The 72,089-nt window shown below is 41.5% G+C and overlaps 1 protein-coding gene across 2 annotated transcripts; it reads left to right on the top strand.

Annotated features, from left to right (window-relative positions):
- The first annotated feature begins 26,422 nt into the window (after nt 1-26,422).
- On the top strand, nt 26,423-46,304 carry MYB (MYB proto-oncogene, transcription factor). 2 transcript variants are annotated; one of them, XM_073671285.1, is made up of 16 exons: nt 26,423-26,632; nt 29,641-29,755; nt 30,663-30,734; nt 31,325-31,417; nt 31,633-31,853; nt 32,407-32,635; nt 34,169-34,237; nt 34,955-35,059; nt 35,571-35,813; nt 36,506-36,859; nt 37,251-37,393; nt 37,682-37,796; nt 38,053-38,178; nt 43,816-43,929; nt 44,329-44,436; nt 44,986-46,304. In XM_073671285.1, exons 1-16 carry the CDS (start codon nt 26,610-26,612, stop codon nt 45,094-45,096), a joined length of 2,241 nt encoding a protein of 746 aa, XP_073527386.1. In that variant the 5' UTR covers nt 26,423-26,609; the 3' UTR covers nt 45,097-46,304. The 2 variants fall into 2 exon arrangements, with proteins under 2 accessions (XP_073527386.1, XP_073527387.1); XM_073671286.1 differs by lacking the exon at nt 36,506-36,859 and having other exon boundaries at nt 26,441-26,632.
- Nucleotides 46,305-72,089: the final 25,785 nt, after the last annotated feature.

The raw sequence follows: 72,089 nt of genomic DNA on the forward strand, positions 1-72,089 counted from the left end.
AATTTTTACAATTCTGACCACTGTCACTTTATGAGGTAATTACTCTGGAACGCTTCAACGGATCCCCCTTATTCTGAGAATGTTTTTTCATGACATATTGTACTTCATGCTAGTGGTAACATTTCTTCGATATCACTTGCGTTTATTTGTGAATAAAAACGGAAATTTGGTGAAAATTTTGAAAATTTTGCTATTTTCAAAATTTGAATTTTTATGCCCTTAAATAAGAGAGATATGTCACAGAAAATAGTTAATAAATAACATTTCCCACATGTCTACTTTACATCAGCACAATTTTTGAACCAAAATTTTTTTTTATTGGGTAGCTATAAGGGTTGAAAGTTGACCAGCGATTTCTCATTTTTCCAACAAAATTTACAAAACCATTTTTTTAGGCACCACATCATATTTAAAGTCAATTTGAGGGGTCTTTATGACAGAAAATACCCAAAAGTGACACCATTCTAAAAACTGCACCCCTCAAGGTGATCAAAACCACATTCAAGTACTTTATTAACCCTTCAGGTGCTTCACAGGAATTTTTTGAATGTGGAAGAAAAAAATTAACATTTAACTTTTTTCACAAAAATGTTACAATTTTTTTTATTTTCGCAGGGGTAACAGGAAAGAATGGACCCCAAAATTTGTTGTGCAATTTCTCCTGAGTAAGCAGATACCCTATATGTGGGGGAAAACCACTGTTTGTGGGCGCACGGCAGGGTTCGGAAGGGAAGGAGCGCCATTTGACTTTTTGAATGTAAAATTTGCTTGAATAATTAGCGGACGCCATGTTGCATTTGGGGAGCCCCTGATGTGCCTAAACAGTGGAAACCCCCCACAAGTGACACCATTTTGGAAACTAGACCCCTCAGGGAACTTATCTAGATGTGTGGTGAGCACTTTGAACCCCCAGGTGCTTCACAGAAGTTTATAACATTGAGCCGTAAAAATAAAATTTTCACATTTTTCCCACAAAAATGTTTTTCAGCCCCCACTTTTGCATTTTCATAAGGGTAACAGGAGAAATTGCACCATGCAGTTTGTTGTGCAATTTCTCCTGCGTAAGCAGATACCCCATATGTGGGGGAAAACCACTGTTTGGGCGCACGGCAGGGTTCGGAAGGGAAGGAGCGCCATTTGACTTTTTGAATGTAAAATTTGCTTGAATAATTAGGGGACGCCATGTTGCATTTGGGGAGCCCCTGATGTGCCTAAACAGTGGAAACCCCCCACAAGTGACACCATTTTGGAAACTAGACCCCTCGGGGAACTTATCTAGATGTGTGCTGAGCACCTTGAACCCCCAGGTGCTTCACAGAAGTTTATAACATTGAGCCGTAAAAATAAAATTTTCACATTTTTCCCATAAAAATGTTTTTCAGCCCCCACTTTTGCATTTTCATAAGGGTAACAGAAGAAATTGCACTATGCAGTTTGTTGTGCAATTTCTCATGAGTACGCCAATACCCCATATGTGGGGAAAATACAGTGTTTGGGCGCACGGCAGAGTTCAGAAGGGAAGGAGCACTGTGTGACTTTTTGAACGCAAAATTGGCTGGAATCGAGAGCGGACGCCATGTCGCGTTTGGAGAGCCCCTGATGTGCCTAAATTGTTGAAACCCCCCACAAGTGACCCCATTTTGGAAACTACACCCCTCAAGGATTTTATCAAGGGGTATAGTGAACATTTTGAACCCAGAGGTACGACACAGAATTTGATGACATTAGGTCATCATATTGAATAAGTTGTCATTAGTCTTGAGCGCAAGTGCTCGCTACTTGAGTTTGCATCGAGTACTCAGGTATGCACCATGTATCATGGGTGCTCAAGTGAAATGCTCGAGTCCCTGCCCGCATGTTTCACGGTTATTAGACACCCCCAAAAAAACATGCGGGGATCGCTCGTGCATGGCAGGCAATCCCCGCAAGTTTTTTTTGGCCGTGAAGCATATGGGGCGGAGACTGGAGCAACTGCGATACTCAATGCATACCCGAGCACCCGATGCAAACTCAAGTAGCGAGCACTTGCATTCAACACTAGTTTCAATATCGTCATCTTTTTTTTTTTCACTTTTGAAAAAAAAACCAACCCTAACCCCAACCCTAACATTAGCACAACTCTAACCCCAACCCCAGCCCTAGCGTTTATTTTTTATGCCGTTCCTAGTGCGGTATAAGTGATTAGACGACCTTATTCTTCGGGTCGGTGCGACTACAGAGATACCAGAATCATATCAGGTTTTTATGATTGACAGCTGTCACACACTAAAAGACATATTTTGTAAAATCTAGTTTTTGCATTGCCATATTTTGAGAGCTATAATTTTTCCATATTTTGGCCGTCAGAGTCATGTGACGGCTTGTTTTTTGCGGGATGAGTTGACGTTTTTATTGGTGCCATTTTCAGGCACGTGACATTTTTTGATCGCTTTCTATTCCAGCTTTTGGGAGGCAGAATAAACAAAAACCAACAATTCAGGAATTGGGTTTTTTTTTTTATTTTTTTTCTACTCCGCGTGTGGTAAAATTGATAAGGTAGCTTTATTCTTCGGGTCAGTACATTTACAGCGGTACCACATTTATATAGGTTTTCTATGTTTTGGTGCTTTTACATAATAAAAGCTATCTTATAGAAAAAATTATTTTTTTGCATCGCTTTATTCTGAGAGCTATAACTTTTTGATTTTTCAGATGATGGAGCTGTATGGCGACTTGTTTTTTGCGGGACAAGATGACGTTTTCAGCGGTACCATTTTTATTTATATTCGTCTTTTTGATTGCGTGTTATTCCATTTTTTGTTTGGCGGTACGATGATAAAGCATTGCTTTTTGCTTCGTTTTTTATTTTATTTTTTTACCGTGTTCACTGAAGGGGTTAACTAGTAGGACAGTTTTATAGGTCAGGTTGTTGCGGACGCGGTGATACCAAATATGTGTACTTTTATTGTTTTTGTTTTTTTTCAGAATAATATTTATTGATGGGTACATTATATTTTTATTTTTGGTGGATTATTATTTTTATTTTTTTTTAAATATTTTTACAATTTATTTTTTATTTTTTTCTCCACTTTCTGAAAGTTTTTTTAATTTTTTACTTTGTCCCACTCTGGGACTTTCACTTTTTTTATTCTGATCACCTGCATAGCATAGGGATGGAGCACCATCCCTGTGCCATGCAGACAGTCAGCGATGCACAGTGAGAAGATTGTTTGGTCATGCACTGCGCATGACCAAACAATCTTTCTGCTGTCTGGTGACCCGTATGTTGTCAAGACGACATCGAGTCGTCATGGCAACACCCGGGAAGCCGCGGCAGACAGCGCTGGAGGCCAGAAGAGGAGATGAGTATTGCGATCACCTCCCCTTAGCCACCGCAATGCTGCGATCGACTTCGATCGCAGCATTGCGGGTGTTAATGTGCCGGGAGTGGTGCAGGACCGCTCCCTGCACATAGTACCAAGTGTCAGCTGTGACAATCAGCTGACACCCGGCGGCGATCGCGCCCGCACAGCCTGTGTGCGCGCGCGATCACGATGACGTACTAATACGGGTCAGGCTCTTAAGTCCCAGGGCACAGATGCGTATTAGTACGTCATGGGCTTTAAAGGGGTTAAAGTAAGAACACCCTCATTCCTCAAACACATGATAAAACATGTATGCTTCGGCAATACAGATCTACAGTCACTTCATGTTGTCCAATGTGTCCCTAGATGCAAGTTGTTGGGGAGGCATTGGGCGTGCTAATATCCTACATGCCCAATCCCTTCTTTGTTCCTATGAGAAGAATGCCAATGCCAGAGTCTGGCAGTGACTTAACTCCTTCTCCCTATTGAAATAAGTAGGCATGCTTGGCCGAGCATGAATGCTTATGGTGGAGTGGGAAGAAATAACTGTCAGCTGAAGAACATTGGGCCAACATCTATTTTATGTATAAGGCCAACTATAGAATAGAAGAAAGCACACACGGGAGGAAGGCATCTTCTGGATCAGTACAGTTACAATAAAAATTATTCAACTTAAATTGCAAATTAGGTTTATTGGCAAAATTTACAAACTTTCTGCTGATTAGAATAACCCAAACAACAACAAAAATGTACTCATTTACTGTACTAATTTAATACTATAGGTTAGGACCATCCCAATTTGGGTACACCTTGACGCTGGTGAGATGGCCTTTACGCTTTTTTTTTAATCAAAAACGGTGTTTACTAAGTATCCTATGTTATCTATGTGCACTATTGCTTTTATTTATTTACTTACAGTAGGAAATACGTTCATTTTGTTTCTAACTTAGGTTTTGTCTGTTTAATTGCCAGTGTGCACATGCGCCTGTATTTTGCATGCATACCAACTTATACTCCAGTTCATTTTTTTCGGTTAAGTTTCAGGTTTCTGCACTTAGTGCAGGTAAGGGTGTGGCCTCCCTTTTTTGAACTGGACATTACATTTCTATAGCTTCCCATTTGCTGGGTATCCATATTCGGGACCATAGCCCTGCTATGTGTAGTACAAGTGATCAGATGATCGCAGCTTCAATTGAATCAAATAAGAAGTAGAGAAAAAATGTTTTTAAAAATATTTTAAAAATATGAAAGTTCAAATCACCCCCTTTCAATCCATTCAAAATAAAACAATAATAATAAAAAATACACATATTTGGTATTGCTGCGCTCAAAAACGCCCGACAGCTGATCAAATCAGCTGTCATGTGCTGGAAAAGATGCAGGCTCAGCGCCGGAACCCGTATCAAATGCTGGGAAATGACCAATGACAAATCTATATGTTATAGGCCGTGAAGGAATCAATTTTACACAATTTCAACAGACCAGCACACAGTTCCGTTTTCTCTACCAGCAGCTATATATCGCCTAAACGTTTATCTCCCAGACTGACAGGTTAAGCACCAGTGTTTTTACCCATATCTTGTTATATTAGTTGTTTTAGGCTATTTATTGCTTGATTGGAAATGCAGAAAAATTGTAACTTTGGCTCCTAAACATAATGCAGTGGGGGGGGGGGAGGTGAATCATTTTATTGCAACTGCATACTGTCAAGGGATCATTCTTGTACAGAGTATATATACACGTCACAAAAACGGCTAAAAAATAGGCACTACCTTGAATCCCTTCGACTTCTATGATCCAAAAGAGATTATGTTCTCTGTAATCAGGTTGCGCTACCTTATTCGAAAATGTTCCAAACTTTTGTTTCAAGGATGAAGAGTTTGCAGCAACACTCTCCAAATGTGCTAAAACTCTTCTTTAATACATCATATGCTTGCCTGCACACGTATTGCAGTGTTTCCCAATGCCTGTAACTTTGCTTTTAACATGATGTAATAAGGAGTTTTATCACATTTGGAGAGTGCTGCTGGAAATTCTTCTTCCTTGACACATATATACATGTGTATATATAAATGTATACAAAATACCGTAATGTCAAATATATTACACTTAAAGAATACTTATCACCAATCTGGGGCTGCCCTATCTATTCAATAAAAGAGTGGGCAACCCCATACTTGTGATTTTATTAAAAAATTTGTGTCAAAACCGCTCATAAGTGCTCCTAATGCTCCCTGGGTTGTGGGATCCCGGCATGCTGAGCGGGATCTCACAACTCTCTGCAGACGTTCTCGTTTACTTTACTGAGCTGTTACTGAATGGTAACATAATTACAGAGGATGGCGTTTCACTGCAGAAACAGTCGGGAAAGGTTGTGGGATCCCGTTCTGCATTCTGGGATCATGCAACGTAAACTTCTGGCTTGACTTTGGTAGTGAGTCAGGTCCCTTTGTGGGGAGCAATTATGAGCGATTTTGACATATATCTTCAGCTTGGGGTTGTCCACTCTTTTATTGGGGCAGACCCAGATTGACAATAGATATATTTTCAAGCAGACACCTTTTTTTATTAGACTCAATGTAATCTACAACTATTTACTTAGTTTCTTAGGAGAAAGTCTCTTCCTAGAATGAAAGCAAAAAAACAACTGTATCCATGTTTTCTCAATTTTAAATTATTGTATTTTTCTTATAAAACAAATTTTGCTAAGTCTTTAAGATAAAATACATGCACAGCTGTACTGCTGAATGTGTCATACATACTACAGAAAACATTTGTTATAACTGCTCCATAATTTAAAAAGACATCTGGCTATGCAAATACAGAGACTAAGTTTTAATTCAAGTTATGCCTTCCAGACAGGTTTTGGTAGGTGCACATACCATGCAGATTACTTAATTTGCATAGACTGTGTTTAATAAGTGATGTTTTTGTTTCCATACTAACCCTTTCCCCATCACAATAAGCAGTGGTGTTTAATATATAGGAGCACACTGCAAATGTTCCCTAATGTGCAAATGTCTTTGTGTACCTATAAAAGACCTGTACAATGAGGTGAAATTACAATGAAGCATGATGGTAGTCTTGTGTTTGTACATTAGGCACAACTCCTAATTGTTATTATAATGAGGAATTAGAAGAACAAAAGTCTCAAGTGCAGTCAGTGTCAAACAGGTACAAAAAGACCATGAAGCTGAAATACTTTGTAATGAAGAAAGAAATAACAAATGTAAAAATAATTCAGGATCAATAATCGTGAAGTTGAAAAAGTGAAAGTATGTTGTGTATTATTTGTTCAATGTGATTATTATAACAACGTTTCTTTATATATTTTACTTTGCTTCTCATTGACACACTATTGTAGTAGATTACGAATGATACTGGATAAAATATATTTCAATGCTTGTAGTTAAACAACCCAATCAGTGAGTAAAAATGAATGTAAAAGTATTATAAATAGCTATAATATTTTAATTAGATGTTCACTGTAAGCACTAAAGTGAGTACAAATAGAAAAAAGAACAAAAAGACTTTTAAAAGTAACTTTTTCTCATGTAACTAAAGCCAAAAGATCTGAATAAAATCACTGAACAAATGCAAAATGATATCTTTACATTTTTTTGGAATTGAGGTAAACATTTGTTTACCAAGAAAAGAATTACATAATAAATAAGCAGGTATTTACTGAAATCTGAAAAGGGAGCTTGTGCTTAGTCATCTCAGTGAAACTCATTATGTATATGCTGTATACAAACTATGGGCCCGATTCATCAAGACCAGCATTATTCAAGCCAGTCTGGATGAGGGCCATGCTGCAGTCAGATGCTCCTGATTCTTGAAAAGGTGCACGCCTTTTCATAAATCATAAGTGTCTGATGAGTGCAGTGCGCCTCTGTGTGCTACGGCAGAAATCTCACTCCAGTCAGGTACTTGAGTGAGATTTCCGGCATACTGAACGCCACAGCTCATTGTGAATTAGATGCCACAACCCTTCCGATTTCCACCCATTGTGGAAGAGTTGGGAGAAACCTACGTGAAGACACCAAAAATTGCATCATTTTGGCACAACTCCGCGTTTCGCCTAAATATTGTGACTTTTCAAAGCTTGTACACCAGCATTCTGATGAATAGGGCCCATAGAATGTAAAACCAGCTTTGCAAAACTTCTAATCATTGACTTGAAATATTTTGGGTATAGGAGACATATGCACACTGATTTTCCAAAACCGCTATGGATCTGTACTATGCTTCTGGGGAGAATATCTTTGTAGTGCAGCATGTTATGTAGCATTGAATTGCACAAGAAAATGACAGACTTAATAAACTCAAATGTAGTTACTTAAGAATTGATAGTATTTTATTATTATCTCTTTGAAATAGGTAGACGAGCCTAAGTTTTCTGAAATACAATGCTTTCTAGCCAGGAAAATGGATAACACATGATAGTGCTAGATAAGTCTTATTTTATAGACTAGAAAAAAAGAATGATATTTGCCTTTTATGGTTTCTTGGAAAGATGTCTAATTATCTCCCATATACTTTATGAACACATTCTCTTTGTTCACTGTTGTATTGAAACTAAAAGAGATCTGACATGGAATTACTCAATTTTTTCACACCGCTTTTAGTGCCTTTCTACCTTATCCTTCAATCACTTGCCTTATCTTAAACCTTTTAGTCAAAGGGGTTTTCCCAAGATTAACTCCTTAACACCCAAAGGCTGTTTGCACATTAATGACCAGGCCAATTTTTACAATTCTGAGCCGTGTCACTTTATGAGGTAATAACTCTGGAATGCTTCTACGGATCCCACTGACTCTGACAATGTTTTTTCAGGACATATTGTACTTCATGATAGTGGTAAAATTTATTCGATATGACTTGTGTTTATTTGTGAAAAAATCGGAAATTTGGCTAAAATGTTGCAATTTTCAAACTTTGAATTTTCATGCACTTAAATCAGAGAGATATGCCACACAAACTAGTTAATAAATAACATTTCCCATATGTCTACCTTTCATTAGCACAATTTTGGAATCAAAATTTTTTTTTTGTTAGGAAGTTATAAGGGTTAAAAGTTGACCAGCGATTTCTCATTTTTTCCAGCAAAATTTACAAAACCATTTTTTTAGGGACCACATCACATTTGAAGTCACTTTGAGGGGTTTATATGACAAAAAATACCCCAAAGTGACACCATTCTAAAAACTGTACCCCTTAAGGTACTTAAAACCACATTCAAGAAGTTTATTAACCCTTCAGGTGCTTCACAGAAAATTTTGGAATGTGGAAGAAAATAATGAATGTTTAACTTTTTTTCACAAAAATGTTACTTTAGACCCAATTTTCTTTCTTTTCGCAAGGGTAACAAAAGAAAATGGACCCCAAAATTTGTTGTGCAGTTACTCCTGAGCACGCCGATACCCCATATGTGGGGGAAAACCAATGTTTAGGCGCACGTCAGGGCTCGGAAGGGAAGGAGCGCCATTTGACTTTTTCAATGTAAAATTTGCTTGAATTAGCGTACACCATGTCACGTTTGGGGAGCCCCTGATGTGCCTAAGCAGTGGAAAACCCCCCACAAGTGACACCATTTTGGAAACTAGACCCCTCAGGGAACTTATCTAGATGTGTGCCGAGCACCCGATGCAAACTCAAGTAGCAAGCACTTGCGCTCAACACTAGTCGCCATATCGTCATCACAACCCTAACACAAACCTAACCCCAACCCTAATACAACCATAACCCTAACACAATCCTAACCCTAATCCTAACCCTAATACAACCCTAACCCTAACACAACCCTTATCCTAACCATAACCCTAATCCTAACCCTACCCTAACCCTAACACAACTCTAATCCTAACCCTAACACAACCCAAACCCTAATACTAACCCTAACACAACCCTAATCCTAACACAACCCTAACCCTATCCCGAGGGATCCATTCACTATAATGAGGCAGCAGAGTTACTCTGGACTCCGTCTGGCCTCTGTTTAGCAGTGTCCTTTTTTCAAAGGGTCACAAAACTGGGGCCGATGGCACTTTTATCCACGCCTAATAAAAAGATGGACACTGTGGGATCACAGGCCAGGTGGCGTCGACGGTGCCTCCATCTGCCTCATTACAGGGAATCTTCCGCCGGGAGTTCCGTCTGAATCACATATTTCAGAGATTTACACGGTAACCCCGGTGTAAGCGTTTAGCACAGAGCGCAGGATAAATGTGACCCAAGCCATACTGCTTCTTTGGGAAGCAGAATGAACAAATCAGCAGCAGGTGAAGAATGGGTTTTATTTATTTTTTACGCTGTTCCTCATGCGGTATAAGTGATTAGATGACTTTATTCTTCGGGTCGGTGCGATTACAGAGATACTAAACTTATATCGGGTTTTTATGTTTGCCAGCTGTCACACACTAAAAGACACTTTTTTTTTGCAAAGACTAGTTTTTGCATCGCCATATTTTGAGAGCTATAATTTTTCCATATTTCGGCAGACAGAGTCATGTAAGGGCTTGTTTTTTGTGGGACATTGACGTTTTGTGGGAAGTTGACTTTTTTATTGGTACCATTTTCGGGCACGTGACATTTTTTGATCGCTTTATATTCTTATTTTTGGGAGACAGAATAAACAAAAACCAACAATTCAGGAATTGTTTTTTTGGGGGTTCTTTTTATGCAGTTCCGCGTATGGTAAAATTGATAAGGTAGCTTTATTCTTCGGGTCAGTATGTTTACAGGGATACTACATTTATATATTTTTTTATGTTTTGGCACTTTCACACAATAAAAACTATTTTATAGAAAAAATATTTTTTGCATTGCTTTATTCTGAGAGCTATAACTTTTCTATTTTTCGGCTGATGGAGCTGTATGGCGACCTGTTTTTTGAGAGACAAGATGTTTTCAGCGGTACCATTTCCATTTCCATTCGTCTTTTTGATCGCGTTTTATTCAACTTTTTGTTCGGCGGTTTGATAACCATTTTTTACTTATTTTTTTTTTTTTTACCGTGTTCACTAAAGGGGTTAACTAGTGGGGCAATTTTATAGGTCAGATCGTTTCGGATGCGGCGATACCAAATATGTGTACTTTTATTGTTTATATATTTTTTTTCTTAATATTATTTATTTATGGGTACAATATATTTTTATTTTTTTTTGTATTTTTTCATTTTTTTTTTTAATATTTTTACAATTTTTTTTCACTTTCTTTCACTTTTTTACTTTGTCCCACTATGGAACTTTCATCCCTATTCTATGCAGGCTGTCAGCACTACACTGACACAAGTTAGATTGATCATGCATTGCGCATGATCTAACTACCTTGCTGATGCCTGGTGACCCAGATTTCATCAAGACGACATAAGGTCACCGCAATGACGTCGTGGAGTTTCCGATCCAAGGAAAGAGGGGATGTCTTACCTCTGCCTGATTCCGGAATGCTGCGATCGACTTTGATCACAGCATTTCGGGAGTCAATGTAAAGGGAGCGGTGCGGGACCGCTTCTGGCACCAAGTGCCTGGCATCAGCTGTCAGAATCAGCAGGCGCGATCGCTGAGGCGTAATAATATGTACCTGGTCCATAAAGCCCAGGGCACAGGGACGTGTTATTACACCTCATGTCAAAAAGGGGTTAAAAATGATGCTGTATCAAATGGATACTTAGGACAATGTTCTGCTGATATTGATAATTTTAATGCCGGCATGAGCAATCCAATCATCCGATGAGCAAGCATTTTACTTGTTTGTTGGGTGATTGCTGGCATATTTACACAAAGCGATAATAGTAGCAAAAGAATTCAATGACCATTCCTGATACACCAGCTCATCTGCTGAAGGTCCCCATCACCATAGTACCCATGGTACTCCTACGAAGCTCAGTTTTTGTGCTGAGCTGCAAAGGAGACCGAAATTTACAGAATATACTGCAATACTGTGGTACTGCAGTATATAGTATAAGATATCGCCCTATTATAGTTTTAAGTTCCCTAAGGGGACTAAAAAATAAAGTAAAAAAAAAAAGTTTTAAAGATATTAATGAAAATGAAAAAATATAAAAGTTCATTGAAAATAAAGAAATTGAAAAAACATGTTTGGTATCGCCAAGTTCATAAAAGTCGGATGTACCAAAATAGAAAATTAATTAACCCTATGGGTAAATGCTGTGGCGAGAAAAAAACATCAAAATGTCAGAAATGTCTTTTTTTGGTCACTACTACTGCCTAAAAAATACAATAAAAATTGATTAAAATATTGAATATAGCCAAAAATTATATAAATAAAACCGTTGGTTCGTCATGCAAAAAAAAGCCCTCAAGCCCAGCTCAATTGATGTAAAATCAAAAATGCTAAAGGTCTTGGAAAATTTCAACACAAACCCAATTTTTTTTTGATTGGTTTCGCTGTAATCGTGCTGACCTGGAGAATCATAATTCAGGGTAACTTTTAGCAAAGAATGTACACCTTAAAAATAAAGCTCAAAAAACAATAGGAGAATTGCATTTTTTCCCCAATTTCAACACACCTGGAATTTTTATCATGTTTTTAGTACATTGAATGGTAAAATGAATGGCTTAATTAAAAACTACAACTTGTCCCACAAAAAAGACATCATACAGCTATGTGGACGAAAAAATAAAAAAAAGTATGGCTCTCGGAGGAAGGGTAGAGAAAAAAGCACAAAAACAAAAATTGGCTGCTGAGGAAAGGGGTTATTATCTGATTGAAATATTTAAATATCTCGCTACATTTTTTTGTTCTAAGTTACTGAAGTCAGATAGTGTGATTAAATGTCAGAATCTCTGTTATTTCTTTTTCAAATTGAGTACTGGTTTTAGTGAATACATTATTTTTCATATTCTAGAAGACAATTTAGCATACATCGTGAATTATCTGTAACTATTGCCACCCATTGTAAATTCAGGATCCTCTTAATGTAAATTAGGAATTATCTGAATCCACAAACCGCTATAAACAAATTTGTTTTGTAAATAAGTCTTTAAACTGGCTATTGTGATCTAATATATCTAATTTATCTCTAAACCCTTAATGGCTACAGTATATTAACATTCACTTGATTTAAAGGTAGATTTTCACTAGAGAAAACATATGCCGCTCCCAATTTTATTACTGTTTTAATTAATACAGGTTCTAAGAAATATAATAAATATAATTAAGAAAAGTTAAGTTTTAATATATGATATACCAGTAAATAGTGATGTGGCAAAATTACAATTTATATGAGGTTTAGCATGTACACCTTCACTCCATTCATTGCCTATAGGACTGGTGCGGAAGTCGAATACAATGTTGAGAACATTTAGTCTTGGCAAAACCTCTTTCTCTGATCCTAAGACCACGTGCACACGTTGAGTATTTGGTGAGTTTTTTTACCTCAGTATTTGTAACCCAAAACCAGGAGTGGAACAATCAGAGGAAAAGTATAATAGAAATACTTCTGCATTTTTTACCCACTCCTGATTTTGGCTAACAAATACTGAGGTAAAAAACTCACCAAACACTCAATGTGTGCACATGGCTTAACAATGGTAATGTCCTTTGAATAGAGCAACCTTCTAGATCACATGTGTGGTTCACCCAAATTTAATGAAGAACCTAGTTTTGATAATTTCACTAATAACCCTAAAGCATCTCATGATTTCATTGGTTAAAATAATTGTTTGCACAAAGAATTGATCAAGTCAAGTAGCTTAATTATAAAATAGCGGTGATACAAATTTAAAAAAGTAAAACAAAGAATGGTTCTCTAGCCAAAACTCCCTGTGCTTATCCCTTCACTGAATTTCAAGGCTCATTTGAGCCTAATCATTTGCTGTGTAAAGAGTGGATGACAGCAATGTCTCTAACCATAGTACTCAAGATGGTGGCATATCACAGCCTACTCAGCTGTGCCCTGGTTGTGTCTACCTGAGCATAAGTGCAGATATAGTGGATTCTGTTGCCTGTATAGGTGATAAATGTTTAATCATTGGAGTCTCTTCTTGCTGGAAACTTCACCAATTAGTTTGATGGAGAGGTAGCTCACAACCTTTACAAACTCCCCCTCTTCAAACTCCGCAGTCATAGCAAAACAAGGACTCAGAACCTCCAAATTAGTAAATGTGGTACCTCACAAAGTGGCCATCTCCATGAGATACCAGATTTATAGTGTGTTCCATTCAAATACTGTGGTTTCTGTGTAAACTGTATGTTGTAACATATTGTGGGAACTGCTGGCAAGCAGCACTAAAAGGGTTAATCTTCCCCACAGAGGCGTGTTCACGTGACCCAACTCTGCATGGTATGTAGCAGCTTCTCGAAAGCTTCTGTAACAAACTCCCCTGGGCAGTCAGCCAATGTCTGCAGCAGTAAGAGTCACATGAGGGTGGGAGGAGCTAACTACTGTGAGGTAGTAAGAATTCAATTGTGTGTAAGGGGTCAGCCATTATATGAGAGGAATGACAAGTGGAAGGCAGATTGCAGGACGAGGAATTTTCTCCCCGACAGCTGGGTCTAGAAGTGGAGCTGACAGCCTTTATATTAGGAAGATTTCTATTGCACCTCTAGGAGGAAGAGCTGTCTCAGAGCAGAAGCATAGCTTAGCCCTAAGGAAGGAATACACTGATTTGATGAAACAAGTGTCTCAAAGAGATCTGCGTGTATGCATGTATTATTACTATTATTTATTATTATAGCGCCATTTATTCCAATGGAGCTTTCCATGTGACAGGGGTATACATAATAAAAGCAAGTACAATAATCTTACATTTTGGTTTCGTTTAGGATAGATTAGAGGGGTGTTAGAAGGGAGGCCACAGAGCAGGAGGTTGCAGTAGTCGAGGCGAGAGATAATGAGGGCATGGACTAGGGTTTTTGCAGATTCTTAATTAAGGAATGTACGGATCTGGGAAATTTTTGAGCTGGAGTCAGCATGAAGTGGAAAGGGCTTGGATATGTGGCTTGAAGGAGAGAGCAGAGTCCAGGGTTACACCGAGGCAGCAAGCTTGCTGGACTGGGGAGAGTGAACAGCCTTGACTTTGATGGATAGGTTTGTTAGGGGGGTTGAATGAGATGGGGGAAAGATGATGAATTCTGTTTTGCTCATGTTAAGTTTTAGAAATCTAGCAGAGAAGAAGGGTGAAATAGAGAACATACATTGTTGGATTCTGGTTAGTGAGGAGGTGATATCAGGTCCAGAGAGATAGATCTGTGTGTCATCAGCATAGAGGTGATACTAAAAGCTGTGGGACTCTATGAGCTGTCCCAGGCCGAAAGTGTAAATAGAGAAGAGCAGGGGCCCTAGAACTGAACCTTGGGAGACACAGACAGATAGGGGGCAAGATGAGGAGGTGGTGTGTGAGTGGGAGACGCTGAATGTCCGATCTGTTAGGTATGAGGAGATCAAAGATAGAGCCAAGTCTGTGATGCCAAGAGATGAGAGAATCTGTAGTAAGAGGTCGACTGTGTTAAAAGCAGATGACAGGTCCAGGAGGAGAAGGAGGACAGAGTAGTGTTGCTTGGATTTGGCAGTTAGTAGGTTATTGGTGACTTTAGTCAGGGCAGTTTCAGTGCAGGGATGCGGTCGGAAGCCAGATTGTAAGCGGTCAAAGAGGAAGCAGAAGGAGAGGTGGGAGGACAGTTCAAGATAGACGTGTTGTTCCAGTAGTTTTGGGACATTGGGGAGAACTGATATGGGGCGGTAGCTAGACCCAGAGGATGAATCAAACTCCAACTATGAGTGTAAACCCGCACACCAATTACCTACTGTTTGTATCTAATTACTTGCCCCGTTATCATTAGTAAATAGTCTGTTCTTTTCAAGTTAACACTGCTTCTTCATGATTGGAGCTAATTGCACAAACCACCATCATCCTCTGCTTAAAGAGGCAGCTACTGTTGACATCATCATTTTTCACATTACCCTTTCTGATGTGCGCAGATTTGGGATTCACCATCAGTCCTATGTCCAGGAGTCCATCTCAAAAGGTCTGATACGCATCTGGTGCAGCGACAAACTATCTTCCTCTGCTTTTTATACATTGTGGAACTTTGTGTGTGTAATTGGGGAGGGAAGGAGGCTCATTCTGACAGAAAGCTTGGCCACCATGAGGCACATTATAGACTGCCAGGAGCATAACGCTCTGCCGTACACATGAGGTTACAGCAATAACTGCTGGGGATAGCAACCAAACAAGCAATCAAAGAACAAGTGGTAAATGGTTAATATGGGAAAATCCACTTTATTCATTTATTATACAAAAGATGTCTACTAAAACAACGAGACACTGTTTCTTAATAATGTAAAAGAATTTTAGTGACTATAATAAAATCTAATAAGGGAAAAGGTGCTACATGAGTTGGCAATATTTGTTAACATCTGCAGCGAAATAGGCAGACTTGGGCAATTATCTCAAAGGGGTTTTCCCAAAACAGAATTAAATGGCATATCGATATGAAACGTCACAGTAAATGACTGTCACTCCTCTGCCATGCTCCCTTAAAATTAAACCGTGCCTCAGGTGGCATTTTTAGTCTCAAGAAAGATGTCAGCTTCTTTGAAAATCGAGTATGTCATGAAATCTTTTGAAATTTTTGGTTTACAACATAATGAAACATGAGTTTAACCATTACAAACCCTGACATTCAATCTATCTACACTATTGTCATTGGATAGTGTAAGATAAAACTTTAATGAAATGACCCAACCATAAACAATGATCATTGACTGGTTTGGTGAAATGAACAACTGTTAGATAAAACTTTAATGAAATGACCCAACCATAAACAATGATCATTGACTGGTTTGGTGAAATGAACAACTGTTAGATAAAACTTTAATGAAATAACCCAACCATAAACAATGATCATTGACTGGTTTGGTGAAATGAACAACTGCTACTTAAAACTGAGGATACACCGAGAATGTTTGTAGTTGCTTGAAGCCAAAATCTCGAGATTATGTAAACAGATGCTGGAAATGCAGCACTTCTGAAAAAAATGTGCCAATTTTGCTACAATTATGCACACTGAACTTCAGTAAAACTATATCATATATTAATCTGATTTCTCAGTAAAGAAATTAAGTTAAAAAAAACCCATCAACATCATACTTAAGGGGGCTGTGGGGGAACATCATACTAGATGAGTGGTCTGGGGGAAAATCATACTTTATGTGGGCTGTGGGAGAATATCATACTTTATAGGGGCTGTGGGAGAACATCATACTATATGGGGGAGTGGAGGAAAATTATATTATATGGAAGCTGTGAGAGAGCATCATACTATATGGGGAGTGTAGGGGACCTTTATTCTATATGGGAACTGTGGGGGAACATCATACTATATGGGAGAACATCATACTATATGAGGGCTGTGAGGGAACATCATACTATATTGGGGCTGTAGGGGATCATCATACTATATTGGGGAATACCATACTGTATGGGAGCTGTGAGAATACTATCTAATGTGTGGGAGATCATCATATTAAATTGGGCTGTGGGGGACCATCATACTGCATGGGGGGAACACCATATTATATAGAAGTCTGTGGGGTGATCATCATACTCTATTGAGGCTGTGGAGGACCATCATAATATATGGAGGAGGGCTGTGGTGGGACCATCATGCTGTGTGGGGGGAACCATCATATTATATGAGAGTTTGTGGGGGAACCATTATACTGTATTGAGAATGTGGGAGACCATTATACTGTGCATGGGGGCCATTATATTGTATGGGTGTCTGTGGGGGGACCATCATACTGTATTGAGGTTGTGGAGGACCACCATACTGTGTGGAGGACTGTGGGGGCACCATCATACTGTGTTGAAGGCTGTGGAGACCATTATGCTGTAGGGGGGTCATAATACTATGTGGAGTTTGTGGGGCCATCATACTGTATAGATGGAGTAATGTGGTAACTTCATTCTGTATGGGGGAATTATTAGGTCATCATACTTTATGGTGGCCATGGAAAGAGTATCATAGTGGGTGAGAACACTAAGGGGCTTCAGTAAGGGCAAAATAACTGTGGAACACCTGCAATACATATCCTTTCAATGTCTTAAAAAGTTGGGAGGTATGTGTGTCTGCGACTTCACCTATGTGCCCTGATAGGACTTTTGCCATGGTTCCCTGTTATTTCTATCTACACTCCAGCTCAGGAGCATAATTACAATATAGAGGCACCGAGGATCATTATTATAAGGATGCACAATGTGGGCGGTAGTATTATAAGGAGGCACACTGGGTAATCATTATCATTATAGGGAAGCACAGGGGGTGTTTCAAATAATAAATAATAATAATCTTTTTATTTATATAGCGCCAACATATTCTGCAGCACTTTACAATTCAGACAATTTACAGACATTAATCGGCACTGTCCTCATTGGGGCTCAGAGTCTACATTCCCCTATCAGTATGTCTTTGGAGTGTGGGAGGAAACTGGAGAAAACCCATGCAAATACAGAGAGAACAAACAAACTCCTTGGAGATGATGTCCTTGGTGGGATTTGAACCCAGGACCCCAGTGCTGCAAGGCTGCAGTGCTAACCACTGAGCCACCGTTATTATTTTAAGAAGGTTCAGGGTCATTATTATAAAAGGTCAAGGAGAATTATTATTATAAGGAGGCACAGGGAGGCATCATTTCTAAATGGTGTTGCATAAATATAAGGAGGCACAGAGGAGCATTTTTACTATGTGGAAGTACAAAGGAACATTATTACTGTATAGGGGCACTGAAGGGGCACTGTTCTTTGTGGGACAAATAGAAGGGTACTCCTACAAGTATATAGGGCACAGAAGGGGCACTGGTTATAACAATATATGGTTTGTGTAGAGGTGGAGGTATGTGAGGAATGTCCTAGAAAAGTAGTAAGACAAAGTGGTTTCTGTGTTACATTTTGCAGGGACAAGTTTTGGATGGAAGAAGTGGTCACAGCAGTCTGGGCCAAATGTAAAAGAAAATAGAAAATGAATTACTACAATCAGCGAGAATGTCACTGGTGAGTATCTGTACAGTATACACATATATGGTTTAAGAGCTCTGGTATAGAACTAATATTACCATTATATGGTCACTGTATGGTAGAAATATCAGTCCAAGTGGTTTTGATGAATGAGTTGTTTGGTGGTATTATCACTACTGTATATGTTGCAGATATTTGGTTATGGTCTGGTGTTATTTGTTATATTGCAATATTATTATTTCAGTATTATTAAATCTTATATAGAAGCATTATTTGAAATCTAGGTCCTTAGTCCCGGCGTGGAGAGGAGTGGATATCCCCGCAGCTCGCCTCAGCGACTGTGGTCACATGTGCTGCTCAGATGCTGAGATGAGTTAGTGACAGAACAGGACGCAGAGGAGAGGTGAATACAAGTGTTTATTTTTTTCATGTGTGCAGTGATGGGGGACCATGTATACCAGGATAGGGGGGCCATTCATACAAGGATTGGGGTTGAGTGAGGGGGCCATGCATACCAGGATTGGGGATGAGGGGGGCCATGCATACCAGGATTGGGGATGAGGGGGCCATGCATTCCAGGATTGGTGGTTAAAGGGGGCCATGCATAACAGGATTGGGGATGAGGGTGCCATGCATACCAGGATTGGGGATGAGGGGTGCCATGCATACCAGGATTGGGGATGAGGGGACAATGTATAGCAGGATGGGGAAATTTACCAGTAGCTTCTGCATTTCCCACCCTAGGCTTATACTCGAGTCAGTACGTTTTTCCATATTTTTGTGGTAAAATTAGGTGCCTCGGCCTATATTAAGGTTGGCTTATACTCGCATATATACGGTAAATCTTGATATCCTGCAGGCAGAGTAATATTAATAATAAAGACCCCAATCTGGGGAATGGACAGAGCTGGCATAGGCCAGTGTGCTTTGAAATGCCATGGCTGAATTTTAGTCCCAGTCCGTACCTGTTTTTTCCCATCTATGTATCCATCCATCTGTCTGTGATGGCAATACAATACATTTCTGACACAAAGTGAATACTGCGTGCCCCAATAAAATCAATTACAAAATCTGCATGTAATTAAATTTGCAGTAAATAAGAGTTTTACCACAATACCCGCAGTGCACTCAGTACTGATAAAGCAGACTTATAGGAACTCATGATTGTGTTACACACACCTTTCGCGGGTATATCAAGTGTGACAGACAGTCGTTCTGCATCTGGCTGTAGAAGGTCACTGTGCTTGGCATTGCAGATGCCTTCTTGATCCTCTCATCTCTGTAGTGTAGTGATATCCTTCTCCCTTTAGGACCCAGCAGTGACCTCCACCTTCTGCTGCTAATTGACACACTCTTGCTTGGTAGTTAAAAACTTTCAGTGTCTCCAGAGAGTCGCCAGTGATAGTTCTACGTTCCTCTGTCCAGGCTTGGAGTACTAGTAGTTGGCTAGTTTCTTCTTGGAGTTCCTTTGGAGGACAGTTGGTGTTATCTCTCTGTTGTCTTCTCAAGCTAAGTGTTTCCCCTTTTTAAGTTTACCTTGTTGTCTTAAGTTACAGTGGGGCCTTACTAGTGCTCACCCCGTCCCCTCCCTATCTAGGGCCTAGCTCTAGGGACATTCAGGAATTAGGTTTCCTGCTTGGCGATAGGTGTGGAACCTATTTAGGGACGATAGGGTAGTCAGGGTGATATTAGATCTGCCTAGGGGTCTCCACTCCCCCTTTCCTTAGTTGTTGGGCTCACTTCCCCCTCTTACCATCGTTGTACACTTGTTCCTTCCCTCACCTTGCGTGACATTATCACCGGCCGTACATATATATGGATCCCGTTGCAATGCTGGCTAAGCAGCTGCACAGGCTGTCACTGGAGGTGACTGAACTTCGCTCTGAGATTGAGCAGCAATGGCAGCAGCTGCAGACCCCTAATGTTGGGGACTCTGTGGGTTGGCCGGTCCAGCTTGAACCCAAAATTGCCCTCCCGGAAAGATTGTCAGGAGGTAGGGACACGTTTGCAGACTCCTAATGTTGGGGACTCTGTGGGTTGGCTGGTCCAGCTTGAACCCAAAATTGCCCTCCCGGAAAGATTGTCAGGAGGTAGGGACACGTTTTTTGTATTCAAAGAAGCTTGCAAATTATATTTTAAACTTTGTCCTTACTCCTCTGGAGATGAGGAGCAGCAAGTGGGGATTGTGATCTCACTGTTGCAAGGAGATCCTCTATCCTGGGCTCTTTGCCACACGTCTGTTTTTCTCCAGTCAGTAGAGGGGTTTTTCGGGGCTCTAGCCCTCATCTATGATGACCCTGGCCGAAACTCCTTAGCTGAGTCCAGGCTGCGTCGCCTTCAGCATCGGTCAGTCGAGACGTATAGCTCCGAATTCCGTAGATGGGCAACCGATACCAAATGGAATGACCCGGCTCTTAGAAGCCAATTTTGTCAGGGCCTTACTGAAAGGTTGAAAGAGTCCTTGGCAGTGTATGAAACACCGGAGTCCTTGGAGGCTGCCATGTCATTAGCTACACATGTTGATAGACGCCTTTGGGATAGGTGGGTGAGACCACCTTCTCCGAAGCACTCTTTTCAGAAAAATGCCCCTTTGTCAAGGGAGCAGTCTGGGGGTGAACCAGTACTTGTGGAGTTGGAAGGACCCATGCAGTTACGGTGTGCCTCTACATCGTATGTTTCCTCTGAGATCCGCAAGAAAAAGGGCATGTGGTTTTTTTGTGGAAAAAAGAGAAATTTTATTGGGGACTGTCCCTTGATTCCTAAGCAAAAAGAAACTCGATTAACCATTGGTAGTCTGGAGTTGGATAATCAGGGGGTGTGTTTGTCGTCAACCTGCAGTTCTCGGTTTGTCCTGACAGCAGAGGTGGTGCTAGAGAACAGGACTGAGAACATTTCTGTGTTTGTAGACAGTGGAGCTGGAGTAAGCATGGTTGATGCTGAGTTTGTGAGAACTCATGGGCTTGCTTGCTGTACTTTAGCTAAACTCATTCCTATTTATGCCATTGACTCAGCGCCACTTGCACAAAAAGCTTTGACTCAGATTGTACATAATGTGAGACTGAGGGTGGGGTCTTTTTATTATGAGATAATTCCTTGTTATGTCCTGGAGGGCCTTCCCACTCCGATTGTACTGGGTCTACCCTGGTTGGTGAAACATAATCCGATAGTGGATTGGCAATCCAGAGAGATTGTTGAATGGGGAGATTACTGCAATGACAACAGGTTAAACATTTCCCTTTCTGCACTCTCTATGGAGACCTTACCTGCGTTTTTGTCTGGTTTTGAGGACGTATTTTCTGAGAAGGGGTGTCAGGATTTGCCTCCTCATCGTGCATATGACTGTCCTATTAACCTGACCCTAGGAGCTAAACGACCAAAGTCCAGACTGTATAATCTTTCTGGCCCTGAGAGACAAGCCATGAAGGATTTCATTGCGGAGAGTCTGGAGAAGGGATATATCAGACCGTCATCTTCGCCCCTGGCGGCAGGGTTCTTCGTCGTGAAGAAGAAAGATGGCGGTCTCTGTCCCTGTTTAGATTTCCAGGAATTGAATCAAATTACCATCCGAGATCCATACCCTCTTCCTCTGATTCCAGATTTGTTCAGCCAGGTTGTGGGAGCTAGGTGTTCTCCAACTTGGATTTAAGGGTAGCCTACAATCTGGTTAGAATCAGGGAAGAGAATGAATGGAAAACGGCGTTCAGTACACCTGAGGGGCATTTTGAGAGTCTGATTATGCCTTTCGGGTCTGACCAATGCTTCCACGGTGTTCCAGCATTTCATAAATTATATTTTCCATCATTTGGTGGGCAGGTTTGTGGTGGTCTATCTGGATGATATTTTGGTTTACTCACCTGATTTTGAAACACATCGGGGCATGTTAAACAGGTGCTTCAGATATTAAGGGATAACAAACTATATGCGAAACTAGAGAAATGTGTTTTCGCCGTCCAGGAGGTGCAGTTTTTGGGGTACCTGTTGTCCTCTTTGTGTTTTCGGATGGATCCAGAGAAGATCAGTGATGTCCTTGATTGGCACCGTCCTAAGAACCTGAAGGCTTTACAGCGTTTTCTGGGCTTTACTAATTTTTACCAGAAATTCATCCAAAATTATTCGGTAATTGTGAAACTCCTCACTGAGATGACAAGGAAAGGGTCTGATTTTTCTAAATGGTCGAATGCTGCCCTGCAGGCTTTTTCCTCCCTAAAGAGATGTTTTGCAACAGCGCCTCTACTCCGTCAACCCAAAGTTTCTCAATCTTTTATCTTTGAAGTTGATGCGTCGAAAGTGGAGGTTGGGGCTATGTTGTCTCAGAGTCCGTCCCCTGGTAAATGGCGTCCATGCGCTTTCTTTTCCAAGAAATTATCTTCGGCTGAGAGAAATTATGACGTGGGTAATAGGGAGCTTTTGGTGATTAAATTGGCGTTCGAAGAATGACGACATTGGTTGGAGGGAGCAGTCCATCTTATTACTGTTATAACGGACCATAAGAACCTGTCATATCTTCAATCTGCTAAATGTCTCAACCCTAGGCAAGCTAGATTGTTCCTGTTTTTTACTAGGTTAAATTTTGTTGTCACTTTCCGTCCAGGGGTTAAAAACATCAAGGCTGATGTTTTGTCCCGGAGCTTCCCTGGTTGTGGTGGCCATGAGAACCCTGCCCCGATTTTGCAGAAGGGAGTAGTTATTTTGGCATTGTACCCTGACCTGGAGGGTGAGGTGTTGGAGGCTCAGGGGGATGCCCCTGCCTCCTGCCCTTCGGGGAGGTTATTAGTACCATCTAATCTGGGCTGTAAAGTAATTAGGGAGCATCACAACTCTGTGCTTGCTGATCATCAAGGTGGTAAGGCAATTGCTGACCTCCTTTCTCGTCGTTTTTGGTGGCCAGTTCAGAGTGGTTCAGAGTGATTTGAAGATCATGGGAGACAAGAACAAACGTATGGCTGACAGGAAACACTCGCCAGGTCCGGACCTAAGTGTGAATGACTTTGTGTGGTTGTCTAATAGGAATATCAAGTTGAAGGTTCCTTCCTGAAAGCTTGGACCTAGATTTATTGGTCCCTATAAAATAACCGCCGTCATTAACTCAGCAGCGTTTCATCTTGAGTTACCTCAGGCCCTTAAGATCCACAATGTGTTTCACAGGTCTCTGCTCAAGAAATATGTAGAACCTTTGAGTCCCGTCCCCAATCATGGTTGATGGTAATTTGGAGTTTAAAATTTCAAGCATTTGAACAGCAATCAGAGAAAGTTGAAGCCAGATTGATGAAGAGTACTGTTTGTCACTCATTAAGTCCATGCCTCAGAGACTGCAAGCTGTTATTAAAGCCAGAGGTGGTGCAACAAAATACTAGTGATGTATTGGAGTGTTCTTTTGTGTGTTTGTTTTTCATGATTCCATAATTTTTTCCTCAGAATTGAGTGATTCCATAATTTTTTCCCTCTGCTTCGTCTAAAAAAAATTACCCTTATCGAGTACCACATTTTTTATCTTGATTTCTTTTAGTGTTTCTTAAAGCCCTAAAGTTGCCATTTGAAATGACTTTAGTTTTGTGCCATATCTGTGATCTGCTTTTTTTCAACAACATTAAACAACTGAAGGAACATCCTCTGAGCCCGGTGATTCCATCATTTTTGCCAGGGGTTGTACATAGCCTATTCTATTCACCAAACAATTGTATCTGAACATTTTATTTTAGGGTTCTGTTGACTTTATAGTTTTTCCATTTCCATGTAGAATTCCAGCATTTTTGATGACAAGAATAGTGTAGTCAGCAGCTCTATTCTTGTTTTCCAGATTACTAGAGATCTGCTGTGAGAGATGGAAGCCGGTACCCAAGCCACTAACTTCACTGTATGGCTGTCACTGGGTGTAATATGATGGTGTTTGGAGACTGAAACCCCGCCCGCCTGAACCAAACTCCACCCAGCCATCAATTTCATTGGCTCGCTGCAAGTAGGCGGGGTTTTGGCAGTTAATTTCATCTAAACTGTCATTTAATAAGGACCCATTTAGGATCCAAAAGAGCCGACTCTTTTTGGGGAGCCAAGTGATCCAGATAACACCATTAACAGCTGATCGGCGGAGGTGCCGGGTGCTGGACCCCGTCCGATCAGAGGTTGATGCCTTATCCTATGGATGGGGCATCAATGTAAAAAATAAGTAGAGGACTGTGAAACTATTTACTCTAAGGTTCCCACAATGACTTTTTGATGCTATGTACTTTCGCTGCGCAAGAAGCACAGCTTCCTACAGTTCCAGCAAAGTGGATGGGATTTATAGAGATCTCATGCCCACTGTACTTTTTTTTTTTCATCGCTGTGTAAACTGAACTGCGGTGCGTGTTTGAAATCCACATGTATATTTCTCTTGCGGGTACGCTGAGTTTTATGTGCAGATTTTCCCCATAGAATTGCATAAATGTGAAAAATCAAAAGGTAAAAAACACATATGCGTTTTTAGTGAATTTCTACTACAGAAACACATACAGGTGCATCTCACTAAATTAGAATATCATCAAAAAGTTAATTTATTTCAGTTCTTCAATACAAAAAGTGAAAATCATATTTTATAGAGTCATTACAAACAGAGTGATCTATTTCAAGTGTTTATTTCTGGTAATGTTGATGATTATGGATTACAGCCAATGAAAACACAAAAGTCATTATCTCAGTAAATTAGAATACTTTATAACAACAGCTTGAAAAATGTTTTTAAAGTCCAAAATGTTGGCCCACTGAAATGTATGTTCAGTAAATGCACTCAATACTTGGTCGGGGCTCCTTTTGCATCAATTACTGCATCAATGCAGCTTGGCATGGAGGTGATCAGCCTGTGGCACTACTGAGGTGTTATGGAAGCCCAGGTTGCTATGATAGCTGCCTTCAGCGTGTCTGCATTGTTGGGTCTGGTGTCTCTCATCTTCCTCTTGACAATACCCCATAGATTCTCTATGGGGTTAAGGTCAGGCGAGTTTGCTGGCCAATCAAGCACAGTGATACTGTTGTTTTTAAACCAGGTATTGGTACTTTTGGCAGTGTGGACAGGTGCCAAGTCCTGCTGGAGAATGAAATTTCCATCTCCAAAAAGCTTGTCGGTAGAGGGAAGCATGAAGTGCTCCAAAATTTCCTGGTAGATGGCTGCGATGACTTTGGTGTTGATAAAACACAATGGACCTACACCAGCAGATGACATGGCTCCCCAAACCATCAGTGATTGTGGAAACTTCACACTAGACCTCAAGCAGCTTGGATTGTGTGCCTCTCCACTCTTCCTCCAGACTCTGGGACCTTGATTTCCAAATGAAAATTGTAACTCTGGGACCTTGTGGAGTGTGTCAATGACTGCCTTCTGGACATCTGTCAAGTCAGCAGTCTTCCCCATGATTGTGGAGCCTACTGAAACAGACTAAGGGACCTTTTTAAAAACTTCTCTGTGCAATGCAAGCGAATGGGGTCACATTGCGACCTTGAGGGTCCTCCAATCTTGGCAAGCAAGTCGCAAAATGTCCAACTGCGTCAATTTTTTTCTGACGTTATTGCAATGTGACCCCATTCACTTGTATTGCAAGCAGCGACACATAGCGAACTTCAGCCAAAGTCGTGGTGTAGCCTCTGCCTTGTTTTTCACAAAATGTGATGATTTCAGTCAGTTCTACCTCATTGCACTTTACTAAACAGCCATTACTTTCCTACACTACATCTGTGGCCAACTTGGTGTGTGCGGGCTGCAGCATGGTGTGTGGTGGCACCTGCTGTCACACATTGGCACTGAGCACTTGACTGAAGAGCAGACATTTCCTGAGGTAAACCCGTCCTGCAGGGACAATACGAGTATGTGAGCACTTTATTCTCGGAAGTGTTACACACTAATTGGAGCCACTTGTCACTGGTGACAGGACACGAGTGATAATGTGACATTGTACTTCGTGTTATTGACTCTCTCCAGCGCCCACCTCTCAGAGCGGGGTTTGTGCCTGAAAAGGCGCCTATACTTTGGCGCTGCCCTCAGCTCCCCTCCCCGCTACTGCACTGCTACCCTGAGGCGAAGGCGCCTGCGCACGGCGGCAGATTTGGCGGGAGGGGGAGTGCCGAGTGCGCTTTTGTCTGGGGGGAATCTTTTTTTTCTGCTCCGTCTTTCATGTGGAGCTGCGCCCTCCTCCCGGCTGCTGCCCGCCCTCTCCCCTCCTCCTATACACCTCCTGAGAAAGTTTCATAGAGCTCCAGCCACTTGCGAGAAGTGCATTCACCTTCTTGCTCAGCCTCCCCTGACCTTGCTGTAAGGATGGCGAGGAGACCGAGGAACAGGTAATAGACGCATGAGGACCGCAGCTGTGGACATGGCCGGACCTGACCTGCAATGTGTGCACTGGCACTGAAAGTTCCTGAGAGAATGGAAACATATAAGGCTGGCAGTGCCCATGGGTGACACTGGCACTGCAGGTGGCATGTAGCAGCTGGGCGGCATAGTGGCATCCCTAGTGTCCATGGCAGGTACCTGCTGGGTGTGATGTGATGACACTTGTACGCAGCACCCCTGCAGGGCAATGTGGTAGTGGCTAGTGCGGCAGGTGCATGGAGATGCCCGGCTCCACATGTCCCACGCGTGGGCGCTTATCAGCTCTGTCCAGCACACGTGGATTCTACAGCATGGATGCTTTTGGTTTCATTGCGGGCTCTTTTCCTGGACCTTATCCCTGAGCTGCCACCTGTTCCCGTGATCGCCCCTGGCAGGCAGGTGGAAGGGGCGGCAGCGGTGCCCCGGGTGATGCCCCAGCAGAGGGTCCCCTGGAGTTCTGCTTAGTGTCCATGTGTGGCAGCAGCAGGGAAATGCCAGTGAGGCTGCTGTGTGCACAGGCTCCGGGCTTGTGTGCAGGGGACACATCCAGCAGGCATATTTAATACTGATCTATGCAGCACAGAGCTGGGAAAGTAAACACACAGCGATCTGCCAGGAGCATCTGTCACATTAATATATGGGATCATGTAGGGAATGCACGGGGCATGCAGCTAGGTCCTAATACTCTGTATACTGGACTGCTGAGCACTATATGGAGCTTCCATCATGCTTTACTGCCTGGTCCTGTGCATTAGCTGCTGTGGTTAAAGGCAATGGTTGTTATCTGCCAGCTACATGTGCGTGCTGGGCATTGATAGAGCGTTGGCATCATTTATGCTGTATAAGAATAAATGTGCACTGTGATAGTGTAGTCCTTTTCCAGTGCCACCAATGGTGGACTGTTATATACCGTTCTAAATGTTATTTCTTGACGTTGCTTTATTGCATGTATACTCCTAATTCTAAAAGCTTGCATTTAATGTATGATAGCTTGTGTTAAGCACCCCCCCACATAGTACATTTGTCTTGTCCTGTTTGTAAAAGCGGCAAAATAGCAGCCCCCACCCATCTGCCCATATATCTTCACCTCTTCGACCATTGCATAACTGAGTTCCTTCCAAAGTTATAAGTTGCTGCTTACCTTACGCTAACCACACAGTGTGATGAAACCGGCCCTTTTTATTAACCCACTCCCCTCACCCATGCTTGGATGTCATGTAGAAACACTGATAAAACAAGTCCAACTGCCTCCAAATATCTGCAGACTCTATCTCCACAAATGTGAGCTCTTCAGAAATGCGATCTATCACGGCAGATGATCATCTTTCGCTCTCATCAGGCAGTTTCATTTAACATCATCTCTTTCCATAGTGATACATCTGGTGTAAAACACCGTCAATCTACTTGCGACGTGAGGGCAACATTTGAAAGAAAGCGTTTCCTCTTTGAGACTTTGCCCGCTGTCCTTACTGAAATCTGTACCAGCATCTTATTCTAGTGCACTTGCAGCCCGACAGTTTTAGGATATTATTTTATTCGCAGTGTCCTTAAGCAGATGCATAGGCAGTGATTGTGAGAACTTCAGCATTTTCCTTTCACTTAAATATACCTGACGGGGAAATCCCTTGGTCACAAATTAGGCTGCATAGTAATTCTAAAACATTAGAAGGTATTTGGTTGGAGAGGGTCTCGAATAGATCATATCTCATGCTAAATAAGAGCCTAGATGAACCTTGGTGTGTCAGATAAGGAATGCATTATTGACTTTTAACTTGATCGCTCAGCAGTACTCTTGTAAAACTGTCTTTGTCTTCTTGTGACCATGAACTGGAGGCGTGTTGGTTTTTATGTACAAAACAGCAGGATGGCTAAGGCTACAAGATTCAGAAAGGCATCTTATGCTATGTAGATGACTATGTTTTCTTTATTACATTTTAGTTAAATGTCAATAAAGAATAAATATCTTATTGCTTAAATATGTATTTGTGTTTAGAAATTTTTTTTTCTCCATTTTTGTTTGGGGCAATTGTAGCAACGTTTTGAAATTGTTTTCTCGGACAGGAGAATAACATGCAAGAAAGTTGTACCTTAAGGAGGTTGTCTTTCCTAACTTATTTTACTCCGAAGGCTTCCTGTACCTAAGAATAAAATGGTCAGCAGTACATGCTGCCTGATACTCCAGCACCAGGTCTCCATTGCTGTCTTAGTTGATACCCCTGCAGAATTGATGTCCCATTAACAGCTCGTGATCACTGCAGCCAATCGATTGACTCAATAATCTAGTGCCATCGACTTTCCTGCTTAGCACAGTGATTGGCTGCAGCGGTCATGTGATATTGATTTGCCTTCAATGCTGCAGCCATATTAACAAAGACTATTGGCAGCAGAGGAGGGTCGACTATTAGTACTGCTCACTTTGCTTTATGTATAGAAAGCTTTCGGAGTAAAAAAAATAAAACAGACAACCCCTCTGACATATATACCGTAGCAGAAGGTCAAAGTAAACCTACTTCCTTTTATTCTAGGTATTTTTTATTTTTTTTTTTTTAGTGAAAGTGAAGACAAAAGTTTGGGCTGCTTCCAGACAAGCATGAATGTTTGAGTATTTTATAAAGCAGATAAAGAGTCTTAGGACCTGCTTGTGTAAATGACACGTAATATCATATTCTTTTACTATCCACAGACATTCAGGTTTATTTTTACTTTATTAATAGAAAGGTTGCCAAATGTGCAATTTGCCACTCATCTGACAGCAGAAGCAGGTCTGAACATGTAGAGCATTGAGCAGTCTGCCAGGACCGTACTCTTGTATCTGTGGATACCAAAAACAGTAGAACCTGTTCAGAGTATCAGTGCAGTAGAATAGCGTGCAAAATCTACTTGACGGATTTCCTTGTCCCTTTCTGTGTTACTGTGATTTTGTAATGTGAGGAGTTTTGACATTTTTTTCTTATGTCATGAATTTTTCTTTCTACAGTATATACAGCTCAGAGGAAGAAGACGATGACATTGAAATGTATGAGCATGATTATGATGGCCTGCTGTCCAAAGGAAAACGGCATTTGGGCAAAACACGGTGGACCCGTGAAGAGGTGCGTATAAACATGAATGGCTGTTGCTAATACTTCTTTTTAACAGTTCTAAATAACTCATTGTTTCTTTCACGATATATCTTGTACACAATTATGTCTTCAGGAATTATAAGCCCATTGAGTCTCACTCTGGCATCCAGGTCCTAGTTTTGTTGTAAAGTGGTTGCTTGGAGAGTGAAAGGGAGTGACCTGTTTCTTCGTGTTAACTGGCAACTAATCAATTATACTGTTAGCTTATTTGATGTAATGATATCTTTAGATAAGGAAAATGTAAAGCATTTTCAATTTCTAGAAACTAAATTTAACTAATGTAGCTTTTGTGCACATTGTTGCCAAGTGATATATTCCTTACGTTTAAATATGAAGTAAAGTAAAAAATATGCACTTAAATTAAAGGGGTTGTCCAGTACTTGCACAACCCCTTTTCATTCCCCATGCTTGGCTCTGTTATAATAAAGCTTATACTCACCTCCTGATGCTGTTCCAGTGTTGTCAGCACTCATCTCTCGCGGCTCACGTGAGGTTGTAATGTCACATGAGCCCTGTGCCCAATCAGCTCCCACTTCACTGTCCCTGCCTTTGAATGTATAAGTAATAAACAGAACCTGAGAGTTGCGGCTGACCACTCATACCCTGTTAAAAACGTACACGTCTGAAGGCGGCACAGGGCTCCTGTGACGTAACAACCTCACGTGAACTGCGGGAGAGCGAGTTCTGACACGGCTGGAACTGTCCCGGTTACTGGGGGGGGGGGGGTATAACCTTTTTTATTTTAACGGGGGGCAAACATGAGAAAGGAGTTGTCCAAATAGTGGACAACCCCTTTTAAGCAATATCTACTTCTTATCATGTAAATAAAATGTGCCGATAACATTGTTCCTGTTATTTACAATTTCTATTACTTCAGGATGAGAAGCTCAAGAAGCTAGTCGAACAGAATGGAACAGAAGACTGGAAAGTTATAGCTAGTTTTCTTCCTGTAAGTCACATTATTTTTCACTTTGGACGTCAGAATTATGGTGTAAAAAGCTTTTAAAAATCAGAAAAGTTCTGGCACAACATGAGGCTGCGCTAAAATTGTGCGACTATTAGCATTCTTACACTATTTTCACCCAACTTAAACAAAGTGGGCAGAGCTGGGACAGGGGCGCGGCAACCCCTGCTCGTCAAATTCATGAATAGTGATGGCGTTCGCTACGCCACAAGTCTTGCTCCAGTCCCTGACTGGAGTAAGATTAGTGGCATGGCGCACACTGAGGTGCAGGCCACTTTTCAGATACTCCTGATTCATTAAGAAGCGTGCGCCTCCTCATCAAGAGCAGCATGAAAACTGATGGTCTTGAGGGATTGGGGCTGATATGGTTTAACAACATCTATAAATTGTAATGTTACTTTCAAAACAAAGTACTTGTAAATTATCAGTCTGACTTTATACTGGTAACTATTGGTTCAATATGTAAAATAAAATTGTGATGTACAATAGGAAAACATTAGATAACTGTCTGTAAAAATATTAGTACTCCTGAATAAGTGAACTTATTTATTTATTGTTTTTTTTTTTCTCCTAAGAACCGGACAGATGTTCAGTGCCAACATAGATGGCAGAAAGTGTTAAATCCTGAACTTATAAAAGGTCCATGGACTAAAGAAGAAGATCAAAGAGTAAGCTTTAGGCTATTTTAATCTTCTGTATTGCAATTGTCAGTCCTTTCCTTTTAATTTGTTTTCATTTGATTTCCAGCTAAAATCTCTATTAGAATAACATTTGAGTTGTATGGAAATCTAGAGCTTTTCATAAGAAATATCTAACTAGTTGACGTCTACGTAAACATACATGCAAGCGATTCAATTTTTATTTATTTATTTGTTTTTTAAAGGTTATTGAACTAGTACAAAAATATGGGCCAAAGCGCTGGTCTGTCATTGCAAAGCACTTGAAAGGAAGAATTGGCAAGCAATGCAGAGAAAGATGGCACAATCATCTCAATCCAGAAGTGAAGAAGACCTCTTGGACAGAAGAAGAGGACAGGATAATATATGATGCTCACAAACGTTTAGGAAATAGATGGGCTGAAATTGCAAAGCTTCTGCCTGGGAGGTATTATAAGATGGAATTTGTAGAGATTTTCAATCTTATTATAGACTTTTGACAGATCAATAAACTTTGAAAATGCTTGCTTTTATCTTACTAAATTTGATAAAGTAGTAGATGTTTTCATGGCTCTTCGAAAAGAGTTCAGACTGACAAAATAATGTTTTCTAAGAGGAGGTGTCGATGTTGCCCATATCAAAAAAAAAACAAAACCACATTACAGCTATATAACTACTGCTAATGGAGGAGCATGTGACTAGACCAGTGCCTCAGCCTTATCGAATACAAAGGCAGCTTTCCCATGTCAGGTGTTTTACAATTGTAATAAACTAATGGACTGGTTTTGTCACACGACGTTCCACAAGTTGCTATTTTATCAGAAATGCTGGTCAGTTTATGAGGAAAGCTGCACTAACAAGAGAAAGTGTCAAACCATGTTGACACTGTCACCAGATTTCAACAAAGTTTTTGATTATTTTTTTTAGACTGTCCTATAATTAAGTTAATATTCCTAATAATTGTCTAGAAGCATTCTTACAATTCTATTTTTTTTCTTTAGAACGGATAATGCAATCAAGAACCACTGGAATTCTACTATGCGACGTAAGGTCGAACAGGAAGGTTATCTGCAGGAATCATCCAAAAGCAATCGCCCTTCTGGAGCCACAAACTTCCCAAAAAGCAACCATTTATTGGGCTTCACCACTCACACCCCACCTTCTTCACACATCTCTCAAAGTAGCCATACTCCAGGGAACTTCTACTACCATATGACTGATCCTCAAAATGTAAGGATTTTTAAGTGAGATTATTTTTCTTCTCATCTTCATTGGTAAACTAAAACTGTGCCTTTTTATAGGCTAATACTGCATGTGGGTATAATGATCCCAATTTTAACTTCATGACAAGGTGATTTTTGCTTTTTATGTGTTGAGCTGTTCCTACCCCTCCTTTCTTCAATGATATAGCCATATGAGGGGTTATTTTTTTGCAAAACAAGTTGTAATTTTGAATGTCACCAATCATTTTACCTCACAGTACACTTCAAAATGGAGAAAAAAATTCCAAGTGCATTGACATGGCGGAAAAAAAATCACAACAATTCTGCCATTATTTTTAGGTTTTTTTATCCTATTTAATTCTTTGATTTCTTTTGGCATGCATTACAAATGACCTGGTATCTTGATTGTTAATGTCAGTAACGATTATGGCAAACTCGTAAAGCATTTTTTTTTTTTTTTTTTTTAATGAAGTGAAAAAAGTTAGAAATGCGCAATTGAGCTGTGGGAGGGCTATTATATAGGTAATAGTAGATATTTTGATCACTTTGTATTGCATTTTTTGGGGAAGGCATGGCAACCAAAAATAGCAATTCTGGCATATCAATTCTTTCTTTATGGCGTTTACCAAATGTAGTAAGTAGATCTTGATAGATCGGACCTTTGCGGAAACGCGAATGCGTTTGGGATTATTTATATTATTATTTTTTTCCCTTTGTGGGGGACATAAACCTGTGATAGAGTAAACATTTGTTCTATGTAAATGCAATACTCCACCATTGCAGTATGTAGATAAAATGGTGATCTCATATGAAGCCCAGCCTTCAGCAGGCCCATTGCTGCATCGGTCGCCGGGAAGAGGGGAGGTGATGCTGTCCATACGTCATAAATCTCTCACAGCGTCATTTTAAGGTTTTAGCAGCAATCCGAGCTCTCCCCAGTTGTTGCTGTTAGTGGCGGATGCTGGCTTTATTGTACAGCCGGCATTCGCTGGATATGGTGTGGGCCCAGCTCCACATCCAGTGTGTGACATAGAAGTACTTCACATTTCAGGAAGGGGTTAAAGGCAAAAATTCTATATTTCTCCAGTTTTCATCATAGTATTTGTAGATTAGAAAGTCTGCACTCCATATACTTTCTCAGTTTTACATTTGAATATATACATGATATATGCTTTAGTTTAGGGGTTTAGTAACACAAGGAAATGCAAATCTAGCTTAGATTAATTGTTAGGTTGACATCACCTTTATCAGAATAATAAAGGCCCTTTAAAGAGTCCTGAGCAGAATCCTACCTGATTTGAATACTTGAAATGATAGTACAAACATTCATGCAAACTTTTCATTTAACATTTGGTCAAGCCTTTATCTTTTGATTCCTTAGGGGAATTATGTAAATTGAATCTATTTTTTTTTGTCCCTCAATTTGCTTATTAGAAACAATATGAGTCTAGAAATGATAAAAGCCCATAGCATTCTGGAAGATGTAATAAAATATTTGTACAAACTAATGTGAAATTGTTGTATTTTTGTATATTTGCAGGCGCCTTATCCTGTTGCATTGCATGTTAATATAGTCAACGTCCCTCAGCCAGCCACAGCAGTTGTTCAGGTATGTATTTGTGATGTGTTTGTTTTTTGTTTTTTTTTCAGTTGAAGTGGAATTTAATAATTTCATATTTTATAAATGTACACATGCATAATTAAAATATTTCACTTAATCTATATACATGTTCAAATAGTGTCAAGAAAGTAAACCTTGGAATATTTATGTTTCATTTCTGTTTAGGACCTCCTTACAAGAGTTAATTTATAGTGTAGAGAAAGTATGGAAAAGAGGAAGCAATGACTTGGCAAGAAAGGGAAATCAGTATTACAATTGTCAGATCTGGATAAAATGTTTTGTTAGAGTAGTCATTATGTTTGAATACCTACTATAGTTTAGGTGGTAGACAGTTGAACCAGTATAAGGTGTTTCTGACCTGTATCCTTTATTAAAGATGACGCAAATTGATTCGCAGAACCCAGTCTAGAGGCCTCGTCATTAATCTATGGTTTTTGGACGGAATTGCTGTGAACTGCCAAGGTACACTGCACTTCTTTTGATTAGCCAACCTAACGCGTCGTCACTTGTGTCGCTCCGCAACAATGACGTTGAGGCGGGCTAGCTAATTAAAAGAGGAGTCAGGGACGCCATCAAGTAAGGGGCTGTTCACATGACTTCCAAAAGATGGCCACAGGTTACTGACATAGCTACTGGACTGGGTCTTGTGAATTTATTCGCAGGGCCATCTCTTCTCTTGATTGTAAATGAATTGTCTTCTTATAGAGACACTATAATGATGAAGATCCAGAAAAAGAAAAGAGGATAAAAGAATTAGAATTATTACTCATGTCAACAGAGAATGAACTAAAGGGACATCATGCATTACCGGTAAGACACATGTGATTTAATAGCCTAATAGTAAACTTTCATTTAACACAACTTTTAGTAAAATACCAATTTTTTTTTCCTCCCTTGGAAGTGCAAAGTGTACTTTTACCACTAACAGTTTTAACTAAATATCTAGTGAAATTTACATGTCCGTGGTTTACACATTGACTAAGGAGTAAAGATGCACGGAGTTCAATTTTGTATAGCATTATTCTAGTTTGGATGCTGTTAGTCTTCAAACGGTTTATATACCTATTTGACTTTGCCACTTCAATATAGTTGCAATATGAAATAGTAATTGCAAGATGACACAACATATAGCAACATTTTAGGCACAGCACTGCATTGATGAAAGGAAACATCTTGACAACTGTTTCAGAAGTGTAAGCTCTTTGTATGATGCAAGAGCTTTTATCGGGACTCTAGCTGTGTGTGAGACACCTTGAGCAATTTCATTGTAAGTTCCTTCTTTTTACTATATTTTTCAATTTTCACTGTCTTTGCAAAATAGAATCATGCAGAAGAATATCCTGTATGGCACAGTACAACAATTGCTGATAACTCTAGGCCTCATGGCGACAGTGCTCCTGTGTCCTGTCTTGGTGAGCCACATAACTGTACTCCTTCTCCCCCCATGGACCATGGATGTCTTCCAGAAGAAAGTGCTTCCCCTGCCAGATGCTTTGGTGTTAATTTATTAATACAGATGAAAAACTTGCCTGAATACTCGGAAACGCTTCAGCTTATTGATTCTGTAAGTAGTACATGGGACTTTGACTATATAGTGTGATATAAGTGTCTACACTGATTAAATATTAAGAGTAAAGCATTGTCTCATTATAAACCTAGTGATCTTTACTGTTTCTGTCCCAAAATGTTGGTTTATTTATTGCCATTTTAAATTTATAAGTTCATTTTAGACCGTGATAATCAAATGCAGTTTTCTATAAATTTACTTCTACAATGTAATTAATACATGATTTTAGTCATAAGATGAGGGTGCATAGCACTGTAGAAATAACTAGAGAACGTGTTGAGTTATTTATAATGGGTATGATTGTAAATTGTCTTGTTTCTTATATGGCAGAAATTACTTGTGTATACCGTTATGTTTAACTGCATAAAAAGCTTGTCTGTCTTTTTCAAGCTTAACAAGTCTGCATGTGCTTCTTTGGTTTAGAACAGTATTTAGCATTACATTCTGTGGTGCTGCCAACAGTGCTTTTTTTTCCTGTTACATAGAGGTATTGAAAACATAAATATTCTGAGAATATGAATATGGTAGTCCTTATACTACAAAAAAAGTCATCTGTATTGAGAAACTACCTCGTTACAAATTAGGAAGTTGTAATAAATAGAACTGGTGCTTGAAATGTTTTGGGACTACTGTTTGAGGTGGCACAATACATAATGTTAAACGTTTCGTGCCTCCTACATTATTTTCAGGATTCTTCATCATGGGGTGAAGTCAACAGTTTTGAAACCAATGAGCAAGGAGGTTCCTCACCCAGCAAATCTCCCTCAACTCGAGACTCAGAGCCTACAGAGGGCATGGGCCTGTGCAGCCCAAGATATGCACCTGATACAAACAAAAGTATGTTGTATCGGTGTTCGTTCTTATCTCCCAATTCCCTAAATTCATTAAAAAGTACCTCATCGCCGCTGATCATCTTGTGCAAAAAGAAAGGGCGTCTGACTTGCTTAGCCAGTGGAGACAGCAGTCCCTTAAACCTGTCTGACATCGTCAGTTCTACATCAAGGCAGTCCCCTATCAAAAGTCTGTCCTTCTCTCCCTCTCAGGTAGAATAAAACTTATGCAAAGTTCTCACTAATTTTAAAGAGTCACCAAAGAATTAACAAAATAGAAACTAATTGTTTGGAAACAATGACTAATTCCTATCACACTCATTGATTTCACATCATGGTCTAAATATTACCAGTATCTCTCATACTGGTATTTAGTTTTGCACTGGGAAGGGGTGTAATGGTGTTGGTGTTTTTAGTCTTTGCTTCTGCCTTTCATTTGTTTGGTGATGGTATGTAATAACATGTCTGTTAACAACTGCTTGTTTTCTTCATTTAACACTGTAACCCTCTTAATTGTTTGTGTAAAAATATATAGAATTTTTCAATATTTTTTTTTTTATATAGCTAATGTCATAGATTAACCAGTTTGTTTTTTTATTTCCAGTTTTTAAACACCACAGCACATGACAGTATGGACATGGAGCACCCGAGCCTAACATCTACTCCACTTTGTGCCTCTCATAAAACTACTATAGTAACACCTATTCACCGCGACCACACACCACGACTTCAAAAAGAAAATACCATGTATGTTTTTTTTGTTGTTAGCTCCCCTGATTTATCTATACTATACCCTTTTAATATATTGTATCGCCTGTAGTCTTTAATTCGGAAGCATGCTAAAATTATTAAATAAAAATATAATTTCAAGAGAGAAACTAAAACAAATATATATATTGTCTGTATCCTCTGATGTCTTTATAGGTATTTTTTTATGAGAGTTTTCCCAGATATATATTTAGCATTGTGGTATGTGTTTGTTTGTTTAGACCTTATATTGTTTTGGTTAATTTTTTTTTTTCTATTATTATTTAGTCTTAGAACTCCAGCCATAAAAAGGTCAATTTTGGACAGCTCTCCAAGAACTCCTACACCATTTAAAAATGCGTTAGCAGCGCAAGAATTCAAATACGGACCACTTAAACTTTCAGTAAGTTGATATGTAAATTGTGGCTAATTTTATGAAATAGGCAGAAGGGGAATAATTTTCATTGACATCAATCATTGTTTGGCATAATTGTGTTGATTTATCAAATCCACTGCCAATTTTCCAGACTCCTCTAGCATTTCATGTATTGGGAGCCCTGTGAAGCTTATATACAAACTCTTTGTTACAATTCTGTATAGTATTAGTAAATCTACACCTATGTGTTTTACCATTCATTATTTTTACCTTGTATTTTTAGCATCACACCCCTTCACACCTTGCAGAAGACCTACAGGAAGTAATTAAGCAGGAGGCTGAGGAGTCTGGCATTGTCCCTGATCTTCAAGAAATAGAGGAACCAATGTTAAAGAAAATTAAGCAAGAGGTAAAAAGAAAAAAATAAGAATTCTATATAGAACAGTGATATCTTGTGCTACAAATAAAACACATAGGCCCTGATTCATCAAAGTGCTTAGTGCAGAAATTTGGCCTAAAGCACTTTGAAAAGGAGAGGTTTCTCAAGCATTTTGCAACTTTTGGCATTTTCACGACAGTTTCGGCCATGGCCGCCAAAATGGACAGAGCTAGGACTGAGTGTGGCAACACATGTTCGCCTAATTCCTGTCAAATTGTGGCATACCTGACAGCACAAATCTTACTCCAGTTCCTGATTAGAGAAAATGTGGATGAGGCACATGCCACTGTTATGATGCGACTGATTCATTAAGGGGTGTGCACCTCTTTGTGAATCTAGCGCCTCTGACTCCGCCTCGCCCCCTCATCAAGACCGGTGTGAACAACACCAGTCTTGATGAATTGGTACCATATTGCCATGCTATGTAAAGTGGCGTTTAGTTAAAAACATTTAAACAGGATTCATTGTTCTGTGTTTTTTTTCTATTGTGGTTTTTTTTAGCCCTTTTTTTTCTGTGAGCAAAACCAGTACCTGCATGTTTTATTATGTAGGAAATGTCAAAGGTTTTGGTTAACAGCTTCATATCTAATGTGTAAGGCCTTCATGTTACTATATATATTAAAGTACCTCATTATGTGCCAGTAGTACTACCACTACATGCAGCTTTTGTTACTGCATGAAAATGTTGTTAGAACTGCTTCTGCGATCAACTGCATCCAAACTTTAATCAATCCATATTTTCTCCATTAGGGCTCGCTCTCACTGGCAAGTAGCATCCGATGATTCTCTCAATTGGATGCTGTATGCAAATTACCCTCTGCTCAAACTCTGCTGGGAGCATGAGCCGAGTGTCATTTTACTGTGCTCCGATTCTCTTGCATGCGAGAATCGCAGCATAGGTGCGGAGGAGATGGAGAAAGTAATTTCTTCATTGCTGTCGTCTGCGGTAATTGGACTGCACTTGGATGAAATCCGAGTGCAGTCTGATGTTTTACACACACACACCCATAGACTGGTATGGGTGAGTGTGATCCGATTCTTGGATGCACTAATCCTAATCGGCATGAGAAAATAATCGCAGACCTGCTCTGCCCCATAGAGTAACATTGGGCCGAGTACTATCCAATAAAACATTGGATAGCATTTGACTGTGTGGTACAGCAGTGTGAGCGAGTCCTTAACCCCTTAATAACATCTGACGTACTAATACGCGTCTGTGCCCTGGGACTTAAGAGCCAGACCCGTATTAGTACGTCATCGCGATCGCGCGCGCACACAGGCTGTGCGGGCGCGATCGCCGCCGGGTGTCAGCTGATTGTCACAGCTGACACCCGATACTATGTGCAGGGAGCGGTCCTGCACCGCTCCCAGCACATTAACCCCCGCGATGCCGCGATCGAAGTCGATCGCGGCATTGCGGGGGCAAGGGGAGGTGATCGGCGATACTCACCTCCTCTTCCGGCTTCCAGCGCAGTCTGCAAAGGCTTCCCAGGTGTTGCCATGACGACCCGATGTCGTCATGACAACATCCGGGTCACCAGAGAGCAGGAAGATTGCTTGGACATGCGCAGTGCATCTCCAAGCAATCTTCACACTGTGCACTTCTGACAGCCTTCATGGCATAGGGATGGTGCTCCATTCCTGTGCCATGCAGGCGATCAGAAAAAAAAAAGTGAAAGTCCCAGAGTGGGACAAAGTAATAAAGTGTATAAACTGTGTGAAAGTGGAAAAAAAAAAAAAAAAAAAATGTGCAAAAATATTATAAAAAAATAAAAAAAATAATACACCAAAAATAAAAATATAATGTACCCATCAATAAATATTATTATAAAAAAAATAAAAAAAAAACAATAAAAGTACACATATTTGGTATCGCCGTGTCCGGAACAACCTGACCTATAAAACTGTCCCACTAGTTAACCCCTTCAGTGAACACAGTAAAAAAAAAAAAAAAAACGAAGCAAAAAACAATGCTTTATCACCATACCGCCAAACAAAAAGTGGAATAACAAGCGATCAAAAAGACGCATATAAATAAAAATCATACCGCTGAAAACGTCATCTCGTCCCGCAAAAAACAAGCCGCCATACAGCTCCATCAGCCGAAAAATAAAAAAGTTATAGCTCTCAGAATAAAGCGATACTAAAAAATATTTTTTTCTATAAAATAGCTTTTATGGTGTATAAGCGCCAAAACATAGAAAAATGATACAAATGTGGTACCGCTGTAAACGTACTGACCCGAAGAATAAAGCTACCTCATCAATTTTACCACACGCGGAACAGAATAAAAAAAAAAAAAAAATTCCTGAATTGTTGGTTTTTGTTTATTCTGCCTCCCAAAAATCGGAATAGAAAGCGATCAAAAAATGTCACGTGCCTGAAAATGGCACCAATAACAACGTCAAGTCATCCCGCAAAAAACGACCCGTCACATGACTGTCTGCCAAAATCTGGAAAAATTATAGCTCTCAAAATATGGCGATGCAAAAACTAGATTTTACAAAAAATGCGTCTTAGTGTGTGACAGCTGTCAGTCATAAAAACCCCATATGATTCTGGCATTGCTGTAATCACACCGACCCGAAGAATAAAGTCGTCTAATCACTTATACCGCACAAGGAACGGCGTCAAAAATAAACTCTTGGGTTAGGATTGGGCTAGGGTTAGGGCTGGGTTTGGGGCTAGGGTTGTGCTGGGGCTAGGGTTGTGCTGGGGCTAGGGTTGTGCTGGGGCTAGGGTTGTGCTGGGGCTAGGGTTGTGCTGGGGCTAGGGTTGTGCTGGGGCTAGGGTTGTGCTGGGGCTAGGGTTGTGCTGGGGCTAGGGTTGTGCTAGGGCTAGGGCTGGGGTTGGGATTTTTTTCAAAAGTAAGAAAAAAAGATGACGATATGGCGACTAGTGTTGAGAGCAAGTGCTCGCTACTTGAGTTTGCATCGGGTGCTCTGGTATGCATTGAGTATCGTGGGTATTTGAGTGACATGCTCGAGTCTCTGCCCCATATGCTTCGCGGCCAAAAAACTTTACGGGGATTGCCTGCCATGCACGAGCGATCCCCGCATGTTTTTTTTTGGGTGTCTAATAACCGTGAAACATGCGGAGCAGGGACTCGAGCATGTCACTCGAGCACACGCTGTACATGGTGCATACCTGAGTACCCGATGCAAACTCAAGTAGCGAGCACTTGCGCTCAAGAATAATGACAACTTATTCAATATGATGACCTAATGTAAACAAATTCTGTGCCGTACCTCTGGGTTCAAAATGTTCACTATACACCTTAATAAAATCCTTGAGGGGTATAGTTTCCAAAATGGGGACACTTGTGGGGGAGCTCCACTGTTTAGGCACATCACGGGCTCTCCAAACGCGACATGGTGTCCGCTAACAAATTGAATGGAAAATCGGCTCATATTGTTAGCGGACGCCATGTTGCGTTTGGAGAGCCCCTGTGTGCCCAAACATTGGAGCTCCCCCACAAGTGACCCCATTTTGGAAACTAGACCCCCCAAGGCACCTATCTAGATGCATAGTGAGCACTTGGAATCCCCAGGTGCATCACAAATTGATTCGTAAAAATGAAAAAGTGAAAAAAAAAACCACTTTTTCATTTTTATGAATCAATTTGTGAAGCACCTGGGGTTCCAAGTGCTCACTATGAATCTAGATAGGTGCCTTGGGGGGTCTAGTTTCCAAAATGGGGTCACTTGTGGGGGAGCTCCAATGTTTGGGCACGCAGGGACTCTCTAAATGCAACATGGTATCCGCTAACAAATTGAATGGAAAATAGGCTCAAATTGTTAGCGGACACCACATTGCGTTTGGAGAGCCCCTCTGTGCCCAAACTTTGGAGCTCCCCCACAAGTGACCCCATTTTGGAAACTAGACCCCCCAAGGCACCTTTCTAGATGCATAGTGAGCACTTGGAACCCCCAGGTGCTTAACAAATTGATTCGTAAAAATGAAAAAGTGAAAAAAAAAAACACTTTTTCATTTTTATGAATCAATTTGTGAAGCACCTGGGGTTCCAAGTGCTCACTATGAATCTAGATAGGTGCCTTGGGGGGTCTAGTTTCCAAAATGGGGTCACTTGTGGGGGAGCTCCAATGTTTGGGCACACAGGGACTCTCCAAATGCAACATGATATCTGCTAACAAATTGTCGGCTCAAATTGTTAGCGGATACCATGTTGCATTTAGAGAGTCCCTGTGTGCCCAAACATTGGAGCTCCCCCACAAGTGACCCACTTGGAACCCCTAGGTGCTTCACAAATTGATTCGTAAAAATGAAAAAGTGTTTTTTTTTTTCACTTTTTCATTATTACGAATCAATTTGTGAAGCACCTGGGGGTTGCAACTGCTCACTATGCATCTAGATAGGTGCCTTGGGGGGTCTAGTTTCCAAAATGGGGTCACTTGTGGGGGAGCTCCAATGTTTGGGCACACAGGGGCTCTCTAAATGCAACATGGTGTCCGCTAATTATTCAAGCAAATTTTACAATCAAAAAGTCAAATGGTGCTCCTTCCCTTCCGAGCCCTACAGTGAGCCCAAACAGTGTTTTTTCCCCAAATATTGGGTATCTGCGTGCCCAGGGGAAATTGCACAACAAATTTTGAGGTCCATTTTTTCTTGTTACCCCTGTGAAAATAAAAAAAATTGGGTCTAAAGTAACATTTTTGTGAAAAAAGTTAAATGTTCATTTTTTTCTTCCACATTCAAAAAATTCCTATGAAGCACCTGAAGGGTTAATAAAGTTCTTGAATGTGGTTTTGAGCACCTTGAGGGGTGCAGTTTTTAGAATGGTGTCACTTTTGGGTATTTTCTGTCATAAAGACCCCTCAAAGTGACTTCAAATGTGATGTGGTCCCTAAAAAAATGGTTTTGTAAATTTTGTTGGAAAAATGAGAAATCGCTGGTCAACTTTTAACCCTTATAGCTCCCTAACAAAAAAAAATTTTGGTTCCAAAATTGTGCTGATGTAAAGTAGACATGTGGGAAATGTTATTTATTAACTCTTTTGTGTGACATATCGCTCTGATTTCAGGGCTTAAAAATTCAAATTTTGAAAATTTCAAAATTTTCGCCAAATTTCCGTTTTTTTCACAAATAAACGCAAGTGATATCGAAGAAATTTTTCCACAATCATGAAGTACAATATGTCACGAAAAAACAATCTCAGAATCAGGGGGATCCGTTGAAGCGTTCCAGAGTAATTACCTCATAAAGTGACAGTGGTCAGAATTGTAAAAATTGGCCCGGTCATTAACGTGCAAACCACCCGCGGGGCTTAAGGGGTTAAAGTCTATCTCAGACCATCATTTTATTTCCCTATTGCAAGCAAAGTAACGGCTGGCAGCTACCTAATTTGTAAACCTAGATTTAAAATGACACTACAATGGGTATTAAATAACATAAGGGGGAAAACATTATAAAATATATGACTATTAGTTGTACAATATTTTTTGGATTGAATCATTTTTAACCCTCTCATTTAAGACATCTATAATTCCAAAATAAACATTTTACAAAGAAGGGTATGAATAATTATCTTTATAGCAATTTCAATGTTTACAATTATAAGTGTAAATTTCTTTTTTTTTTTCTCTTGAGGTGGAGTCACCATCACCGAATCATAAAGTGAGCCATTTCTTCACAAGTCTGTGGGAACAAGAGAACTTGACAGCTCAGTTGTTCACACAACAACATATTTTGGAAGATACTCCTGTAAGTACAATACTAGAAAATATATAGAAAATCTCAATCTATGCCATACCAGCAGACACTGACTACATTATGTATTAATAAATAAAGATATATATTTTTAAATAATATGCTGTTTTGTAAAACACTTATATCTTTAGATAATAAAATCTGTAATACTTGCTGCTTTTTTAAAAAGTCTACTTTAGGGAAAAAGAATAATAATAATCAGTTACCATGTATTTATCTGTTTCTAGAGATATTTGTCCAGGAACTATATTTATTTGCTGAAGTGTCCCTTAAAATGTATGATACTGAAATTTCCTATTCACCTCCATGATTTTGCAGTGGAAACTTCATTAGCCAAATGATAACCCCCTTATTGAACAGTCAAGATGAGTTAGTGTCTTTTTGTATTTTCAGAATCTTCTTACCAGTTCTTTGTTAATGAAACCTATGTCTGATAAAGAGGACCACAGAATGAAATCTATTACAGTACCCAGGAACAGATCGCTGGCAAGCCCATTACAGGTACGTGATTATTCTCATCTTCAGTTAGTCATTCAGTTACCCAGCACTGACTGCATCATGACTGCCATGATATGCTCTTCATGTCTTTCTTAAATGCGAATCTATGAGCAGTTTTTCATTTTGTGCAAAGCTCAGAGCGGTTAACCCAAAAATGTATAAAGAAAACATTATTCTGCAGAAAAGAGAGCAAATTAACAAATTTTACATATGACATATTGATTGGTATAGTAATAAACTGTCAGATCTAATTTTTCTGTAAATATGTTTGTTAAAAATATGAGGATATATACACTTTATTAGCTGTCACCTAACAAAATGTGTGAAACATGGTTAAACAGATTCAATTAATGCCCATATGAAATTTCTATAATAGTCAGAAATTGCATATACACAAGAACCTTATACTATTAGGAGAATTGTAGTTTCATTTATTTTGCAAAGAAAATGATTGTATTTACTGACAATTAGACTGACCAATAGATTCATATTTGTGAAAAAGAATAAATGTCATTTCATTCTTGTGCTAAAATGTGTATTTTCTCTCAACAGCAGTTCAGCAGTGCATGGGATTCAATATCTTGTGGAAAAATAGAGGAACAGAAGATGTATTCAGAAATGTATCACAAATGTATGAAAAATGTATCTACACTTGTCATGTGATGACAGTGGGGTCAGAAGAAGCATTATCATAGAAACACTTCATAAAATTTGGGATTTTGTTGTAAAATTCCTCTATGTGAAGCTTTGGGAATGTTCTTAATTGGGAGATTTTTGTTGTGGTACAACAGTTGGGAGAAGCACCAAGTGCATTTTGTTCTTGTCACGGAGCTCATAGTTGGAGGTTCATCTTTTCAGCAAATAATGCTGGCGGCTGCATATTTCCATATACAAAAAGTGACATTCTACCTATATCGTTTAGGTGAGGCGCTGATATTTAGTGTATTTTACACAACATTTGAATATGTTTAGAAGAACAAACTTACAATACCAGTATTGTTGTTTATAGAAGAAATATGGCATGTATCCTAAACAGGAATGCTACCAGTTTCTGTCTAATTGCCTACTGATACAAAGAGAAGCAAGCATTACTACAATTGTCAAATATTTATCACACATCAAAAACTTATAAAAGGGAGTCAATGTTTTTACTGTTCTTAACTGTACATAACTTTTTCTACAGTTTGTAAAAATATTTGTGTGTCTACTCTGGTTTGTTTTTTATACATCTTTTTAGCTTGCTTTAAATGGCTACTGACTGGAACTTTTTTTAATAAAGCAAATTATATTTTTATTCACTAATTTAATTTTTTTTTATAAATTGCCAATATTCTTTTTGGTGTTATTATATATTATTGTTACCCCTTGCCCTGCTGCTATGACTGTAGCATGTAGACATGCCAGCAATGTGATTACATAATTGGGATATGTATAAAATGATAAAGACTGCTGTGCTGATGTCTGCTTTATTATGCACTAGCATTTCATTAAAAATGTATGTCTTAAAAAACATTCTGTAAATTTACTAAGAAAAAAAGAAAGGCGAAATACTGGGAGATTGTTATAAAATTGCACCTTCATTTATTTGGGAGAAGACTGCATTTTATGTGTTGTGTTTTTGTAATTATTATAATTTGTCTGGTTTTTTTTTTAAGAATTATATCATATAGACTTGGTTTTCTACCCAAGGAGGTATTTCTATTATTTTGTACAGTTACTGCCCTTTATTTGGACTTCTTGAGGAGAACACTGTATTGTTGGGTTTTGTTGTTTGTGACCTTTGAATTTGCTGCCTTAAAGGATATTGTGCAGCATAACTGCACTTATTTTGTACTGCCTTTGTAAAAAAAATAAACAAGAGTGTTTTGTAACATGTTGCATTCCCGTGCTTTGATGTGTTTAGAGTTTATCCTAGAAACATGTTGTTTTTTATTTTGTTTAACATATGGGATAGTTGTTTTCTTTAGCTCTGTCCAATGCATACAAATCATGGCTTCAATGTAATATTTGAACTAAATGAAGAAATCTCAATATTAAGAGAAAAGTGAGATACTGAACTCTAGAACTCAAACCCAGAACTATGCCAAAGTAGGACATGCCAAAATAGGACATGCCAAAGGAACAAAGTACAGATTAGTAGATCTTTTAAAATTAGAATTTGCCAGTTTTGCCAAATTTTCTCCAAGGGGTGCAAAAGGAAGAAGCCCTAGCTTTTTCACAAAAATGTATCCTTATTTAGGGATTATTAAGAGCATTTGTCTTTGCTATATATATATATATATATATATATATATATATATATATATATATATATATATATATATATATATATATATATATATATATATATATATATATATATATATATATATATAGCAAAGAAGCAATAGCTTTTTCATAAGCCATCCAAAAAATATTCCTGTTATTTAGGGAGCAAACACGGGTGTGCTGTTTTGAAAGTGAAGTAATGGCTTCTTAATTAGGAATGAAAAAATTATCCTTTTTTTGCAGTCTCCAACAGGTTTGCTATAGTTAAAATGATTAAACAATTACAAAGGATTTTTATTAAACTGTCCAACCATGAGCCCTGATCTTCAGAATCTGCTCCTTTATTTTTGGATCCATTTCATAATTGTGTACCCTCAGCTGGTTACCCTCAGCAGCTGTACAGTATGGCTAAACAAGGCATTGGACAATCGCATGAGATGTGTGTGGGAATGTAGCGGCAGTGCAACAATCATATTCTGCATGGTATTAAAATATGATGGGTCAGGTAAGATGCCTGGCAGTGTAGAACAGCTCCTGCAGCAGCGCCGTATAGCAGTATATAAAACATTGGGGAGCCAGGAAACGCAGCTGAAACTACATGGTGAAGAAAAAAAAAAAAAGGGTCAGGCAGGGATATGTTTGGCACTGTAGGGTTAGCCCTGGCAGCAGCAGTATAAACACAGTGGGCAGCCAGAAGATAATTGGCTATGCAGCAGGAGGAAAAATATGACTGATCAGGCAAGTAGATGTCTAGTAATGTCGCTCCAGCAACCTCAGCACTATAGAATAGATGACATGGATTATGTACCTGGCTGAGCATAGGTCATCGGCACTGGTGGCAGCAGAACTGTGTAGAAGACGGCAAGCAGGAAAATTAGATTTATTTTACTTTCTTACAGAGAGCCATTAATTTTAGAGCGCTCAACAGACATTATCGTGCTCACACTCTAAATTTTCTATCAGTATATCTTTGCAGTGTGGGAAGAAACCCATGCAAAAACGGGGAGAACATAAAAACACCTTGCAGATGTTGTCCTTGGTGGGATTTGAACCCAGGACTCTACCCTGCATGAATATAAAGAATGAGGTCGGTGTGTGAACTGCCCTGTGGCTATTGGGAATGTGGTCATGTTACATAGTTACATAGTTTATAAGGCCGAAAAAAGACAAGCGTCCATCCAGTTCAGCCTATTTCTTGTGCACTGCAGCTATTCCGCAGCGTTGATCCAGGGGAAGGCAACAAAAAACCATGTGGTATAGGCCAATTTACTTCATTGAGGAAAAATTCACTTCCCGACACCAATCTGGCAGTCAGATTAAATCCCTGGATTAATTAACTATCACTAAGCATAAGATGTAATTTTATTGTTCTCAAGAAAGGCGTCCAGGCCTCTCTTGAACTCTTTAAGTGAGTTGGACATCACCACTTCCTCTCCCAGAGAGTTCCAGAGTCTCACGGCTCTGACCGTAAAGAATCCCCTTCTATGCTGGTGCAGGAACCTCCTTTCCTCCAGACGCATAGTGTGCCCCCTCGTCTTTGTCACCATCCTTGGTATAAACAGGTCATGGGAGAGATCTCTGTACTGCCCCCTGATGTATTTATACATGTTTATGAGGTCTCCCCTAAGCCTTCTCTTTTCCAACGTAAATAGGCCTAATTTTGACAACCTCTCTGGGTATTCTAGTCCCTCCATTCCCTTTATTACCTTAGTTGCCCTCCTTTGTATCCTCTCTAGCTCCAATATGTCTTTCCTGAGCACCGGAGCCCAGAACTGTGCACAATATTCTAAGTGCGGCCTTACCAGCGCTTTATACAGAGGAAGAACAATGTTCTCATCATATGCCCCTATTCCTCTTCTGATGCATGCCATGACTCTATTTGCCTTCGCAGCTGCTGCCTGACACTGGGCACTCCAATTTAATTTGCTATTAACCAAGACGCCCAGGTCCTTCTCCATGTCAGATTTCCCCAACGGTTTCCCATTTAATATGTATGGGTGACTGCTGTTTTTCTTTCCCATGTGCATGACCTTACATTTATCGGCATTGAACCCCATTTGCCATTTTTTGGCCCAACTCCCCAATTTATCTAAATCCTCCTGTAGCTGTGCCCTATCCTCATCTGTATTAACTACTTTACAAAGTTTAGTATCATCTGCAAATATTGCTATTTTACTATGCAACCCTTCCACTAGATCATTAATAAATATATTAAATAATATAGGGCCCAAGACAGACCCTTGAGGCACCCCGCTAGTAACCCTGACACACCCTGAGCTTACTCCATTGATAACCACCCTCTGCTTTCTATCACTCAGCCAGCTATTTACCCACTTGCACACATTATCCCCCAGACCAAGCATTCTCATTTTATAAACCAACCTTTTGTGTGGGACGGTATCAAACGCTTTGGAGAAGTCCAGGTATACAACATCCACTGACTCTCCCCGGTCCAGCTGTGATCTCACCTCCTCGTAGAAGGCCATCAGGTTTGTTTGGCAGGAGCGATCCCTCATGAATCCATGTTGATATGGAGTTAGACAGTTATTATCATTAAGATATTCTACAATAGCATCTCTAAGAAATCCTTCAAACAATTTACCCACAACAGACGTTAAGCTTACTGGTCTATAGTTCCCAGGGTCACTTTTAGACCCCTTTTTGAATATTGGTACCACATTTGCTTGGCGCCAGTCTAGTGGGACAGTCCCTGTCCATAAAGAGTGCTTGAATATAAGATACAGCGGTCTATCTATCACATTACTTAATTCTTTTAGTACCCGGGGGTGTATGCCACCTGGGCCTGGTGACTTGTCTATTTTGACATTATTTAGGCGTTTCTGAACTTCCTCCTGGGTTAGGTGGGTGATATTTAGCGGAGGGTTTACTTTATCACTTTGCATTTCCTCCGATAAATTGTTTTCTTTTGTGAAAACAGTGGAGAAGAAGCTATTGAGTAGGTTTGCTTTACCCTCATCGCCCTCTATGATTTTACCCAGGTTATTTTTCAATGGGCCAACTCCATCAGTTTTAATCCTTTTACTGTTTATATAGTTAAAGAACAGTTTGGGATTCGTTTTACTTTCCTTGGCAATTAGTCTCTCTGTCTCCTCTTTTGCTGTTCTTATTTGTTTCTTACAGATTTTGTTTTTTTCCCTATAAGATTTTAGCGCTTCCTCGCTGCCTTCTTGTTTAAGTTTACCGAAAGCCCTTTTTTTGTTTTTCATTGCCCTCTTGACTTCCTTATTTAGCCACATTGGCTTCCTCCTATTCCTAGCCCTTTTATTCCCATAAGGTATGTACCTTCTACAGTGACTATGTAGGACTGTTTTGAAAATTTCCCATTTTCTATCCGTGCTCCTATTACTGAAGATACTATCCCAGTCTATAAGGTGAAGGGCATCTCTTAGCTGATCAAACTTTGCCCTCCTGAAGTTCAGTGTTTTTGTGACTCCCTTTTTTGTGACTCCCTTGCTGGGCACCCTACTGAAGCACATGTGGAATTGTATAATGTTGTGGTCACTATTTCCCAGGTGCCCCCCGACCTGCACCTGAGTTATTCTGTCTGGCCTGTTAGTTAATATTAAGTCTAAAAGGGCCGTCCCTCTAGTTGGTTCCTGCACAAGTTGTGACAAATAATTGTCTTTGATAATTGACAGAAACCTGTTTCCTTTCTGAGATCTACAGCTTTCGGTTTCCCAGTCTATATTGGGGTAGTTGAAGTCCCCCATAATAATCACCTCGTTATTTTTTGCTATTTTTTATGTCTGTTGAGTAGGATCTGTAAGATGTGTAGGAGGAGACAGATAACTGTCTGGTGGTGGAAACAGACATAGCTCCCGGTCATTGATGCTTTATCACCTGTCCTGGTTGTGCTGGTACATCACTGCCAGTAAAAAAAAAATCACCCAGTGGGCTGTGAAACTCATGTATTGTCCCTGCCCTTAGCTGCTTCTGCCGATGTCTGATGTGCAGTGCAATTTGGATCAAAAAGACACGTCAAAAGTCTACATTCTCCAGCACAGTACCGAAGTGGCGTGTATTCTTGTTTTTATTTTTTTGTGTTTTTATAGATTTTTTTTTTGCTTAAATTCTATCGATCCGTAACAAAAATTCATTAACACTAAAAAAAACTATGTTGTTAGGTAGGTACCCAAATGGAAAGTAAGTTGTTGCAAAAGCCAGCATTTTTGTTGTGGCACTTGTGGTTGATAAATTGGACTAGTAAAAAGTTACAAAACCTTTTGGCCTTTTTTTGCATTTTATTTAATTTTTTTAATTATTCCTCCATTGACCAAAAATGCAATATAACCCTAAAATGCTAAGTACCGTAGCTACACATAGATTCACGCTGAAAAGAAACATACGACAACAATGCAAATTTGGTTATGGTGTGCATGGCTACTAAATTGGACTATTAAGAGTCATTTGAAAATTAAAATGTTTCCTTTTTTTAAAGATTTAAAAAAATAAATAAAAAAAACACCCCTGGGCCTTTACCAAAAAGCATCCGAAACAGGCTGCTGTAGTTGAGTAGCACATATGGGTCTAATATTTGACTACTACATCAAGGAAGTGAGCGAAAACATTTTTTATTTTTGCACACACACTGCACACTTTGAGGTAGACAGTTGCAGTTACATTTCTGGAATTTGGGGATTTTTCTTTTGTCTTTAAAAAAAAAAATATATATATATATATATTTATATATATGTGTGTCTATTAGAGATGAGCGTTGTTCTACTCGAACTGTTCGCCAATCTCAAATTCGAGCTGTTTTGGGCGGTGTTCGAGCCGGTCGGCGAACACGAACAATTTGAGAAAAATTCGGCTGTTCGAGGTTATGTTCGATAACTGTTCGTGCACCAAAATCATAACTGGATTTTTTCTCAGTAATGATGAAAATTAATGTTAATACGCAGTTTGAGTGTACAGCGGGGCGGGGGGAGGGGCAGGGGATGGATCTCTGCAGGAACAATGAAGATCTCCATTTTTTTTTTCTCTTTCCCGCATTTGCAGTGGGGAGGTGCAATCTGTCAGCCTATCAGCAGCGCACACACGGAGCGAAGTGCTTTTTTTCACACAAGCAAGGGCATGTGTGATTGGCAGTGTATGTCACATGTCCTTGCCCTATAAGACCAAGCCATTTTCCCCGTCGCCACCATTTTCTCACTGCTGCAGCTGCGTGTTAGACGGCACCGCTGTTGCTGTGTGCGCTATACCTTGTTAATTTCAAGCCAATTTTCGCACAAATATACAGATAGCTTGGGAGTAGGGAATAGTTGTGATTGCAGTCCTTTTAAGGACTAGGTTACAGCATTTCCTACGACTTTTATCAGGCAGGTCTGTGCTCTTAAATAGATAGATTGTGGGAGTAAAGACTAATTGTAATTGGAGTCCTTTTCAGGACTAGGTTACATCAGTTCCTATCAGTTTTTGCCAGGCAGGTCTGTGCCAGTGCTGTGCAAGTTTTTTTCACAGCATTTGGCTGAATCTAGCAAAGCTAATCCTTTTTGGCCTATTGCAGAGTGTGTTAGTCAGTGGAGTAGCCTATCTGTGTTGCAAGATATACCACCTGTGTATAGAATACCAATTTTTTTACTGCACCTAGTGAAGTAAAATCTTTTGGGCATAGCATCATTCTATTAGTCCATCTATACTGACCTCCATCAGGTTGCAAACTGAATATAATTTTTTTCTGCATCTAGCTCTGAAAAAATATTTGGGCTTCTAGCAGTGTGTGGGACTTGGTCTATTAGTCCATCTATACTGACCTCCATCAGGTTGCAAATTAAAAATAATTTTTTTCTTCATTTAGCTCTGAAAAAATATTTGGGCTTCTAGCAGTGTGTGGGACTTGTTCTATTAGTCCTTCTATACTGACCTCCAGCAGGTTGCAAATTGAATATAATTTTTTTCTGCATCTAGCTCTGAAAAAATATTTGGGCTTCTAGCGGTGTGTGGGACTTGGTCTATTAGTCCATCTATACTGACCTCCATCAGGTTGCAAATTAAAAATAATTTTTTTCTGCATCTAGCTCTGAAAAAATATTTGGGCTTCTAGCAGTGTGTGGGACTTGGTCTATTAGTCCATCTATACTGACCTCCATCAGGTTGCAAATTAAAAATAATTTTTTTCTTCATTTATCTCTGAAAAAATATTTGGGCTTCTAGCAGCGTGTGGGACTTGTTCTATTAGTCCATCTATACTGACCTCCATCAGGTTGCAAATTAAAAATATTTTTTTTCTGCATCTAGCTCTGAAAAAATATTTGGGCTTCTAGCAGTGTGTGGGACTTGGTCTATTAGTCCATCTATACTGACCTCCATCAGGTTGCAAATTAAAAATAATTTTTTTCTGCATCTAGCTCTGAAAAAAAATTTGGGCTTCTAGCAGTGTGTGGGACTTGGTCTATTAGTCCATCTATACTGACCTCCATCAGGTTGCAAATTAAAAATAATTTTTTTCTTCATTTAGCTCTGAAAAAATATTTGGGCTTCTAGCAGTGTGTGGGACTTGTTCTATTAGTCTTTCTATACTGACCTCCAGCAGGTTGCAAATTGAATATAATTTTTTTCTGCATCTAGCTCTGAAAAAATATTTGGGCTTCTAGCGGTGTGTGGGACTTGGTCTATTAGTCCATCTATACTGACCTCCATCAGGTTGCAAATTAAAAATAATTTTTTTCTGCATCTAGCTCTGAAAAAATATTTGGGCTTCTAGCGGTGTGTGGGACTTGGTCTATTAGTCCATCTATACTGACCTCCATCAGGTTGCAAATTAAAAATAATTTTTTTCTGCATCTAGCTCTGAAAAAATATTTGGGCTTCTAGCAGTGTGTGGGACTTGGTCTATTAGTCCATCTATACTGACCTCCATCAGGTTGCAAATTGAATAAAAAAAATTTCTGCATCTAGCTCTGAAAAAATATTTGGGCTTCTAGCGGTGTGTGGGACTTGGTCTATTAGTCCATCTATACTGACCTCCATCAGGTTGCAAATTAAAAATAATTTTTTTCTGCATCTAACCCAGCCAATAGTTTTGGCCTAATACCACAGTTTGGCCACTCAGCTCTGCTCGGTTACCATCCATTGTTTTTTTGTGCAAACAACTCCAGAGTTGTGAATTAGTTAACCACCAAAATGAGTGGAAAAAGGCCTGCTGCTGGTGGAAAGGGGAATAGGCGTGTTGGGAAGGGGAAAAAAGGTTGTGTCCGTGGGGTAGGTGCAGAAGAAAGACCATCTTCCAGCCAAACTAAAATGTCTACTTCTTTTAGCGGACAATGTGATAAGATCCCTTTCTTACGGCCACGCCAATCGCTACAAATTCCAGATGAGGCACAAAAACAGCAGGTGCTTCAACGGATATCAAGTGCTCCTTTAAGTGGGCTCTCCTCCACATCAACTTCAACATCACAAATACTCCAGTCCTCAAAGGTGTCACCCAAATCGCACTTGCTTCCTCACAGCTCCCAAATCTCCAGCTGCCCGTCTGAGTATGAGGTAGAACAGATGGTTGAGTCTGCAGAGCTGTTTACTCATACTATAGCCTGGGAATCAGAGGTCGACTCCAGCGCTTCTGTGAATCCAGACGAGGAAATGATCTGCACTGATGCCCAGAATCTTTATGAGTCGGATCCAGGACCAGACGCAGAAGGTTCTGACCATAATGTAGACCCTCATTCCCAAACTGTAACTCCTGTTGGTGGAGACAATGAGGAAGACGATGATAAGACTCAAATACCTGATTGGAGTGACAACTTTAGTTTTTTGTCAGGGCAGGAACAGGTTGGCTCTGAGGACGACGGGTGTGATAACGCACAGGGTGATGATGATGAGGTTGGAGATCCCACTTACTGTCAACCCACAGTCAGCCAAGAGATGAGGTCAGCAGAGGAGGTGGAGGAAGATGCTAGTGACGACGAGGTCAGGTTGCGCCTTCCTGGACAGAGACGTAGTACTGGAAGCACGTCAACAACTGCATCCTCAAACACAACTCTGCCTCTCACCACAAGTCGTGGTGGCTCTTCAGGTCGCATGGGTGCTAAGCCTTGCATAGCCTGGGCATTTTTTCAGATCGATAAAGATGACCCAACTCGTGTTATCTGTAACATTTGTCAGCAAAAGCTAAGTAGAGGCCAAAAAATACATAGTTTGAGTACTTCATGCATGAACCGGCACATGGACATGAAGCATAAGTTGCAGTGGGAAGCTCAGTGTGCTACAATGCGGTCTAGCCGGCCGGGCCAACCACCGTCTGCCATATCTTGTGCATCCGCGGCCTCTTCATCCTCTGTGACTGGGGGGACAGCAGTCACACCTGTTTTGGGGCGCAGACCTGCCACCTCTTTACCCGCAACAGCCAGCGTGATTGGCAGGTCATCATTTTCTTTGGAGGTGGTAACACCAGCTGGTCTTGAGCGCTGTCCGACATCGATAGCACCACCTTTGGATCAAGGCAACCTAACATGTCCGCCTGCATCTTCCTCACAGACCGGCAGTTTGCCGGGGACACCCTTATCAACCCCGTCTAAGCACAATAGCCAGCCCTCGGTCCCTCAGATGTGGACAAGTAAAAGACCATTTCCTCCTAGCCATGAGAAAGCTAAGAGGTTGAATTTCACCATCTGCAAGCTCTTGGCTACAGAAATGCTGCCTTTCCGCCTGGTGGACACAGAGGATTTTCGAGACCTTATGTCCGTCGCAGTGCCCCAGTACCAGATGCCCAGTCGGCACTACTTCTCAAAGAAAGGTGTGCCTGCGCTCCACCAGCATGTCGCACACAACATCACCGCTTCTTTGAGAAACTCTGTGTGTGACAGGGTGCATTTCACCACAGACACTTGGACGAGTAGGCATGGACAGGGGCGTTACATGTCGCTGACTGGGCACTGGGTAACTATGGTGACAGCAGGACAAGGGGCTGCTGTCCAAGTCTTGCCGTCCCCACGAGTTGTGCGTCAATCCTCTTTATGTCATTTTTCCTCCACTGCTTCTGCCTCCTCAACCTCCTCTCGGTCTTCTACCTGCACCCAAAGCCTGTCTGGTCATGCCACAAGCTTTCTAACTGTGCAGAAGGGATCCTGCACACCTCCTTACTATGCTGGCAGTAGGGCTCAACGTCATAAGGCGGTTTTTACATTGAAATGTCTGGGAAATGTGAGTCACACAGCTGAGGAGTTGTGGTCAGCTCTGGAGAACCAATTTCATGAATGGTTGTCTCCACTGGACCTGAAACCAGGGAAGGCCGTGTGCAACAATGCTGCAAACCTGGGTGCGGCCCTTCGCCGGGGCAATGTCACACACGTGCCTTGTATGGCTCACATGTTGAACCTGGTTGTCCAGCAATTTTTAGCCCACTATCCCAGACTAGATGGCCTTCTGCAGAGGGCACGGTCGCTGTGTGCTCACTTCCGCCGTTCGCATCCCGCAGCTCAGCGACTTACATCTCTACAGAAGTCGTTGGGCCTGCCACTTCACCGGCTAAAATGCGATGTGCCTACCCGGTGGAATTCAACTCTGCACATGTTGCAGCGACTGTGGCAGCACCGACAAGCCCTGGTGCAATACGTTCTGACGTATAGCCTGGGCCAACGAGATTCAGAGGTGGGGCAAATCACGCTGGAGGAGTGGTCTCAGATCAGGGACCTATGCACCCTTCTGCACAGTTTTGAAATGGCGACGAAGATGTTTAGTGCTGACGATGCCATTATCAGCATGACTATTCCGGTGATTTACATGCTGGAGCACATGTTAAACAGAATTCGGAGTCAGGTGGTGGCACAAGAGGAGGTGGAGGAAGTAGAGGAGGAGGAGTTGTATGCGGAAGGGCTAACATCTGCAAGGTCCAGACGGTCGGCAGCACCAGGGCGGCAGGCATGTGAGGGTGGGGGAGATGATTTTACCAGGGCGCATGGTAGCAGCCAAACTAGTGAGGAAGGTGCAGGAGCCCAGGAAGAAGTGGAGGACGAACTGATAGAAGACTCATCAGATGAGGGAGACCTTGATCACATTTCTGTTGTGCGAGGTTGGGGGGAGAGGACAGAGGAAGGAAGCATGATTGTTACCTCGCCACCAACACAACAGGGACTTGGTGCTCCTGGATGCGCAACACACATGAGTGCCTTCTTGCTGCACTACCTGCAACATGACCCTCGAATTGTGAGAATTAGAAATAATCCTGACTACTGGGTTGCCACACTGTTAGATCCCCGGTACAAAAGTAAATTTGCAGAAATTATTCCTGCCATAGAAAGGGATGCACGCATGCAGGAGTATCAGCAGAGACTGTTGCAGAATCTTACATGTGCTTTTCCACAAAATACCAGTGGTGCACGTAGTGAATCTCACAGTTCCAACTTGCCAACCGTGGTCTGTATGGAATTGTTCAATAAAGGGCCCAAAATTAAGATAACATAGATGGGAGAGGTCTCTATGAATAGGAATTCCTAAGTATTTGATACCCTGTGAGGGCCAGGCAAAGGGAAAGTTGGACTGGATGGAATCCTATATGGATTTAGGGAGGGAGACATCGAGGGCCTCAGACTTCGCTGCATTGATTTTAAAATTTTACCATGTAACAAAGTGATCTATTTCAGCCATAACAGCAGGGATGGATATATGTGATTGAGTGATATATACTAGGACATCATCAGCAAATAGAGAGCACTTGTACTCGGTGCCTCCCACCTCAATCCACCTAATATTGGGGTTATGGCGAATTGATGAGAGCAGGTGCTCCGTCACTAGGATGTATAAGAGAGGGGACAGAGGACATCCCTGCCTTGTCCCATTGGTGATTGTGAAAGGTGATGAAAATGTTCTGACGCACCCCCTGGGCCTTGGGACACCCGGAGCCGGACCCTTTTTGGTGGATGCTGGTGGCTGTAGTCTTCGTGGCGGTGATCCGGTTCCGTGGCTCAGGGCGGTCAAACCAGTGGCGGAACTATTTATGTGGTTTTGATGTTTAAATGTCCGACTACGCCACCCGTGGATTGCGGTCAGAGTGAACCGCCGCTACAGGGCAGACCGCTAAGGCTGGTGTTGTGGGTGCAGCAGAGCATAGCATAACTCCCCACGGGAGGAGTATAGCCTCAGGGCAGTGTATGCGGAGGATGGGGGTGATGGTGCAGGGCAGCAGCAGTAACGACACGGAGTCAGTGATGCAGTTCAGGGCCTTTACTCACAGTTCTTATTATCCAGACCACGTCTGCAGGTAACGGCTGCCCACGTCGTACTGTGCTCACCAGGTGAGGGGCTCAGACAACTCCCAGATAACTTTGGAGCGCTTCACAGGACCCCCTTTGTGTGTCCTTTGTCTGGCCTTTCTTACCAACACTTCTGTCCGGCTGCCTCGGGCCTCCTCTTGGTAAACTTGGCGCCAGTTTCCCTGACCCTATGTGGTGCCTTCCTAGCGGGTGGAGCAAGGGGCTGCGCCACATAAAATGTCAGAGCCTCCGGTTTCTAGCTGAGGGTCGTTTCCTGCCTCCACTAGTTCGGGGACCGGTCTCCCCCTTTGGCCTGACCCCTCCACGCAGGTGGATTCGGGCGTGCGGTGGCGGCTCGCCCGTCCGCACCCCTGGGATCCCTTCATTCCTCGTTCCTGGAGCCTTCTCCGCTCCTCTTCCTTCCTTCTCCCTCTTGCAGGCCTGGGCCTCTGTTACTAGGCCCGCCTCCGGAGCAGAGCTCATGCAGAGCCCCTGCTCCCTGCCACTTCTGCTCAGACTTCTCTGCACTGAACTAAGATGGTGCCCACCTTTTATACTCCCTTCTCAATGCACCCAGGAACTGCTTCCTCCCTGCTCCTGCACTGCAGGGTTCCCCTTCCTCAGTGTTCCCTCCCCCCACTCCAGCCAGGGACAGGGACTGTCGTGCCCATCTCAGGGGCATATTGGTCGCCCTGCCCCACGGCAATGTGGTGTAATGCATGCAGGTGTCGGGTCCTGATCCACACTCCATCCTTATCTGAGAGTGAGATATCACACCTCTGGGTGAGGTGCAATACGTCTGTAGCAACCGAGCCCTCAGGGTGCTACAGTTCCATTTATCTTCAGCCTAGGTGACGTATTGTGATACAGGGCCGTGATTTTGGCTATAAAAGGGTCCCCTAGACCCCTACCCCAAGCTTTTTAAGAGAATCATATATGGCGTGCCAGGAGACTCTATGGAATGCTTTCTCAGCATCCAACCAGAGTATCTACTTACAAATTTTTAACTGCATCTAGCCCAGGAAATACTTTGTGCCTAGTAGCAGTGTCTGCTAGTCAGCGGATTATCCCGGCTGTTAAGCAAGCTACACCACCTGTAGTTTGGACACTTAAGGAAATGCTTCGGGACCACGGGATACTTAGTGAAGAGCATCAGGAGGCACCCCAAGGCATAGGGGCTGGGACTGGCAGTAGGATGCCTTGCGGTGGACAGCCGAGCTCGATCCTTATAAAAGCTTTTTAACTGCAGCAGCTTTAGTGGACGCTACTGGAGCTGGAATTACGCAGCTGCTGGCATGAGACTTGCCCTCCAATAGATCCTTGTAAATGGATTTAAAGTGTATTCATTCAAATTAGAGGGACAATTTAAATTAAAAAGCTTAGAGCTGCCTCCACCACAGGGGGGCTCTCTCGACCCACCAGCGGACAGGCACCAGTATTGGGAGAGGGGGGCTGGCCGTCAGGGTTCACCGCGGCTCTGGCACAAACCCGGCGACACGGAGGTGGCACGGGCAGGAGCGGACTGGCCGTCTCGGCTTCTCACTTTTTGGATTTTAGAAGGGCATGACATGCCTATATCTGTGTCTCCCCCTCCTTTTACTCCTCCACCTCTTTTCTTTTCGCATGACTATATGTACTTGTCACTTTTCCATGTGTTAGTTGTGTCTTCTGAGCAGTTTGTCAGCTTTTGGACACCTTTGAAGGTGTTTTCTATGTGTTTCTATGTGTTTTTGTTTGCCTGCCATTGGTTTTAACGGTGTTCGAAGGTGTTCGACGAACAGTTCGACGAACAGCTCGGCGAACACACGGGTGTTCGACGAACCGAACCGAACTCGAACACTACGGGGGTGGCTCAACACTAGTGTCTATATATATATATATATATATATGTGTGTCTATATATATATATATATATATATATATATATATGTGTGTGTCTATATATATACATACGTACACAGTTGTGCTCAAAAGTGTACATACCCCGGCAGAATTTTTCCTTTCTTGGCCTTGTTTCAGAGAATATGAATGATAACAAAAAAACTTTTTCTACACTCATGGTTATTGGTTGGTTGAAGCCATTTATTGTCAAACTACTGTGTTTTCTCTTTTTAAATCTTAATGACAACCAAAAACATCCAAATGACCCTGATCAAAAGTTCACATACCCCAGTTCTTAATACCATGTATTGGCCCCTCTAACATCAATGACAACTTGAAGTCTTTTGTGGTAGTTGTGGATGGGGTTCTTTATTTTCTCATGTGGTCAAGCTGCCCATTCTTCTTGGCAAAAAGCCTCCAGCTCCTGTAAATTCCTGGGCTGTGTAGCATGAACTGCGCACTTGAGACTTCCCCAGAGTGGCTCAATGATATTGAGGTCAGGAGACTGAGATGGCCACTCCAGAACCTTCAATTTGTTCTGCTGTAGCCAATGACAGGTTAACTTGGCCTTGTGTTTTGGATCGTTGTCATGTTGGAACGTCCAAATAGGTCCCATGCGCAGCTTCCGGGCTGATGAGTGCAAATTTGCCTCCAGTATTTGCTGATAACGTGCAGAATTCATCTTTCCTTCAACTTTTACCAAGTTTCCTGTGCCTTTGTAGCTCACACATTCCCAAAACATCAGCGATCCACCTCCATGCTTTACAGTAGGAATGGTGTTCCTTTCATCATACGCCTTGTTGACCACTCTCCGAATGTAACGTTTATGGTTGTGGCCAAAAAGTTCAATTTTGGTCTCATCACTCCAAATTACCTTGTTGCAGAAGTTTTGAGGCTTGTCTTTGTGCTGTTTGGCGTTTTGTAGGCGAGATACTTTGTGGCATTTGCGCAGTAATGGCTTTTTTCTGGCGACTCGACCATGCAGCCCATTTTTCTTCAAGTGCCTCCTTATTGTGCATCTTGAAAGGGTCACACCGCTAGTTTTAAGAGAGTCCTCAATTTCAGCTGATGTTATTTGTGGGTTTTTCTTTGCATCCCGAAGAATTTTCCTGGCAGTTGCGGCCAAAAGTTTTGTTGGTCTACCTGACCGCTGTTTGGTTTTTATAGAGCACCTGATTTTCCATTTGTTAATCACAGTTTGAACGCTGCTGACTGGCATTATTAATTCCTTGGATATTTCTTGTATCCCTTTCCTGTGTTATACAGTTCAACTACCTTTTCCTGTAGATCCGTTGACAATTCTTTTGCTTTCCCCATGACTCACAATCCAGAAACGTCAGTGGCTGGATGAAAGATGCAAGAGTCTGTCTGTATCCCAGAAACTCACTCAGCTTTTATGCACACACACTGATTATAAGCAAACAGGTCACAGGTGAGGATGTTACCTTTAGTAGCCATTCAAACCCATTTGTGTCAAATTCTGTGCATGTTATCAGGCCAAAATCACCAGGGTATGGGAACTTTTGATCAGGGTCATTTGCTATATATATATATATATATATATATATATATATATATATATATATACACTACAGACCAAAAGTTTTGACACACCTTCTCATTTAAAGATTTTTCTGTATTTTCATGACTTGAAAATTGTGCATTCACACTGAAGGCATCAAAACTATGAATTAACACATGTCGAATTATATACTTAACAAAAAAGTGTGAAACAACTGAAAATATATCTTATATGCTAGGTTCTTCAAAGTAGCCACCTTTTGCTTTGATCACTGCTTTGCACACTCTTGGGATTCTCTTGATGAGCTTCAAGAGGTAGTCACCGGAAATGGTTTTCACTTCACAGGTGTGCCCTGTCAGGTTTAATAAGTGGGATTTCTTGCCTTATAAATGGGGTTGGGACCATCAGTTCTGTTGTGCAGAAGTCAGGTGGATACACAGCTGATAGTCCCACTGAATAGACTGTTAGAATTTGTATTATGGCAAGAAAAAAGCAGCTGAGTAAAGAAAAACGAGTGGCCATCATTACTTTAAGAAATGAAGGTCAGTCAGTCTGAAAAATTGGGAAAACTTTGAATGTGTCTCCAAGTGCAGTTGCAAAAACCATCAAGTGCTACAAAGAAACTGGCTCACATGAGGACTGCCCCAGGAAAGGAAGACCAAGAGTTACCTCTGCTTCTGAGGATAAGTTTATCCGAGTCACCAGCGTCAGAAATCGCAGGTTAACAGCAGCTCAGATTAGAGACCAGGTCAATGGCACACAGAGTTCTAGCAGCAGACACATCTCTTCAACAACTGTTAAGAGGAGACTTTGTGCAGCAGGCCTTCATGGTAAAATAGCTGCTAGGAAACCACTGCTAAGGACAGGCAACAAGCAGGAGAGACTTGTTTGGGCTAAAGAACACAAGGAATGGACATTAGACCTGTGGAAATCTGTGCTTTAGTCTGATGAGTCAAAATTTGAGATCTTTGGTTCCAACCACCGTGTCTTTGTGCGACTCAGAAAAGGTGATCGGATGGACTCTACATGCCTGGTTCCCACCATGAAGCATGGAGGAGGAGGTGTGATGGTGTGGGGGTGCTTTGCTGGTGACACTGTTGGGGATTTATTCAAAATTTAAGGCATACTGAACCAGCATAGCTACCACAGCATCTTGCAGCGGCATGCTATTCCATCCGGTTTGCGTTTATTTGGACCATCATTTATTTTTCAACAGAACAATGACCCCAAACACACCTCCAGTCTGTGTAAGGGCTATTTAACCAAGAGGGAGAGTGATGGGGTGCTACGCCAGATGACCTGGCCTCCACAGTCACCAGACCTGAACCCAATCGAGATGGTTTGGGGTGAGCTGGACCGCAGAGTGAAGGCAAAAGGGCCAACAAGTGCTAAGCATCTCTGGGAACTCCTTCAAGATTGTTGGAAGACCATTTCCGGTGACTACCTCTTGAAGCTCATCAAGAGAATGCCAAGAGTGTGCAAAGCAGTCATCAAAGCAAAAGGTGGCTACTTTGAAGAAACTAGAATATAAGACATATTTTCAGTTGTTTCACACTTTTTTGTTAAGTATATAATTCCACATGTGTTAATTCATAGTTTTGATGCCTTCAGTGTGAATGTACAATTTTCAAAGCCATGAAAATAGAGAAAAATCTTTAAATGAGAAGGTGTGTCCAAACTTTTGGTCTGTACTGTACATGTGCCACTAACACATAGGACACATCATACATATTGCTTTTCTCCATCACCCGCGCTCATTTTTCCAACCTTTACGCGGTTTGTGCCCATCACACAGCAAAAATGCCCACTTTTGTGCCCTTTAAAAAGGAATGTGTTTTTGCACTTAAAGAAATTAAAAATGCCCCATGTGATCCTTCCTTTAAAAAATTATTTTTTTCTGCCACAAAACTCATAACGACCTCTCTTTGTGGTACCAGTAAAATACTCGAAAAATCTCACTTGCACTCCGCTATAATAAGCACTGTGGCTGACACATTTTCTGACCTGTGAAGTCAACAAGCCAATGCAACATGCATGATGTGGCACCGTCATCTTACACGCATGCATTAAGCAGCACCGTCATCTTACATGCATGCACTAAGCAGCACCCTCATCTGACACGCATGCTCTGGGGTCCTGTGCATTGTCATGTATCCTAAAATAAATGACCAGCGGGGACTTGACCTCTGCTATAGATTTTACCTGTATCAGCATCCTGAGGAAGCAGATACAGCTGAAAGTGATGCTCTACCATGAGATTATCAGGAATTGTCGCCCCCTGCTTTAGCATAATGGACCAGGCACGTGGGACACACGCCTCAAACATTTAGCCCAGATGCCTGGCGTGTGGTGCTGAAGCAAGGGGCAACATTTACCAGTAATATCTAATTTCTATAGTGGCACAATCAATCCTGATCAGTGATAAAACCCTGATCCTTGTTTTAAACTATTCCTGTAAATAATTCTAAGATTTTTGGATATCAGCGGATCTTAGTATTAATTTAATGGATAGGTTTAAGGGGGTTGTCCAGGACTTTTGATGGCCTATCCTTAGGAAAAGTCATCAGTGTCTGATCAGTGGGGATGCGACACCCAACACCCCTGCTGATAAGTTGTTCCCAGTGCTGGTGGAGGTACAGTATATGCACATGTCAAGGTAAAATATATATATTATAGAAAATCAATTTGTTTCTTTTAATAGATTACCTAATCAGTGTGAATCAATACAGCGATGATGGAATAATCTATGTGTATGTATGTATGCAAATGTTTATATGCACATGGATTATGTTAATAGTTAATGAATATATAACTAACAGTTTCTATTCTTATTGTAGAAATGATTTCCTGGGAATGATGTATGCATGTGCATGGCTGATAACAGAGAGATTCATGTCGAGTTGGCAGAGATGGCGCTGAGAGACAAACTCACCCCCTCCCATCGGAATTCCTAAGGCGTTACTAAGGCCAAAAGATACATGGATGAACAAATTGCAGTGTGCCGAGTTATCAGAAAAAGCAAGGAATTTTACTAATCCCACCTAGAAGGAGAATACTATTTAACCCCATGTCTACGTAATAAAGTATGCCATTTGCTTGGTTCAGTCTCTGAGTGAAGTTTTTCAACCAGATTAGCAGATTTGGTTAATTAGCTTCTCTGCATGCACTCGGACATCTTTAATTTGGGGGAGAGCAGTTACCTGGTGTATCTTAAATTGGCGAAACCTCCACAAATGGTGCCGTTACTCGGATCACACTTGAGGGGATTCGGTCTTGGGGTGTCCATCACCGGACCACCTGCGAACGAGCCGGACTGCTCAAAGCGAGAGCCATATCAACTCTCATCACTGAATACGGTAAGTGTGCAGATTTAATGAATCCATAGTGCTTATTCGTATTTTGAGCTGTCTCTGGTGAGTTTGTGGTGTCTAGATTGGCCCTTAGGGACAGACCCTTGCGACTGGGCGGGTCCCCGCTGTGTGATTCCAAGAACTCTGGTGTGTAGTCGCTCCTGGCTAACTGCTGCTCTGTGGTATCTCAGGTGTCCCTTCCCATTAGAACAATCTTTGTATGCAGGGGCGTACAAGTATACACTTGAGAATTTAGGAACATTTCTTTGTTTATAACGCGGGCACGCGAGGAGTGACGTTGTTGCTGATAAGTCGTATATGAAGACGTCATTAGGACGCGGGCACGCGGGGCCAACCAATCCTCTATTAAATTGTGTATTAAGTCGTGGGACACGCGGAGAGGGAAGTTACTGATAAGTCGCGTATTAAGACGTTATTAGGGAGCGGGCATGCGGGGTTAACTTATCCTCTGTTAAGACGTGGAATACGCGGGGAGCCAACTGCATCTTTAAGCCGAATATTAAGACGTCACTAGGACGCGGGTGCACGGGGTGTTCAGTGCTTCATTAAGTCGTAAAAGAATCAATTCAGTGCTAAGGTAGGGAGTGTAGGGACCTGTTACAATTCTACTTGTGTATCAGCTGCCTGGTCTGATCATAATTCTAAGGGGACAGAACGCCTGGAGCCAAAATCATGAAAAAACTAAAAACATTGTTTATGTCTCAATCAGGAGCGACAGGACCCCAAAGATATAGTTGCTAGAAGAGAAGGAAGGAAATATGTAGAGAAAACCGAAAAAGTAATGTCATTGTGTGGGTTGTACCCAGGGGGATAGATTACAGTATGAGATATTGAATGCAGCAGTTTGTGAAAACGGGAAAACTGGAAGATAATGGGTTGTTGCAAAGTACATACATGTGGAAAAAGGTTGCGCTGAGTTTATCGAAAGAAGGGAAAAAGTATGTGCAGAAACTTAAACAGTTAACTAAAATATGCAAGCTACCAGATAAGGGCTGGTTACAGTCGCTAGAATGGCAACAAATTATGAAGAAGAGGCTAGAAGATGAAGGATTGTTACAAACAGCTTTGGCTTGGTAAGGCTTGGTATAGAACAGCAGAGAATTTGTCAAAAGAAGGGTGAGTGGAGGAAGAAAATACAGACAATAATAGAAAGACGCCATGTTATGTGTATTACAAAGATACTGCTCTTCAGCCACCGCCCGATAATGGCGGACGGGGGGATGGACCTGTACAAATTGCAGTCAGCGGAATCCTGATAATAGAGATACTTGTCTTGCATGTGGGGCACCACGTCCCAGACCTCACACTGTTCCTCCCCTCCCCACCATGCCTCCGCCACCGCCCTATAATGGCGGCGCAATGAATTGTTGGGTGTGTTCTAATTGTGGCCAGCAGAATTCATTGTCAGCAGATTATTGTGTTGCATGTCACACGCCCCGTCCAAGAGGCCCACCCCTCTCTACTACCCAAGCCACTCCTAGTGCCCCATCTTCATCCTGCAGCGGCCATGTTACTACACCCATTGCATCACCTCCGGCCTCTGACCAGATGTCAGTGGGTGTGTTCCTTCCCAGTGGCACACACCCTTCCTGTAGTGAGCTTCCTTCCGGTGGCGGCCATCTTGGCGCACCCAGAATACAGGCCACAAACAGTGGAGCACACCCTTCCTGTAGTGTGTTTCCTTCCGGTGGCGGCCATCTTGGCGCACCCGGAATACAGGCCACAATACACACTACACCCGGAACATCAACAACAACATTTACTCCTATATCAGTGTGTCCGGTTGTCACTCCGGATGGTGCGTACTTTGTCCCAAAAGACTATGTCCTTCTCTATCCTCATTTGCCTGGTGCCGAAACTCTATTTAATAGCCCGGAGTTCTGGCAGGCCCTTTACCCGAAGGAGAAATACTATTGAACTGGAGGAGCCGTGGGATGAAGAGGCGGCAGCACCACCACCACTATCAGCGTCCACACCAATAAGCGATCCAGAAGGTAAACCGGCTCGTGTGACATTTCGTGCACCAGTATCAGAATTCTCTCTGGAACGGGAGGATTCCCATGCCACCCTTTCAGATGAAGAATACCCACTGGTGTCGAAACCAAGGACAGAAAGAATAATTTGGAAGTCATCAACGGTACTAACAGCAGGTCTGGGGGATCTGGTAACACAGCGGGTGGATGCAATAGTTAATGCAGCAAACCCTAGATTACAACATAGGGGAGGAGTGGCTAAGACTATTTTGCAAGCCGGAGGTAATGCTATTCAGGAAGAATGTAACAGCATTGTACATTCTTCAGGACCGGTCGAGGCAACAGACCTGGTAGCCACCAGACCAGGGAGATTACCATGCAGGCTTATCATTCACGCAGTACGTCCAGTGTATGATGAAGATCATCATGATCAGTGTGTGTCACAACTTAGAGCTACAATCAACAATATTCTGAAATATGCTGGAACAAGGAACCTTACTTCTATTGCTCTTCCTGCTATAAGTTCTGGAATGTATGGATTTCCTATGCAAGCCTGTGCCCAAGCAATAGTCCAAGCTATATGGGTGTATAGAGGATTAACTACGTTGGAGGAGATAAGACTAATCAGCAATGACTATCATAAATCTCAAATTCTCACCCGAGCTGTGGAAAGTGCCACAGCTAGATCAGACCCACTCAGCCGCCAGATGACCTCAGAAGATAACCCAAATGAACTATTTCCTAGACAAACAAGCCCACCTCCTGTTGCTGTGTTGCCGGTATCTCCCTCAACATCTTCTCAGTCAGAGTCTCCAGTGCCAGATCACCATAATAGATATGTGGCATTCACACCCTCACACATAAATCAAGTGATTGGTCAACTACCTGACCCAGACAGACACCCTATGGCGTTCTACAGAAAAACCAGGCAAATTCCATAAACGTATTCAGCCACTTGGAAAGATCTTAATGAAATCACTAGCATTAGAGCGGGAGATGCCTTCTGGCCAATAATTCAAGTAGCTCTGAATGACAGCCAAGTGACAGACAAGGAGACTTACCAATCAGGAGGAGCTTTTTGTCAACAACTTCAGCAATGGGCCAAGGAGTGGCTCACAGACTCATCTAACAGTGTATCGAACTGTACTCAAGAATCAGGGGAGAATAAAAAAAATTTTTTTACACCAGAATCTATACTCTGTTCAAGGATCAAGGGTTCGATGAAGGTCAGAGGATCCAACAGAATCTGCTAGTCACTTCATTTGTTAGGGGACTGAGAGAGGAAATCTCAGCGAAGCTTACAGACTCCAAACCAGAATATGTGGACATGTCCCCGCGAAAGGTACTCCTCATTGCTAAAGCTATAGAGAAACAAATGTACAGAGGACCGAGTTTAAGACTAAGGGAACCAATCTGTTACTGTTGTAACCAACCAGGTCATTTCAGAAGAGGATGTCCAGAGAAAAGAGGGAATCCTTTCTATGGCTCGATGCCACTCTCCTACAACCCGCAATTTGAAAGAAGAGATTCTCCACGCTACCAAAGGAATCCACGTTACTCCCGTCAAGAGTATAGACAGTCATCACGGCAGCCACCACAGAGAGAGTATGAGACAATGCCAAGAGAACCTGTGCAGAATTACAGAGACCAGCCACCGCAACAGATGTACCAAAATAACAGGGACCCACCACGCCGGTTTGCGGGGGATGACCAGAATTACCCCGCATAGGACAGTGGCAAACCCGTGCTCACCTTGACCTCAGTTGAAAACGCCCCCACTAAATCTGGACTGATTTCTACTATCAAAATAGATGTAGGGGACAGAACTTTACGTTTTCTAGTAGACACGGGTGCAGCCAGATCAGTAATACGGTCAAGAGATTTACCCTATGAATTGCTTATATCTGATGATTTCCTTTCATGTGTGGGAGTGGATGGAAAACCACACTCATCCCGACTAACATTTCCATTGCCTATTAGGAAAGAACAGAAGCTGCTGGCCAGATTGCTCGTTTCAGACACCTGCCCGCTTAATTTGTTGGGAGCAGATCTACACCAGAAGTTAAATGCTCAGATATCATATGATGAGAATGGAATGCATCTAGATGTCTCTACTCCGTTGTCATTAGAGGAACAAACAAAGGTACATGCCCTCCCATTGTGTGTCATCCAATTTGCAACAACCGCCATACCACAGCATTATCTTGACTGCATACCACCTGAACTCTGGTCTCAAGATCCTGATGATATAGGCCGGCTGCCTGTCCCGCCAGTCCAAGTTTTCCTGAAAGAAGGTGCACGGATTCCCAGACTCACACAGTACCCACTGAAAGCAGCCCAAGAAGCGTCATTAGATGCCCTGATCCAAGAATTACTCAAGAAAAGAGCATTATTTCCCTGTGTTTCTCCTGCTAATACTCCATTGTTTTCAGTGAAGAAGATAACTGCAAGAGGAGAACCGGATAAATTTAGGATGGTACAAGATCTGAGAGCTGTGAATGCAGGTACAATCATGGAGACCCCAATGGTGCCAAATCCACATACATTACTCAGTGAAATTCCCCCTGAGGCAACGCATTTTACAGTAATCGACTTGGAAAACGCCTTCTTCAGTGTGCCTCTGCATCCAGACTGTCAGTATCTTTTTGCTTTTACGCACAGAGGAGTACAGTACACCTGGACCGCTATGCCTCAAGGAGCTCAGAACTCTCCTCATCACTTCACACTGGCCTTAACTACCTGTCTCCAACCCTGGAAGAGTGAGAACCCTGAAGTCACATTGATACAATATGTCGATGATCTACTCCTCTGTTGTCCCGACGACCAAAATTGCCACAGGTTCAGCTATTCTTTGCTCCAATTTCTGGCCACCATCGGATGCAAAGTTACTCTGCAAAAGCTACAAGGGTGTTGTACCAAAGTTGTGTTTTTGGGTCATTGCATATCCCAAGGTACCAAGCATCTCACTGAAGGAAAACTGCCATCTGTGACATTCCGTACCCAAGAACTGTCAAACAACTCCAAGCTTTCCTGGGAATGGTCACATACTGCAGGCAGTGGATCCCTAACGCGTCAGTTCTTATGCAACCTCTATATGATCGGGTCCACTCTTCTGAGCTTGACCTGCATTTTGACCAAGAAGCTGAAGATGCAATGGACCAGTTGAAAGAACTCATCATTTTGGCCCCTGCACTCGGGATTCCCAACTATGTATTTCCATTCTTTCTATTTGTCTCTGAAGCGTGTGGCCATGCCTCAGGAGTTCTGGCACAAAAACATGGAGGCCACATGAGACCCATCGGATATTATTCCAGTAAATTGGATCCAGTGGCGCAAACAGCTCCAACATGTCTCAAAGCAGTGCTGGCAGCTACAGAACTCCTCCACAGAACAGCAGATGTTGTACTTGGCCATCCTACAACTATACTAGCCCCTCATGATTTGAAAGCCATCCTTGCACAAACCCAGCACAACCATCTATCTATGCAACGTTGTGTCAGAATCCAATGTGAGCTCCTTTTACCAGAATATATAGCTCTTTGGCGATATACTGTCTTGAACCCCTCCACTCTGCTTCCTCTGTCAAGGGGGGACTGCTCTGAAGACTTAAGGGTGTCCTCAGAAGACTATGAATACCCTGATTCGAGTGACCATGATTTCCTTGAGGTCATGAAGGCAGAAACCTCTCACCTACCTACTGTCTCTGAGCAGCCACTGCCTGAAGCGGATCTGATACTGTATACTGACGGGTCCAGATACGCAGATGAATATGGAACGTACCATACCGGATATGCGGTGGTGTCCCCACCAACAGTTGTTTCTGCTGGACCACTTCCATCTTATATGTCAGCTCAAGAGGCTGAACTGTATGCTCTGACCGAAGCCTGCAAGTGCGCAGAGAATCGAGTGGTCAATATCTACACAGACTCGAGGTACGGATTCGGAATTGCCCATGACTTTGGCCTGATATGGGCCCTGAGGGGCTACAAGACAGCCAGTGGAGCTCCAATCCGGAATGCAGCGGCAGTGAAAAGTCTGCTAGAAGCTCTGAAGTTACCTAGACAAGTGGCTGTGATCAAAATTAAGGCTCATGGGAAACTGAATTCGGAGGAAGCCAAGGGGAATCATCTGGCTGACATTACAGCAAAAGCAGCAGCTATGGAACCAATATTTCCAGAGGAAGCAGAGGTTTCGGGGGGTACGGAGGTGTTTGTGCTCACCAGAAGTCAGAGACAACGAGGGGATGAGGAAGAAATGGGAATGAGGAACTTGGGGTTGGAAGAAGAAGAGGAGGAAGATGAAGAGGAGCAAAGACTGGAAGAGAATCCGACACACAGGACTTAAGTGGACCGGCAGAATGCAGTAACAGAAGAAGAAAAACAAGGATGGATCGGAGGGGGAGGAACGTTTTGTAAGGACGGAATCTGGAGACTGGGAAGAAGAATATGTCTGCCAAGAGCACTGTATCCTTAAGTGGTTCAGTGGGCTCATGGAAAGGTACATAGAGGGAAGAATCAGATGATTTCAGCTATCAATAAACTCTATATTGCACCCGAGATCTCAGTTCTTGCTACAAACTATAGTAGGAGCTGTGAGATTTGTAACACTTGTAATCCCGGAAGAACAGAACATGTGCCAAAGAAGAAACTGGCAAAGTCACAGTATCCTTTCCAGAGAATCCAAATTGATCATATGCAATTACCCAAGAGTGGAAGATATGAATATGTTCTGGTGGTGGTGGATATGTTTTCCGGCTGGACAGAAGCATACCTAGTAGCCAACATGACTGCTAGAACTACAGTGAAAAGGCTTCTGGCAGAACTTATGTGCAGATTCGGGATTCCAGAAGTGATTGAAAGTGATCAAGGACCCGCCTTCACTGCAGAAGTTACCAAATCAATCTGGGAGATGATTGGGGCAGATTTGGGCCTGCATACTCCTTATCATCCTCAAAGTAGAGGCAAAGTTGAAAGGATGAATGGCACTTTAAAAAACAAAATTCTTAAAGCCAGTAAAGAATTGTCACTTCCATGGCCGGAGGTGCTGCCTATTGCCCTATACTCAGTCCGAAATACCCCGAGACAACCCACAGGGTTCACACCATATGAGATCTTATTTGGGGGGCCACCTAGAATGGGTCGATATTATCACTGCAGCTTAGTTCAGGGAATGATAAGCTTGTGAATTTTGTTGTCGGACTTGCTAAAGAGTTAAAACTAACACATGCTACAATGTACTCTTCTATTCCAGACTCAGATCTTGAACCAGGTACTCACAGCATCCAGCTTGGAGATTTTGTCTAGATAAAGAACCACGTGTGAGGCACACTGGATGGCAGATTTGAAGGGCCCTACCAAGTGCTGGTTACATCACCTACGGCTGTGAAGGTCGAAGGCCGAACATCATGGGTCCACGCATCCCATTGCAAGAAGGT

Source organism: Phyllobates terribilis, unplaced genomic scaffold (genome assembly GCF_046119375.1).
Source record: "Phyllobates terribilis strain yellow unplaced genomic scaffold, ASM4611937v1 Scaffold_3__8_contigs__length_932513732, whole genome shotgun sequence".
Taxonomy (NCBI): Eukaryota; Metazoa; Chordata; class Amphibia; order Anura; family Dendrobatidae; genus Phyllobates; species Phyllobates terribilis.

Coding starts and splice junctions, on each gene's coding strand:
- MYB (XM_073671285.1), top strand. CDS start 26,610: ATGGCGAGGAGACCGAGGAACAG. Junction 29,756..30,662: donor CACGGTGGACCCGTGAAGAG/GTGCGTATAAAC, acceptor CTATTACTTCAG/GATGAGAAGCTCAAGAAGCT. Junction 32,636..34,168: donor ATATGACTGATCCTCAAAAT/GTAAGGATTTTT, acceptor GTATATTTGCAG/GCGCCTTATCCTGTTGCATT.